This window comes from Mauremys reevesii, linkage group 1 (genome assembly GCF_016161935.1).
Source record: "Mauremys reevesii isolate NIE-2019 linkage group 1, ASM1616193v1, whole genome shotgun sequence".
Classification (NCBI taxonomy): Eukaryota; Metazoa; Chordata; order Testudines; family Geoemydidae; genus Mauremys; species Mauremys reevesii.
Window position 1 is genome coordinate 3,275,573 of NC_052623.1, and position 71,832 is coordinate 3,347,404.

The window sequence follows — 71,832 nt, forward strand, 5'->3', positions numbered from 1 at the left end:
GGAGATGTGGGCGTACCATGGATTTATATAAGGGCAATAATATATTCTCAGTCTTATTCTCTATCCCCTTTTTAATGATTCCTAACATCCTGTTTGCTTTTTTGACCGCCTCTGCACACTGCGTGGACATCTTCAGAGAACTATCCATGATAACGCCAAGATCTTTTTCCTGACTCGTTGTAGCTAAATTAGCCCCCATCATGTTGTATGTATAGTTGGGGTTATTTTTTCCAATGTGCATTACTTTACATTATAGTTGGGGTTATTTTTTCCAATGTGCATTACTTTGGATGGATTAGACACAATAAATCCTGTATCTTGGCAGGGGTTGGACTAGCTGATACTCGTGGCCCCTTCTAACCTTGTGGCTCTATGATTCCATGATATAAAATCCTAGTGTAGACCAGGTCTTCACGAAACACAAGTTATGGAGCTCAATACTGGAGTAACTGTGAGAAATGTAATGGCAGGCATTATACAGGAGGTCAGACTGTATGATCTAATGGTCCCTTCTGACCCTGAACATTATGAATCGATCGATAAAGGAAGTAGATCAGGCATTTATATTTACTCTAGCTCATAAAACATGAACAAGGAAACATTCAATTACATTGCAAATCTGAACATATAAAACTGATAAAAGAAAACTGTTTACATAATATATATTTGGCCTGTGGAACTCCTTAGCACAGCTTTTAGTGGAGCAAAGAGCTTAGCTGAAAGGGATTCACAAATGGATTGGCCTGTGTAAATGATGCCGGCGGCATTACAGTTAGTTAAGGCTATCTGACCATTTCAAGGAAAAGACATTAAAGATGTGTATGCATATGCAAAACATTATCTGTTTTTATTGAAATTTCCCATGCTTGTTGTCTGCATCCAGCAGAATTGCATTTTGAAAGTTTAAGTCATAATGATTCAGCCAGCTTCTCGAATGCAGTAGGAGAAATGATGTCTTGCCCACGCTGAAAAATTGTTATATTTATTCTAGTGAGGAGCCCTAGCAACTTTTGGCCCATGATACTGGAGCAAACTCACCCGCTGTGGAAAGGGCTCTGGGATGTTTAATGCCTTTGCAGAGTGGAAATGACTATAGACCTAGTCTCTGTCCCATCATGAGCACCTTGCACTGCACATGTCGAACAGAGAGAGATGGTACCTGTGATTTCTGAGATGGAAGCATCTTTGCTGGGAATCACCCTCCAGTGGCTGTTTCCTGCACCTTTCTCACCCCAGCATGTGCAGCAGCATCCAACGCCGAGAGCTGACAGGGGTGTGCGCCACTTATAATATAGCTCATTGCAACCCCAGAGGGGTTTGCTCAGCCTCTTGGGAAGAAGCGGCATCTGGATGCAAAGAGGCTGGAGACTAGAGACACTCTAGCCAATCACTCTGTCTCCATGTCCACGCTTCTGTGTTTGTTATCCAGCGTTAGCAGTAAATAATAATTAAGGGACCTTCCCAGAGGGATTTGAGACCCCTTGGGCTCTTCACTGAGTCAGAGAGGAATTACCTGTTCTCTGTAATTGTGTATATTTAAAAATTATAGTTGATTACTAAGAAAACTAGGGCTAATGCCTAGGTCTCATAGGGTCTGACACTGTGTAAATGCCCAGGATAGATAGGTAAATAGTAGACAGACAGAGCTGGAAAAAGATACCTGATGGGAGACATGAACACTTTCTGCTGGCACATGGGGCTGTGGCTAAGGGGTAAGAGATCAGTAATTCTCAACAGTAATTATCATCAGACAGCACAGAAACTTTAACTGAAGGATCTTCAAAACACCTAGCAAAGGAAAGTCACTATGAATACATCCATATCCCCATTATACCCATTGGTAAACTGAGGTGCAGGGAGACATGAGTTGGCCAAAGTCACAGAGAAAATAACAGACAGAACCCAGGAGTTCTGATTTCCCGGCTATAACAACGGTCGCTCCATCAGTAACTGTGTGCAATACAAACAGGAAATGGACTCACGATCTGGTAGGGCCTGTTCGCTGGCTGGGTGTGATGGACTTCTGCAGGGTGCACCCTGGAACTGGGTTTACCGCCAAGCCCTCTGGTTTTCCAGTCTGAGCCCCCACTGACACTGTGAGGCTGTGACAAGCTGCAATCCTCTCCAGGTCTTGCACTTATGCAGCTTTTGACAGACAGGGACACACCCAGCTGTACTTGTCCTAGTTGAACCTGGCTATCTACAATGTTGGCTAAAAAATAAATGTGCACCCAATCACATTTTTGCCTGTACAGTCTGTTTCTTGGCTTCTGTGTCTGGGCGTCATTTAGGGTTCCCAGGTACAGTTTTAAAGCAGAAAGTCGGAAATGGAACCTGGCAGTGTCCAGTTCTTGCAGGACAGGGGGAGGCATCGGGTCATTAACCCAAGCCAGCCCCTGGTCAGCCGGGGCCGGCTCCTTTTCAGGCGGCAGCAGCTCCCATCCCAGCCTGGGAGCAGCTGGGATGCCATTTAGGGGAGCTAGCCGGGGCTCTACCCCCCCACCTTCAATTTTCCTACCTGAAGTCTCCTCACAGCGCACGCCCCACCCCCAGAGGGGGCTCTTAGCTGCAACACGGCTTGAGTGTGGAACGTGATGGGTTCTGGGCTGCTCCCAGCTTCATCCTTTCAGGCAGGGAGTTTGTTTATAAACAGAGGAAGAGGGATTCAGATAAGAAAGCCTTGTCGTTAAATAAAATTAAGGATCATTAGATGATCCTGAAAGCATTGACAGGCACTTCCATGAAAAGATAGGAAACAAAGTGTACGAACAAAGGGTCAGTTTTCCACATGGAGAGAGGTAAAGAGCAGTGTCCCCCAGGAGTCAGTCCTTGGACCATTGGTGTTCACTACATAAGGAACATAAAGATACATGAACGGCCAGACTGGGTCAGACCAAACATCCATCCAGCCCAGTGTCCTGTCTTCTAACAGTGGCCAATGGCAGGTGCCCCAGAGGGAATGAACAGAACAGGGAATCATCAAGTGATCCATCTGCTGTCCCCCATTCCCGGCTTCTGGCAAACAGAGGTTAGGGACACCCTAATAGCCAGCAATGGACCTGTGAGCTATGAATTTATACAGTTATTTTTTTAACTCTCTGTCTTGGCCTTCACAACATCCTCTGGCCAAGAATTCCACAGGTTGACTGCATTGTGTGAAGAAATATTATCATTTGTTTGTTTAAACCTGTTGCCTATTAATTTCATTTGGTGATCCCTAGTTCTTCTGCTATGAAAAGTAGTAAATAACACTTCCTTACTAACCTTCTCCACACCAGTCATGATTTTATAGACCTCAATCATACCCCCCCTTAGTAGCCTCTTTTCCAAACTGAAAAGTTCCAGTCTTATTAATCTCTCCGTCTACAGCACCTGTTGCATGCCATAAGATTTTTTTCTTGATCTTTTCTGATCCTTTTCCAATTCCAATATATTTTTTTGAGATGGGGTGACCACGTCTGCACGCAGTATTCAAGATGTGGCTGTAACATGGATTTATAGAGGCAATAAGATATTTTCTGACTTATTATCTATTCCTTTCTTAATAATTCCCAATATTCTGTTAGCTTTTTTGAGTGTCGCTGCAGAATCAGTGGATGTTTTCAGAGAACTATCCACAATGACTCCAAGATCTCTTTCTTGAGTGGTAAGAGCTAATTTAGACCATATCCTTTTATATGTACAGTTGGGATTTGCCATTTTGTTGCCTAGTTGCCCAGTTTTGAAAGATCTTTTTGTAGCTCTTTGCAGTCTGCTTGGGACTTAACTATCTTGAGTAGTTTATTATCTGAAAATTTTGCCACCTCACTCTTTACACCTTTTTCCAGATCATTTATGAATATTGGGGGAGGTCTACGTTGGATATTAGGAAACTCTATTTCACTAGGAGGGTGGTGAAGCGCTGGAATGGGTTACCTAGAGAGGTGGTGGAATTTCCTTCCTTAGAGGTTTTTAAGGCTCAGCTTGACAAATCCCTGGCTGGGGTGATTTAGTTGGGATTGGTCATGCTTTGAGCAGGGGGTTGAATTAGATGATCTCTGCGGTCTCTTCCAACCCTGATATTCTGTGAATCTATGATTCTACGATGATGCTGTGTAGCAGCTTAGCTAAACAGCTTCTATGTGTAGTGATCAAAATTGTCATGTAGAGCATATGTTAGACTCAGCTTCAGTGTTCACATTCACCCAGATAAGGTGCCATGTATTTGTTTAAATAGCCAGTGTCATAACTATAAAGGGAAGGGAACAGCCCTCCTGTGTACAATCCTGTAAAATCCCTCCTGGCCAGAGACACCAAAATCCTTTTACCTGTAAAGGGTTAAGAAGCTCAGGTAGCCTGGCTGGCACCTGACCCAAAGGACCAATAAGGGGACAAGATACTTTCAAATCTTGGTGGGGAAAAGGCTTGTGTTTGTGCTCTTTGTTTTGGGGGTTGTTCACTCTTGGGACTAAGAGGGACCACCCATCAATCCATGCTCTCCAAATCTTTCTGCACCAGTCTCTCATATTTCAATCTTGTAAGTAACAGCCGGGAAAGGCGTGTTCGTTTTATCTTTATTTTCTCAACTTATAAGTGTTCCTTTCAGCTGAGAAGATTTTACCTCTGTTTGCTGTAACTGTGCACCTAAGGCTAGAGGGGGTTCCTCTGGGCTCTATGAATCTGATTACCCTGTAAAGTTATTTTCCATCCTGATTGTACAGAGATGATTTTTACCTTTCTTTCTTTCATTAAAAGCCTTCTTTTAAAAAACCTGGTTGATTTTTCCTTGTTTTAAGATCCAAGGGGGTTGGATTTCGACTCACCAGGAACTGGTGCGGGGTGCGGATAAAGGAGGGGGAATGGTTAACTTCTCCTTGTTTTAAGATCCAAGGCTTTGGACGGTATCACCGGGAACTTGGTGGAGAAATCTCTCAGGGCTACCCAGGGAAGGGTATAGTACTGGGGAGGCAGATATTCTGGGGGGGAGGGGGAAGTAGACAGAGTTTCCCAAATAACTCATAAATAATTTGGGTGGTGGCAGCAAAACCAGATCTAAGATGGAATTTAAGCTTAGAGGTTCTCATGCAGGTCTCCACATCTGTACCCTAGAGTTCCGAGTGGGGAAAGAACCTTGACAGCCAGATAATAGAAGTTGCACCATTTATCTCCTTCGCTGTGAGCTACCCAAACCTCCCTGACATCTGCCCAGCATCCCAACTTCTCAGCTAACACGGGGGCTTGTCCTATCACCTCACTTACGTGCTGTCCTCTCTTACCCTGCCCCCGAGGCCTGGCTCAAGGCAAAGGGCTCCCAGCCCAGCCCCATTGCAGGGCCCTGCCTGCTACAGGCCCCCTGCTGAGAGGAACAAAGGGGAGCTGAAAGCTAAGGAAACAAGCCACACAAGGGTCTCTGCCCTCAGGACTCTGTAGCTGAGCTTCAGAGCCCACAAGCTGTATGGTGCACAATCTCGCCCGCCTGCAACACAACCCTGCTACCAACCCTCAGCTGCTCTTATAGGGTTTCCTAACTTCCCTCTCCGCTCCTCATTGGTCTGTCAGCCCCAGCACTGTGTCCTCACTGTACTCACTACAGGCTCCTTGTCAGGCTGCAGCAGCTCCCGTCCCAGCCCCAGAGCAGAGGGATCCCAGCTGGGGGGCAGGGGCGGAGGGAGGTGGAGATAATCCAGAAAATGCCGGGGCGGGGGAGCTGAGGAGCAAGCAACAGGAGTGGCACTTTGGAGGAAGAGGCAGAAGTGAGGCAGGGCCTGGAGGAAGACGTGGATAAGGGAGTGGGGCCTTGTAGTTATAGGTGGGAGAGTGGGAGGGGCCTTGTGGAAAGGTGTGGGGCAGCGGGCAGAGGGCAAGGACTTGGAGAATAGGCGGGGCGGAGTGCAGGTTCTCATGTGTCCACTTACCCAAAATTAGAAAGGTAACAACACTGTGAGTTAAGGAGCTGTACCCAGACTGAGTCCTCGGTTTGTCATGCAGACGCAGCAGAGTAAGGCCAGGAAAGGATTTAATGTCCTTTTGACTGTGCAGTCAGTGTTTCAGGGGAGAGGGACCAGCACCATGTCACCAGTCAGCTCTGAATGGAAACTCAATCTCAGAGCCAGAGCACCAGGAGAAAATTTTAGGCCTCTTTATGAGTAAAGAGCCGGAGCAGCTTGTCCCACATCTGTTTGGTCCTTACCCCATAGATGATGGGGTTTAGCATGGGGGGAATAAAGAGGTACACGTTGGGAAAGAGAACTTGGAAATGCAGGGGCACATTCTGGGCAAATCTATACATGAGAGAGAAGATGAGACCTGGGATATAAAAGGCTAAAATGACAAAGAGATGGGAGCCGCAGGTCCCAAAAGCCTTGAACCGGGCATCGTTTGTGGGGAGGCTGAAGATGACCCTGAGGATCTGGACATAGGTCATGGAAATAAAAATTGCGTCCAGACCCAACACACAGAAAAGCACAAAAAGGCCATAGTAACTATTGACGCTGATGTCAGCGCAGGCCAACTTCACCACGGCCATATGCCCACAGTAAGACTGGGGGATGACGTTGGTTCTGCAATATGGCCACTGTCTCGTCAGCAAGGGAAAGGGTAGTATGACTATGCTGCCACGCAGCACAATGGCCAGGCCAATCTTGGCCACCACAGGATTTGTCAGGATTGTGGAATGTCTCAGGGGATGGCAGATGGCCACGTAGCGATCAAAACCCATGGCCACAAAGATGCCAGACTCTATCAATGAGACGCAATGAACGAAGTACATCTGGGTGAGGCAGGCACTGAAATCGATCTCCCTGGATTTGAACCAGAAAATGCTCAACATTTTGGGCAGGGTGGACATGCACAGGACCAGATCGCTGACGGACAGCATGCAGAGGAAATAGTACATGGGAACATGGAGGCTCTGCTCCGACTTCACAATGAACAGGATGGTGAAGTTTCCCAAGATTGCTATGACATACATGGTGCAGAAGGGGATGGAGATCTAGACATGGGCTGCCTCCAGGCCAGGAATGCCCTGCAGGATGAAGGCGGAGGGGTTGGTGAAGTCAGTTGTGTTGGGATCTGACATGGAGTAGGGGAGAAGGTGTCCAACTCTGAGGCAGACGGTGTCTCCTGCATGTACGGCATGTTCCACTGACTTTCTGTATGTCCCCAGGCTGATGGTCACAGTACAAATACCTGTATGGAAGCACAATGTTAATCTGAGACACTACATGCACTACTGGAGGCTGTTCTTATGGGTAAAGCAGATTGGTCACTCCTCACACACTGAAAAATGAAATTTTCATTTTTTAGATAAATGAATTATGATGACATGACCCTACTAATCAGAATTCCGTATTTTATAGTGTTCCCTTCCTCAATAATTCTTACACATTGTGGCATGGGAAACCTTAATAGACACCAGCAGGAAACATGATGGTGGATACTCTTTAACCATCATTGTTCCTTAGGCCTTCTCTACACGGCCAAGTTTCTTCATGAAAAAGCAACTGTAGGTGAAGAAACAGTGGCAGTGTACACACTGCAAATCCACTTTCTATGATGGAACTCCTCTGTTTCAGTGACATCATAAAACCACCCTGACAAGAGTTGTAAGGTTTATTACGCAAAATTTTTGTCACTGCTGTGCCAGTGTAGACACTTGCGCTTGATTTTATCAGTGTAATTGGCCTCCTGAAAGTGTCTCACAATGCCCATCCTGACCCCTGTTGTCAGCAGTTTCAACTCCTCTGCCCTGCACCGAGGTAAACACCCTCTGCCCATCCCCATTTAAAGGCCCGGGAATTTTGAAATTCCCCTTCCTCTTTGGTGTGGAGGCTTCACACTGCCTGTTCTCAGGTGACCATTGCGGCTCCACGAAGCAAATGCTCTCCTGCTTGGGCCACTGTGGAGCTGCCGGATCTGCTCAGTATTTGGGGAGAGGAGGCTGTGCGGTCCCAGTTGTGCTCCAGCTGTAGGAATGTCGATACCAATGGGCAGGTTTCATGCCGTGTGTAAGAAAAGAGCTGTGACTAGAACACACTGCAGTGCATGGGAAAGGTGAAGGAGATGAGTGCCACATACCAGGAATGCCGTGTACTAGAAGGCAATGGAGGCAAAAGATTACTCCAGTGCTGCTCCCCAGACCTGCCATTTTTATAAGGAATTGGACGCTATCCTCATCTGTGGCACCACCTCCATAGCCAGGAGCCCTGTGGATATTTTGGTGGCTCTCGGGACGATGGAAATTGGACTCAACCCACAGGAGAAAATCACTGATAAAGAGATGGAGTCATTAGAAGATGTGGAGCCCATGCTGGATTCGCCCAGTGCTTTGTCCTGTCAGGAGCTGTTCTCCACTCCAGAGGTGTGCAGCCAGTCTGGGCAGTCGCAATCAGGTGAGCCAGAAGCAGGAAAATAGACCCCTGAAGTATGGAGGTTCGTTGAGGGCAGAGAAATGTACAAGGCTGGCTGAGTTTCTGTGTGCTGGGCATTTCCCTGTACAGCTAGGCAGTGAGGGGGGCAGGCTGCCGATGCACACGGAGATTTAACAGGATTCCTCCAGGGACATTTCAAGTAACTTTCTGGCAGGTACTCAGCAATCCTGTGCTGAGGGTCCTTGGCAGAGCTGCTTTCTTCCTTCCAGCATTGAGTGACACTTTCCCACCCCATTCTGCAATTACTTGGGGAAGAATAGGTGAGAAGCATAGGGACCGGGCTGGAAGCTGCAAGCATGTACTAGATGAAACCTTGCTTCATTGCTTCCCCTCAGGAGAGAGATATCGGCCACAATGACCCCCTCCTGTGGGAATGGGTGGGAAACGTTATAGTGTTGTCCCATGATAAGTTCCTCGCGACCCCTCTCACATTGCTTTTTCCCACGCACAATGTTCCCCGGTGCTGGGTACACTCACCATCCTGGCAGTTTTTGCTGGTATGTGTGCTTATCAAGGGTCAGCCAGAAAATGATTGGTGTGTTACCAGGGGTGTATTTTAATGTTACATTTCAATGCTGTATGTGTAATTAACAATAATGCTTCTGTTTATTGTTCCTTATGGTTCACCAGATATGTCTTTGAAAGGAGGCACCCCCTCCACTCCAGCCGAGCATCTCAGCTGGATACGAAAGTGCCCAAGATGGGGCAAGGAAGATATGTTCTGGGAGGCGCAGCAGTACTCTGATATAGACAAGATGGAATACAGGCTGTGGAGGGAAAGCTACAAGAAGGAAAGAAAAGAAAATGAGGCATAAATGAGGGATGCAACAGAGAGGCTGATACAAGCTTTGGAGCAGCAAACCAACATGCTGCAGTCCCTTGTAACCCTCTACACTGAGAAGATGCATGTCTGCCTTCCCCTTCAGAACCTTCACAACTCTTCCCCATGCCCTCACCAAATTCCACCCGCACATTCATTTCTGATTTCTGGGACTTCAATCTTTCTCCTAAACTACACCCCCACAAACAGCTTTTCAAACGACAGCTGGGCTTATGCTTAACTCTAAAATTCATCCCTCCTCTTGTACCTCCCCCCGGCCAAGAATGTATGTGTGTCTGTGTGTGAGCTCATAGTGTTGTGGTTTTTTTTGGCTAAAGTAATAATCACTCCTTATTTGTTTCCATGGAAGTTATGACAGCATATGGCAGCAACAAACAAAGAAGCATTTTTATCATTTCCTTACACTGCATTCTCGGCCTGAACAATCAGAACTGGTTCCTACCCTCCGAAAACTGGGCTTCATTATGCATTACAATCCCAAGCTCAGCAACAAACATTATTGGTCTTCAACTTCAGTGTGTTGCCTTGAAACCTCCCTGATTCAAATTGCCCCCTGTTGTGCCCCTCTAATAGCCTTGGTATGTGGCTGCTCAAAATCAGCAGCCAAGCATTCTGCCTCAGCAGTCCACTCCTAAGCAATTTTTTCACCCTTTCCTTCGCAAATATTATGCAACATGCAATATGTGGCTATGACCATAGAATATTATCCTCATTGAGGTCTAACCTAGCATAAAGGCATCACCACCGTGCCTTTAATCTGCCAAAGGCACATTCCAGGATCATCCTGCACCTTCTCAGCCTATTGTTGAAATGCTCTTTAGTGCTATCCAGGTTTCCCATGTACGGCTTCATGAGCCAAGGCGTTAAAGGGTATGCCAGGTATCCCAGGATCACTATAGGCATGTCAACATCTGCTGAGGGGATTTTCTTGCCTGGAAAGAAAGTCCTCACTGGCAGCTTTTAGTAAAGCCCGGTATTCCTGAAGACTCGTGCGTCATGCACTTTTCTGGAGCACCCCACAGAGATGTCAATGAAGAGCTTTCAGTGATCTATGAGCACCTGCAACACCATGGAGAAGAACTCCTTGCAACTGATGCACTCCATCACAAGGTGCTCTGGTGCCAAATTTGGAACATGCATGCCATCTATCTGCCCTTCGCAGTTAAGGAAACCCATTTCTGCAAAGTCATCCACAATTTCATGCACGTTGCCAAGAGTCAGTCCTTCATAGCAGGATGTGATTAATTGCCCTGCACACCTGCCTTAACACAGCCCCAGTGACTGATTTCCTGCCTCCAAATTGATTTGCAACTGACCAGTAGTAGCCTGGTGTCACCAGCTTCCACTCTTGACCGCCAAGTGCTTCTCCATCAAGAGGGCAGCTCTCATTTGTGTGTCCTTGCACGACAGGGATGGGATGAGCTCAACACGCACTTCCAGAAAGATGGCTTTCCGCATCCTAAATTTCCGATGCCACTGCTCCTCATCCCAGACCTGCATAATGATGTGATCCCACCATTCCGTGCTGGTTCCCCAACCCCAAAAGCGATGTTCGAACCTGTTCAGCTCTTCCGTGAATGCCAAAAGTACTCTAATGCTGTTGCAATCCATGTCAGACAGCATGTCAGGCAATGGTGACTCCTATGGCCTTTGCAACTTCAAGATTGATTCCACTGCAATTCGTGATGTGCTACTAACAGCTAGCAAATCAGTGGGGAGCAGCATGGGATACATGCCTGCAAAGAGAGATGGCAAGTTGAGCAGAAAACAAGGGGTGTTAAAAATTTTGTGAACTGGAGATGGGAAAACATGGAATGCTGGAACATAAAGCAATGCATCATGGGTAATTGAGCTCAGTTCCATGATGTGTTGCAATCTGCTCTGTCTTCCCACATCACCTATCGGTACAAGGTGGCGAGGTGAACTATGGGATAGCTACCAACACTTCATTGCTCTCACTGTTGCTGCACCCATACCACAGTTATGAACTGACTAAAGAACCACACACCTCACTCGAAACTAGAAGTATGCAATCAGGCAGCAGCAAAGACACACACACACACGAAGGCAAATTATGAGAATATATGTTTGGTTGATCAAGGGAACCAAGCAGATGGAACAGACTTTGATTTCTCTGAGGCATTTGCTTCAGTAGGGGAAAATAGACAGATAAAATTATGAACACTATACAATATGAGTAGAGCACATATTAAATGCACAAAAATCTGGTTAACTCATAGATCTCAGAAAACATTTGATAATGTGCCATTGTCAGCAAATGGGCTGATTCTACTGGAGTTCTGCAGGGAGCAGCTCCAAACCCAATGGTAATTAATATTTTCATCAAGGATCTAGAAGCAAATTGAAAATCACTGCAGATAAAATTTGTGGACAATGCAATGATTGGCAGAGTGGTCAGAATGAGGAGGCCAGGGCAGGCACACCGATTGATCTGTAGACTTGGGTGAGCTGGCCCATGCAAACAAAACATTTAAATATAATCAAATGCAAAGTGATCCTCTCTGATCAGGGAATGCAGGCTCGACCCACGTATGATGGGGGAGGCAACCTAGTGACAGATGATGTGGAAAAAGCTGAGGTACTCAACACTTATTTTCTCTGTCTTAATAGACAAGGTCAACTCCCAGACTGCTGCACTGTGCAGCACAGTATGGGGAGGAGGTGAGCAGCCCTCAGTGGTGAAAGAACAGGTTAAAGACTATTGAAAAAAGCTGGACATGCACAAGTCCATGGGTTCAGCTCTAATGAATCTGAGCATGTTGAGTGAATTGGCTTATGTCATTGCAGAGCCATTGGCCATTATCTTTGAAAACTTGTGATGACTGGGGGAGGTCCCTGACAATTGGAAAAAAGGGCAAATATAGTGCCCATCTTTAAAAAAGGGGAAGAAGGAAAACCCAGGAAATTACAGACCAGTCAGCCTCACCCCAGCGCCTGGAAAAATCATAGGGCAGGTCCTCAAGGAAACACTTGGAGGAGAGGAAGGTGATCAGGAACAGTCAGCATGGATTCACCAAGGGCAAGTCATGCCTGACCCACCCAATTGTTTTCTACGATGACATAATTGACTTTGTGGTTATGGGGAAAGCAGTGGATGTGATAACTCGACTTTAGCAAAGCTTTTGATACTGTCTCCCACAGTATTATTGCCAGCAATTTAAAAAGTATGAATTGGATGAATGGACTATAAGGTAGAAAAAAGCTGGCTAGATTGTCGGGGTCAGTGGATAGTGATCAAAGGCTCAATGTCTAGTTGGCAGCTGTTGTCAAGCGGAGTGCCCCAGGGGTCGGTCATGGGGCCAATTTTCTTCAACATCTAAATTAATGATCTGGATGATGGGATTATTTGCGCCACAGCAAATTTGCAGATGACACTAAATTGGGGGGGAAGAGGTAGATATGCTGTAGGGTAAGGATAGAGTCCAGAGTGACCTAGACAAATTGGAGGATTGGGTCACAAGAAATCTGATGAGGTTCAACAACGACAAGTGCAGAGTCCTGCATTTAGCATAGAAGAATCCCTTACACCACTACAGTTTGAGGACCGACTGACTAAGCAGCAGTTCTGCAGAAAAGGACCTAGGGGTTACAGTGGATGAGAAGCTGGATATGAGTCAGCAGTGTGCCCTTGTTGCCAAGAAGACTAACAGCATATTGGACTGCATTAGTAGGAGCATTGCCAGCAGATGAAGGGATGTGATCGTTCCCCTATATTCGGCAGTGGTGAGACCTCATCTGGAGTACTTTGTCCAGTTTTGGTCCCCCCACTACAGAAGGGATGTGGCCAAATTGGAGAGAGTCCAGCCAAGGGCAATGAAAATTATCAGGAGGCTGAAGCACATGACTAATGAGGAGAGGCTGAGGGAACTGGGATTGTTTAGTCTGCAGAAGACAAGAGTGAGGGGGGATTTGATAGCTGCTTTCAACTACCTGAAAGGGGGTTCCAAGAGAATGAAGCTTGGCTGTTGCCAGTGGTGGCAGATGACAGAACAAGGAGAAATGGTCTCAAGGTACAGTGGGAAGGTCTAGGTTGGATATTAGGAAACACTATTTCACTAGGAGGGTGGTGAAGCACTGGAATGGGTTCCCTAGTGAGGTGGTAGAATCTCCTTCCTTAGAGGTTTTTAAGTCCCAGCTTGACAAATCCCTGGCTGGGATGATTTAACTAGGGTTGGTCCTGCTTTGAGTGGGGGGTTGGACTGGATGATCTCCTGAATTCTCTTCCAACCCTAATCTTCTATGAGTCGATGACTAGGGCACTGTATTATGGAACGCAGGGACCCTGTAATGGATTTATTGGTCACTGTGGAAAGAAATTTATCATGAGCTTCCAGTGCGATACTGTGGCCAAAAGAGCAAATGTGATACTTATATGCATAACCAGGAGAGTGTTGATTTGGAGCAGGGGAAGGAGTTTACCTCTACACATGGCACTTGTGAAACCAACCACGCCCAGTCTCAGGGTCTACATTTAAAAAGGATATTGGAAAATTGGAGAGGATGCAGAAAAGAGACACAAAAATGATTGGAGGCTGCAGAAGGTGAGAGAAACTGGAAAGGATCCAGAGGGGAGCAAAAAAGATGAGCCACAGGATGGAATGAAAAGCATAGAAGCAAAGGCTGAAGGAACTGGGTATGTTTAGTTTGGAAAATAGGGATTAAGCAGAGACATGAAAGCAATATTGAGATACTTGAAAGGTTACTATAAAAATGGAGGAAAGCTGTTATTTCTTGCCACAGAGCGCAGGCAGGCTGAGAAAAGTCCTTCACTGCAGGTTTTCTAAAGGAGGCTGGACAGGCATCTGTCTTGAACATAAGAACATAAGAACATAAGAAAGGCCATACTGGGTCAGACCAAAGGTCCGTCTAGCCCAGTGTCTGTCTACCGACAGTGGCCAATGCCAGGTGCCCCTCAGGGAGTAAACCTAACAGGCAATGATCAAGTGATCTCTCTCCTGCCATCCATCTCCATCCTATGACGAACAGAGGCTAGGGACACCATTCTTACCCATCCTGGCTAATAGCCATTTATGGACTTAGCCACCATGAATTTATCCAGTCCCCTTTTAAACATTGTTATAGTCCTAGCCTTCACAACCTACTCAGGTAAGGAGTTCCACAAGTTGACTGTGCGCTGCGTGAAGAAGAACTTCCTTTTATTTGGTTTAAACCTGCTGCCTATTAATTTCATTTGGTGACCCCTAGTTCTTGTATTATGGGAATAAGTAAATAACTTTTCCTTATCCACTTTCTCCACATCACTCATGATTTTATATACCTCTATCATGTCCCCCCTTAGTCTTCTCTTTTCCAAACTGAAGAGTCCTAGCCTCTTTAATCTTTCCTCATATGGGACCCTCTCTAAACCCCTAATCATTTTAGTTGCTCTTTTCTGAACCTTTTCTAGTGCTAGAATATCTTTTTTGAGGTGAGGAGACCACATCTGTACACAGTATTCGAGATGTGGGCGTACCATGGATTTATATAAGGGCAATAATATATTCTCAGTCTTATTCTCTATCCCCTTTTTAATGATTCCTAACATCCTGTTTGCTTTTTTGACCGCCTCTGCACACTGCGTGGACATCTTCAGAGAACTATCCATGATAACTCCAAGATCTTTTTCCTGACTCGTTGTAGCTAAATTAGCCCCCATCATGTTGTATGTATAGTTGGGGTTATTTTTTCCAATGTGCATTACTTTACATTATAGTTGGGGTTATTTTTTCCAATGTGCATTACTTTGGATGGTTTAGACACAATAAATCCTGTATCTTGGCAGGGGTTGGACTAGCTGATACTCGTGGCCCCTTCTAACCTTGTGGCTCTATGATCAACGCCCGAAATGCCTTCTGTGTTGTCGGTTGGAGCCAGGGAGTTTTTCGGTGGCAAGGACACGGTGATACCTTTGGCTTCCGACCTGGATAATGTTGCCCCTGTTATGGTTCCACTACTCTCCAATACGCCCGAGCCTGTGAAAACAGCTTTGCCGCATGCACCCCCTCCCAAGCCATGCCGTGTCCACGGGACCTGGGGGTGTCACGAATGCGGGGAAATAAAGGAGGCTCAGGTGAGACACGTGCCATCACAAGTCTATCCCAATTTGACTACGCCTATTCAGTTTACCCAGTTTAATGTCTTTTATAAGAAAATGGAGCGCCAGGGTCAACAGCTGCAGGCCATTTATAATAAGTTAAATCAAATGCAAGGTCTTCCAGCTGGATCATTGTGGAAAGAGGGGGAGCAGGCAGAGGCTCGTGAGGAGGTGCTCCGCTGGAAGCGAGCCCTGGACGGGAAAGTTTTGGAGTGCATGGCACAGGTAGAGGCTCGTGAACAGGCAGAGGCACGTGAGGAGGTGCTCCGCTGCAAGCGAGCCCTGGACGGGAAAACTTTGGAGTGCATGGCGCAGGCATAGGCTCGTACGGGGACAGTGCCGGGAAAACCGTTATGCTTCTCCGGTATGAGCAGCAACAGCTGGGTGTTCTGACACAGGATTTACAGATTAAAAGAAGCCAAGCAGGAAAGAAAAGGAACAGGATGATTTAATCGAAGAAAAGCTCATTCTTTTCTCGCCCCAGTCAAGGACACTAAGACTTGGCGAACAGCCCAGACTAAAGAGAGCTTGACTGGGCCCAAAAAAGCTAATGAGAGCTGCAAAATCCTGCCAGGCACTAACGGACTGTGTTAGCTGTCTCCTTTTACAGGTATGGAAGAGCTGCCCAAAGATCCTAGCAGCCCTGCCATTTTTGCAACCAGGAGACTGACTGCTGGGACCCATGATTTTATTGCAAAAGACCCCTTCACATCAGGAGAATTTTCCTACTGATGATTGGCCTAATTATTTTTTAGTTCCATCGTGCTTTTAAATAGCAGGAAAAAAGGACAAGGTAACGTGCTGGCTAATCTTTCCCTTGTCCGCTGCAGCCCCCACGTCCTGATTATTTCCCCCATAGAAGCTGAACCACGATGGTGGTGGAAAAGAAGAAAAAACACTCACGTTGTTGATATTGCCAAAGACCAGAAATTCCTGACTAAAAAGACATTGAGAACTGACCCTGGTGAAGAAATAAAGAATTGTACACTGGCAGGAAGAAATTTGGGACTCCTGCTGAGAAATGTGATGTTCATTGGATTTTGGGATTTATTCTACAGGCTGCGCCCTGTGTTTTGGATAAATTTTTTAGCATATATTGCCCTCCCTAATTGGATTGTAATGATATTACCCCCCCCCCCCATTACTAACCCCGTTTTTTTAGAGTTTCATTGTAATTTGTTTTTAAAGTTTGAGAAACCTCGGCCAAAAGGTCTGTTGAGTATTCTCAAAGGGGGGGGGGAGTTTATGGTGTTATTAGGCATAAATTTAGGTAATTTGGAAAAATGGCTTTGAATTTATGTGATCCAAAGTACCTTTATGTAAAGTGCTTTTGTTAGTTTTATTAGACCTTTTGTAAATTTTGTGTTATGTGCTGATTATTGGTAGCTGTAAGATTGCTTGATATTAGATGTAGCCTATATTATAATAGATAGGTTGAATGCAGATGTTGTAATTAAAGTTATGCATAAAAATGTAGCCCCCATGGTGGGAAAGTATAGATAATTGCTTGCAGTAGAGATTAGAAGGGTGGGGGCTAGTTAAGAAGTACACCCTCCTAGCTAAATTGATAGTGAAATAAGTTGGTGTTTATGTAAGGAACGGTTTAGCAAGAGGAAAAAAGGATCGGGCCCAAGCGGGCAGGCAACAGACAACAAGCTTGGAAAACTGGTTGATAACCTTGAGGGTGTAGTTGATAGAGAAGGTAACTAACTACAAGCAAGTAATGTTAGGCAGAGTAAAAGTTGACTTTGTGATTGCTAGAGGGAACAGCAGTTGAATTTTGTAAAGATGCTAAAGAGTACAGTTCTTGGTGTTTTTGAAATGTTTGTAAATAAATTTAGGCAAAGAAATTAGTTTGCAATTGTTTGGTTATAAACAATTTTGTTGTATTAGCTGAAGAATGTATATAGTGCTATGTAATTGAAATTGTATTAGGCTTTAGGGCATTGTAAGTGATGATGTTTTTTTTTTGTTTGTGTTTAAAAGTAGAAGTTAAAAGTAAAAAATGTTAAGCTGTTAATAGCTTTGAATTTAGAAGTAAGCTAGGATGCAATTGTATTACTGTAAATGATTTAATTGATGAAGTGATTTTCCTGTTTTGTATGCCCTTTGCAATGAAGTTTGAAGAGGTTTATTGGATGTTTTTCTTTTTTTTAAGAATAGAGGGGGAGATGTCGGGTTACATCATCCCTATGCTGCCTTGGTGGAAAGTTACAGCAGCAGGACAACAAGAATAGAGGAGTTAGATAAAGTTGTTATGAGAAAGTAGGGAACTGCCAGAGTGAGGCAAATGCCAGGTGGCCTAACTGGGATCAGATAAGTTGCATGGGAAATGGGAAACCAGTAAGCAAAGGGCCATGCATGTGAAAAGTGTGTGTATCAGACAAAGAACCAATCAGCAGCAATGTAATGTTGGTGTGTCTGACGTTTGCTAATATGGAGAAGCCTATATAATATGATGCATTGTAAATAATAAATGATTCAGCTTGCAATCATATTGGTTGTTGTGCTTTATCCGGCCCGCATGCAACGCAACAGTTGCATGCCATAAGATTTTTTCTTGATCTTTTCTGATCCTTTTCCAATTCCAATATATCTTTTTTTGAGATGGGGTGAACACATCAGGGCTGCCCAGAGGATTCCGGGGGCCCGGGGTCTTTGGTGGCAGGGGGCCCTTCCATTCCGGGACTCACAGCCGAAGTGCCCCGAATACCCACGGTGGGGGCCCCCCGCCGCCGAATTACCGCCGAAGCAGGACCCGCCGCCGAAGTGCGGCGGGGGCAGGGTCCCCACCGCGGGTCTTTGGGGCACTTCGGCGGCGGGTTCCGGAACGGAAGGGCCCCCCGCCGCCGAAGACCGGGCTGCGCTTCGGCAGCGGGTCCCGCTTCCCCACGGCCCCAGCCCCAGCCTCTTACCCCCGGCTCCCTTCTCGCCCGGAGTCTCAGCGCCTCGCCGGAACAGCGGCAGCGTGTGGCCGGCGGGGCCTGAGCTCCGTTCCGCTCAGAGCCGCGTGGTGAGGGGACGGGTCTGGGAGCTCCACGCCGAGCGGAGGGAGTGGAGCTCCCAGCCCCGCCCCCTCACCACGCGGCTCTGAGCAGGGCGGGGCTCAGGGGCTCCGCCGGAGACATCAAGCGCTGAGGCTCCAGGAGAGGGGCGGAGGCGGGAACCTCCGCTGTTCTCTTGGGGGCCCCTGCGGAGCCCAGGGCACGGGGCAAATTGCCCCCTTTGCCCCCCCCCTCTGGGAGGCCCTGGACCCCATCTGCACGCAGTATTCAAGATGTGGCTGTATCATGGATTTATAGAGGCAATAAGATATTTTCTGACTTATTATCTATTCCTTTCTTAATGATTCCCAATATTCTGTTAGCTTTTTTGAGTGTCGCTGCAGAATGAGTGGATGTTTTCAGAGAACTATCCACAATGACTCCAAGATCTCTTTCTTGAGTGGTAACAGCTAAATTAGACCATATCCTTTTATATGTATAGTTGGGATTTGCCATTTTGTTGCCTAGTCGCCCAGTTTTGAAAGATCTTTTTGTAGCTCTTTGCAGTCTGCTTGGGACTTAACTATCTTGAGTAGTTTATTATCTGAAAATTTTGCCACCTCACACTTTACACCTTTTTCCAGATCATTTAAGAATATTGGGGGAGGTTTACGTTGGATATTAGGAAACACTATTTCACTAGGAGGGTGGTGAAGAACTGGAATGGGTTCCCTAGGGAGGTGGTGGAATCTCCTTCCTTAGAGGTTTTTAAGGCTCAGCTTGACAAAGCCCTGGCTGGGATGATTTAGTTGGGGTTGGTCATGCTTTGAGCAGGGGGTTGAATTAGATGATCTCTGCGGTGTCTTCCAACCCTGATATTCTTTGAATCTACGATTCTACGATGATGCTGGGTAGCAGCTTAGCTAATCAGCTTCTATGTGTAGTGATCAAAATTGTCATGTAGAGCATATGTTAGACTCAGCTTCACTGTTCAGCTTCACCCAGATAAGGTGCCATGTACTTGTTTAAATAGCCAGTGTCATAACTATAAAGGGAAGGGAACAGCCCTCCTGTGTACAATCCTGTAAAATCCCTCCTGGCCAGAGACACCAAAATCCTTTTACCTGTAAAGGGTTAAGAAGCTCAGGTAGCCTGGCTGGCACCTGACCCAAAGGACCAATAAGGGGACAAGATACTTTCAAATCTTGGTGGGGAAAAGGCTTGTGTTTGTGCTCTTTGTTTTGGGGGTTGTTCACTCTTGGGACTAAGAGGGATCAGCCATCAATCCAGGCTCTCCAAATCTTTCTGCACCAGTCTCTCATATTTCAATCTTGTAAATAACAGCCGGGCAAGGCGTGTTCGTTTTATCTTTATTTTCTCAACTTATAAGTGTTCCTTTCAGCTGAGAAGATTTTACCTCTGTTTGCTGTAACTGTGCACCTAAGGCTAGAGGGGGTTCCTCTGGGCTCTATGAATCTGATTACCCTGTAAAGTTATTTTCCATCCTGATTGTACAGAGATGATTTTTACCTTTCTTTCTTTCATTAAAAGCCTTCTTTTAAAAAACCTGGTTGATTTTTCCTTGTTTTAAGATCCAAGGGGGTTGGATTTCGACTCACCAGGAACTGGTGTGGGGTGCGGATAAAGGAGGGGGAATGGTTAACTTCTCCTTGTTTTAAGATCCAAGGCTTTGGATCGGTATCACCGGGAACTTGGTGGAGAAATCTCTCAGGGCTACCCAGGGAAGGGTATAGTACTGGGGAGGCAGATATTCTGGGGGAGAGGGGGAGGTAGACAGAGTTTCCCAAATAACTCATAAATAATTTGGGTGGTGGCAGCAAAACCAGGTCTAAGGTGGAATTTAAGCTTAGAGGTTCTCATGCAGGTCTCCACATCTGTACCCTAGAGTTCCGAGTGGGGAAAGAACCTTGACAGCCAGATAATAGAAGTTGCACCAATTAACTCCTTTGCTGTGAGCAACCCAAACCTCCCTGACATCTGCCCAGCATCCCAACTTCTCAGGTAACACGGGGGCTTGTCCTATCACCTCACTTACCTGCTGTCCTCTCTTACCCTGCCCCCGAGGCCTGGCTCAAGGCAAAGGGCTCCCAGCCCAGCCCCATTGCAGGGCCCTGCCTGCTACAGGCCCCCTGCTGAGAGGAACAAAGGGGAGCTGAAAGCTAAGGAAACAAGCCACACAAGGGTCTCTGCTCTCAGGACTCTGTAGCTGAGCTTCAGAGCCCACAAGCTGTATGGTGCACAATCTCGCCCGCCTGCAACACAACCCTGCTACCAACCCTCAGCTGCTCTTATAGGGTTTCCTAACTTCCCTCTCCGCTCCTCATTGGTCTGTCAGCCCCAGCACTGTGTCCTCACTGTACTCACTACAGGCTCCTTGTCAGGCTGCAGCAGCTCCCGTCCCAGCCCCAGAGCAGAGGGATCCCAGCTGGGGGGCAGGGGCGGAGGGAGGTGGAGATAATCCAGTAAATGCCGGGGCGGGGGAGCTGAGGAGCAAGCAACAGGAGTGGCACTTTGGAGGAAGAGGCAGAAGTGAGGCAGGGCCTGGAGGAAGACGTGGATAAGGGAGTGGGGCCTTGTAGTTATAGGCGGGAGAGTGGGAGGGGCCTTGTGGAAAGGTGTGGGGCAGCTGGCAGGGGGCAAGGACTTGGAGAATAGGTGGGGCAGAGTGCAGGTTCTCAGGTGTCCACTTACCCAAAATTAGAAAGGTGGCAACCCTGGGAGTTAATGAGCTGTACCCAGACTGACTCCTCCGTTTGTCATGCAGATGCTGCAGAGTAAGGCCAGTAAACGATTTAATGTCCTTTTGACTGTGCAGTCAGTGTTTCAGGGGAGAGGGACCAGCACCATGTCACCAGCCAGCTCTGAACTGTAACTGAATCTCAGAGCCAGAGCACCAGGAGAAAACTTTAGGCCTCTTTATGAGTAAAGAGCCAGAGCAGCCTGTCCCGGATCTGTTTGGTCCTTACCCCATAGATGATGGGGTTTAGCATGGGGGGAATAAAGAGGTACACGTTGGGAAAGAGAACTTGGAAATGCAGGGGCACATTCTGGGCAAATCTATACATGAGAGAGAAGATGAGACCTGGGATATAAAAGGCTAAAATGACAAAGAGGTGGGAGCCGCAGGTCCCAAAAGCCTTGAACCGGGCATCGTTTGTGGGGAGGCTGAAGATGACCCTGAGGATCTGGACATAGGTCATGGAAATAAAAATTGCGTCCAGACCCAACACACAGAAAAGCACAAAAAGGCCATAGTAACTATTGACGCTGATGTCAGCGCAGGCCAACTTCACCACGGCCATATGCCCACAGTAAGACTGGGGGATGACGTTGGTTCTGCAATATGGCCACTGTCTCGTCAGCAAGGGAAAGGGTAGTATGACTATGCTGCCACGCAGCACAATGGCCAGGCCAATCTTGGCCACCACAGGATTTGTCAGGATGGTGGAATGTCTCAGGGGATGGCAGATGGCCACGTAGCGATCAAAACCCATGGCCACAAAGATGCCAGACTCTATCACTGAGACGCAATGAACGAAGTACATCTGGGTGAGGCAGGCACTGAAATCGATCTCCCTGGATTTGAACCAGAAAATGCTCAACATTTTGGGCAGGGTGGACATGCACAGGACCAGGTCGCTGACGGACAGCATGCAGAGGAAATAGTACATGGGAACATGGAGGCTCTGCTCCGACTTCACAATGAACAGGATGGTGAAGTTCCCCAAGATCGCTATGACGTACATGGTGCAGAAGGGGATGGAGATCCAGACATGGGCTGCCTCCAGGCCAGGAATGCCCTGCAGGATGAAGGCGGGGGGGTTGGTGAAGTCGGTTGTGTTGGAATCTGACATGGAGTAGGGGAGAAGGTGTCCAACTCTGAGGCAGACGGTGTCTCCTGCATGTACCGCATGTTCCACTGACTTCCTGTATGTCCCCAGGCTGATGGTCACAGTACAAATACCTGTATGGAAGCACAATGTTAATCTGAGACACTGCATGCACTACTGGAGGCTGTTCTTATGGGTAAAGCAGATTGGTCACTCCTCACACACTGAAAAATGAAATTTTCATTTTTTAGATAAATGAATTATGATGACATGAACCTACTAATCAGAATTCCGTATTTTATAGTGCTCCCTTCCTCAATAATTCTTACACATTGTGGCATGGGAAACCTTAATAGACACCAGCAGGAAACATGATGGTGGATACTGTTTAACCATCATTGTTCCTTAGGCCTTCTCTACACTGTCAAGTTTTTTCATGAAAAAGCAACTGTAGGTGAAGAAACAGTGGCAGTGTACACACTGCAAATCCACTTTCTATGATGGAACTCCTCTGTTTCAGTGACATCATAAAATCACCTTGACAAGAGTTGGAAGGTTTATTACGCAAAAGTTTTGTTGCTGCTGCGCCAGCGTAGACATTTGCGCTTGATTTTATCAGTGTAATTGGCCTCCTGAAAGTGTCTCACAATGCCCATCCTGACCCCTGTTTTCAGCAGCTTCAACTCCTCTGCCCTGCACCAAGGTAAACACCCTCTGCCCATCCCCATTTAAAGGCTTGGGAATTTTGAAATTCCCCTTCCTCTTTGGCATGGAGACTTCACACTGCCTGTTCTCAGGTGACCATTGCGGCTCCACGAAGCAAATGCTCTCCTGCTTGGGCCACTGTGGAGCTGCCGGATCTGCTCAGAATTTGGGGAGAGGAGGCTGTGTGGTCCCAGTTATGCTCCAGCTGTAGGAATATCGATACCAATGGGCATGTTTCATGCAGAGTGTAAGAAAAGAGCTGTGACCAGAACACGCTGCAGTGCACAGGAAAGGTGAAGGAGCTGAGTTCTATGTACCTTGAATGCCGTGTACCAGAGGGCAATGGAGGCAAAAGGTTACTCCAGTGCTGCTCCCCAGACCTGCCATTTTTATAAGGAATTGGACGCTATCCCCATCTGTGGCACCACCTCCATAGCCAGGAGCCCTGTAGATATTTTGGTGGGTCTCGAGACGATGGAAATTGGTCTCAACCCACAGGAGAAAGTCACTGATAAAGAGATGGAGTCATTAGAAGATGTGGAGCCCATGCTGGGTTCGCCCAGTGCTTTGTCCTGTCAGGAGCTGTTCTCCACTCCAGAGGTGTGCAGCCAGTCTGGGCAGTCGCAATCAGGTGAGCCAGAAGCAGGAAAATAGACCCCTGAAGTATGGAGGTTGGTTGAGGACAGAGAAATGTACAAGGCTGGCTGAGTTTCTCTGTGCTGGGCATTTCCCTGTGCAGCTAGGCAGTGTGGGGGGCAGGCTGCCGAAGCACACGGAGATTTCACAGGATTCCTCCAGGGAAATTTCTAGGAAACTTTCCTTCAGGTACTCAGCTATCCTGTGCTGAGGGTCCTTGGCAGAGCTGCTTTCTTCCTTCCAGCATTGAGTGACACTTTCCCACCCCATTCTGCAATTACTTGGGGAAGAATAGGTGAGAAGCATAGGGACTGGGCTGGAAACTGCAAGTATGTACTAGATGAAACCTTGCTTCTTTGCTTCCCCTCAGGAGAGAGATATCTGCCACAATGACCCGCTCCTGTGGGAATGGGTGGGAAACGTTATAGTGTTGTCCCATGATAAGTGCCTCGCGACCCCTCTCACATTGCTTTTTCCCATGCACAATGTTCCCCGGTGCTGGGTACACTCACCATCCTGGCAGTTTTTGCTGGTCTGTGTGCTTATCAAGGGTCAGCCAGAAAATGATTGGTGTGTTACCAGCGGAGTATTTTAATGTTACATTTCAATGCTGTATGTGTAATTAACAATAATGCTTCTGTTTATTGTTACTTGTGGTTCACCAGATATGTCTTTGAAAGGAGGCACGCCCTCCACTCCAGCCGAGCATCTCCGCTGGATAAGAAAGTGCCCAAGATGGGGCAAGGAAGATATGTTCTGGGAGGCGCAGCAGTACTCTGATATAGACAAGATGGAATACAGGCTGTGGAGGGAAAGCTACAAGAAGGAAAGAAAAGAAAATGAGGCATAAATGAGGGATGCAACAGAGAGGCTGATACAAGCTTTGGAGCAGCAAACCAACATGCTGCAGTCCCTTGTAACCCTCTACACTGAGAACATGCATGTCTGCCTTCCCCTTCAGAACATTCAGAACTCTTCCCCATGCCCTCACCAAATTCCACCCGCACATTCATTTCTGATTTCTGGGACTTCAAGCTTTCCCCTAAACTACACCCCCACAAACAGCTTTTCAAACGACAGCTGGGCTTATGCTTAATTCTAAAATTCATCCCTCCTCTGGTACCTCCACCCCGGCCAAGAATGTATGTGTGTCTGTTTGTGAGCTCATAGTGTTGTGGGTTTTTTTGGCTACAATAATAAGCGCTCTTTATTTGTTTCCATGGAAGTTATGACAGCATATGGCAGCAGCAAACAAAGAAGCATTTTTATCATTTCCTTACACTGCATTCATGGCCTGAACAATCAGAACTGGGTCCTACCCTATGAAAACTGGGCTTCATTATGCACTACAATCCCAAGCTCAGCAACAAACATTACTGGTCTTCATCTTCAGTGCGTTGCCTTGAAACCTCCCTGATTCAAATTGCCCCCTGTTGTGCCCCTCTAATAGCCTTGGTAGGTGGCTGCTCAAAATCAGCAGCCAAGCATTCTGCCTCAGCAGTCCACTCCTAAGCAATTTTTTCACCCTTTCCTTTGCAAATATTATGCAACATGCAATATGTGGCTATGACCATAGAATATTATCCTCATTGTGGTCTAACCTAGCATAAAGGCATCACAACCGTGCCTTTAATCTGCCAAATGCACATTCGATGATCATTCTGCACCTACTCAGCTTATTGTTGAAATGCCCCTTAGTACTATCCAGGTTTCCCATGTACGGCTTCATGAGCCATGGCATTAAGGGGTATGCCAGGTATCCCAGGATCACTATAGGCATGTCGACATCTGCTGAGGGGATTTCCTTGTCTGGAAAGAAAGTCCTCACTGGCAGCTTTCGGTAAAGCCCGGTATTCCTGAAGACTCGTGCGTCATGCACTTTTCTGGAGCACCCCACAGAGATGTCAATGAAGAGCTTTCGGTGATCTATGAGCACCTGCAACACAATGGAGAATAACCCTTTCCAACTGATGCACTCCATCACAAGGTGGTCTGGTGCCAAATTTGGAATATGCATGCCATCTATCTGCCCTTCGCAGTTAAGGAAACCCATTTCTGCAAAGTCATCCACAATTTCATGCACGTTGCCAAGAGTCAGTCCTTCATAGCAGGATGTGATAAATGGCCCTGCACACCTGCCTTAACACAGCCCCAGTGGCTGATTTCCCGACTCCAAATTGATTTGCAACTGACCAGTAGTAGCCTGGTGTCACCAGCTTCCACTCTTGACCGCCAAGTGCTTCTCCATCAAGAGGGCAGCTCTCATTTGTGTGTCCTTGCACGGCAGACATGGGATGAGCTCAACACACCCTTCCAGAAAGATGGCTTTCTGCAGCCTAAAGTTCCGAAACCACTGCTCCTCATCCCAGACCTGCATAATGATGTGATCCCACCATTCCGTGCTGGTTCCCCAACCCCAAAAGCAATGTTCCAACCTGTTCAGCTTTTCCGTGAATGCCAAAAGCACTCTAATGCTGTTGCTATCCATGTCAGACAGCATGTCAGGCAATGGTGACTCCTATTGCCTTTGCAACTTCAAGATTCATTCCACTGCAATTTGTGATGTGCTACTAACAGCTAGCAGATCAGTGGGGAGCAGCATGGGATACATGCCTGATAAGAGAGATGGCAAGTTGAGCAGAAAACAAGGGGTGTTAAAAATTTTGTGAACTGGAGATGGGAAAACATGGAATGCTGGGACATAAAGCAATGCATCATGGGTAATTGAGCTCAGTTCCATGATGTGTTGCAATCTGCTCTGTCTTCCCACAACACCTATCGGTACAAGGTGGTGAGGTGAACTATGGGATAGCTACCAACAGTTCATTGCTCTCACTGTTGCTGCACCCACACCACAGTTATGAACTGACTAAAGAACCACACACCTCACTCGAAACTAGAAGTATGCAATCAGGCAGCAGCAAAGACACACACACACACACACAAAGGCAAATTATGAAAATATATGTTTGGTTGATGAAGGGAATCAAGCAGATGGAACAGACTTTGATTTCTCTGAGGCATTTGCTTCAGTAGGGGAAAATAGACAGATAAAATTATGAACACTATACAATATCAGTAGAGCACATATTAAATGCACAAAAATCTGGTTAACTCATAGATCTCAGAAAACATTTGACAATGTGCCATTGTCAGCAAATGGGCTGATTCTACTGGGGTTCTGCAGGGAGCAGCTCCAAACCCAATGGTATTTAATATTTTCATCAAGGATCTAGAAGCAAATTGAAAATCACTGCAGATAAAATTTGTGGACAATGCAATGATTGGCAGAGTGGTCAGAATGAGGAGGCCAGGGCAGGCACACCGATTGATCTGGAGACTTGGGTGAGCTGGCCCATGCAAACAAAACATTTAAATATAATCAAATGCAAAGTGATCCTCTCAGATCAGGGAATGCAGGCCCGACCCACGTATGATGGGGGAGGCAACCTAGTGACAGATGATGTGGAAATAGCTGAGGTACTCAACGCTTTTTTTCTCTGTCTTCATAGACAAGGTCAACTCCCAGACTGCTGCACTGTGCAGCACAGTATGGGGAGGAGGTGAGCAGCCCTCAGTGGTGAAAGAACAGGTTAAAGACTTGAAAAAAGCTGGACATGCACAAGTCCATGGGTTCAGCTCTACTGAATCTGAGCATGTTGAGTGAATTGGCTTATGTGATTGCAGAGCCATTGGCCATTATCTTTGAAAACTTGTGATGACCGGGGGAGGTCCCTGACAATTGGAAAAAAAAGGCAAATATAGAAGAAGGAAAACCCAGGAAACTACCAGACGGGTCAACCTCACCCCAGTGCCTGGAAAAATCATAGGGCAGGTCCTCAAGGAAACACTTGGAGGAGAGGAAGGTGATCAGGAACAGTCAGCATGGATTCACCAAGGGCAAGTCATGCCTGACCCACCCAATTGTCTTCTATGATGACATAATTGACTTTGTGGTTATGGGGAAAGCAGTGGATGTGATAACTCGACTTTAGCAAAGATTTTGATACTGTCTCCCACAGTATTATTGCCAGCAATTTAAAAAGTATGAATTGGATGAATGGACTATAAGGTAGAAAAAAGCTGGCTAGATTGTTGGGGTCAGTGGGTAGTGATCAATGGCTCAATGTCTAGTTGGCAGCTGGTGTCAAGCGGAGTGCCCCAGGGGTCGGTCGTGGGGCCAATTTTCTTCAACATCTAAATTAATGATCTGGATGATGGGATTATTTGTGCCCACAGCAAATTTGCAGATGACACTAAATTGGGGGGAAGAGGTCAATATGCTGTAGGGTAGGGATAGAGTCCAGAGTGACCTAGACAAATTGGAGGATTGGGTCACAAGAAATCTGATGAGGTTCAACAAGGACAAGTGCAGAATCCTGCACTTAGGACAGAAGAATCCCTTACAGTTTGAGGACCGACTGACTAAGCAGCAGTTCTCCAGAAAAGGACCTATGGGTTACAGTGGATGAGAAGCTGTATATGAGTCAGCAGTGTGCCCTTGTTGCCAAGAAGACTAACAGCATATTGGGCTGCATTAGTAGGAGCATTGCCAGCAGATGAAGGGACGTGATCGTTCCCCTATATTCGGCAGTGGTGAGACCTCATCTGGAGTACTGTGTCCAGTTTTGGTCCCCCCACTACAGAAGGGATGTGGCCAAATTGGAGAGAGTCCAGCGAAGGGCAATGAAAATTATCAGGAGGCTGAAGCACATGACTTATGAGGAAAGGCTGAGGGAACTGGGATTGCTTAGTCTGCAGAAGAGAAGAGTGAGGGGGGATTTGATAGCTGCTTTCAACTACCTGAAAGGGGGTTCTAAAGAGGATGAAGCTTGGCTGTTCTCCGTGGTGGCAGATTACAGAACAAGGAGCAATGGTCTCAAGGCACAGTGGGAAGGTCTAGGTTGGATATTAGGAAACACTATTTCACTATTTCCAACCCTAATCTTCTGTGAGTCTATGACTACAGCACTGTATTATGGAACGCAGGGACCCTGTAATGGATTTATTGGTCACTGTGGAAACAAATTCATCATGAGCTTCCAGTGCGATACTGTGGCCAAAAGAGCAAATGTAATACTTATATGCATAACCGGGAGAGTGTTGAGTTGGAGCAGGGGAAGGAGTTTACCTCTACACATGGCACTGGTGAAACCAACCACGCCCAGTCTCGGGGTCTACATTTAAAAAGGATATTGGAAAATTGGAGAGGATGCAGAAAAGAGACACAAAAGTGATCGGAGGCTGCAGAAGGTGAGAGAAACTGGAAAGGATCCAGAGGGGAGCAAAAAAGATGAGCCACAGGATGGAAAGAAAATCATAGAAGCAAAGGCTGAAGGAACTGGGTATGTTTAGTTTGGAAAAGAGGGATTAAGCGGGGACATGACAGTGGTATTGGGATACTTGAAAGGTTGCTATAAAAATGGAGGAAAGCTGTTATTTCTTGCCGCAGAGCGCAGGCAGGTTGAGAAAAGTCTTTCACTGCAGGTTTTCCAAAGGAGGCTGGACAGGCATCTGTCTTGGATGGTTTAGACACAATAAATCCTGTATCTTGGTAGGGGTTGGACTAGCTGATACTCGTGGCCCCTTCTAACCTTGTGGCTCTATGATTCCATGATATAAAATCCTAGTGTAGACCAGGTCTTCACGAAACACAAGTTATGGAGCTCAATACTGGAGTAACTGTGAGAAATGTAATGGCAGGCATTATACAGGAGGTCAGACTGAATGATCTAATGGTCCCTTCTGACACTGAATATTATGAATCGATCGATAAAGGAAGTAGATCAGGCATTTATATTTACGCTAGCTCATAAAACATGAACAAGGAAACATTCAATTACATTGCAAATCTGAACATATAAAACTGATAAAAGAAAACTGTTTACATAAAATATATTTGGCCTGTGGAACTCCTTAGCACAGCTTTTAGTGGAGCAAAGAGCTTAGCTGAAAGGGATTCACAAATGGATTGGCCTGTGTAAATGATGCTGGCGGCATTCCAGTTAAGTAAGGCTATCTGACGATTTCAAGGAAAAGACCCCATTTAAAGATGCGTATGCATTTGCCGAACATTAACTGTTTTTATTGAAATTTCCCATGCTGGTTGTCTGCATCCAGCAGAATTGCATTTTGAAAGTTTAAGTCATAATGATTCAGCCAACTTCTGGACTGCAGTAGGAGAAATAATGTCTTGCCCACGCTGAAAAATTGTTATATTTATTCTAGTGAGGAGCCCTAGCAACATTTTGGCCCATGATACTGGAGCAAACTCACCCGCTGTGGAAAGGGCTCTGGGATGTTTAATGCCTGTGCAGAGTGGAAATGACTATAGACCTAGTCTCTGTCCCATCATGAGCACCTTGCACTGCACATGTCGAACAGAGAGAGATGGTACCTGTGATTTCTGAGATGGAAGCATCTTTGCTGGGAATCACCCTCCAGTGGCTGTGTCCTGCACCTTTCTCACCCCAGCATGTGCAGCAGCATCCAACGCCGAGAGCTGACAGGGGTGTGCACCACTTATAATATAGCTCATTGCAACCCCAGAGGGGTTTGCTCAGCCTCTCGGGGAGAAGTGGCATCTGGATGCAAAGAGGCTGGAGACTAGAGACACTCTACCGAAACAATCTGTCTCCATGTCCGCGCTTTTGTGTTTTTTATCCAGCGTTAGCAGTAAATAATAATTAAGGGACCTTCCCAGAGGGATTTGAGACCCCTTGGGCTCTTCACCGAGTCAGAGAGGAATTACCTGTTCTCGGTAATTGTGTATATTTAAAAATTATAGTTGATTACTAAGAAAACTAGGGCTAATGCCTAGGTCTCATAGGGTCTAACACTGTGTAAATGCCCAGGATAGATAGGTAAATAGGAGACAGACAGAGCTGGAAAAAGATACCTGATGGGAGACATGAACACTTTCTGCTGGCACATGGGGCTGTGGCTAAGGGGTAAGAGATCAGTAATTCTCAACAGTAATTATCATCAGACAGCGCAGAAACTTTAACTGAAGGATCTTCAAAACACCTAGCAAAGGAAAGTCACTATGAATACATCCATATCCCCATTATACCCATTGGTAAACTGAGGTGCAGGGAGACATGAGTTGGCCAAAGTCACAGAGAAAATAACAGACAGAACCCAGGAGTTCTGATTTCCCGGCTCTAACAACGGTCGCTCCATCAGTAACAGTGTGCAATACAAACAGGAAATGGACTCACGATCTGGTAGGGCCTGTTCGCTGGCTGGGTGTGATGGACTTCTGCAGGGTGCACCCTGGAACTGGGTTTACCGCCAAGCCCTCTGGTTTACCAGTCTGAGCCCCCACTGACACTGTGAGGCTGTGACAAGCTGCAATCCTCTCCAGGTCTTGCACTTATGCAGCTTTTGACAGACAGGGACACACCCAGCTGTACTTGTCCTAGTTGAACCTGGCTATCTACAATGTTGGCTAAGAAATAAATGTGCACCCAATCACATTTTTGCCTGTACAGTCTGTTTTTTGGCTTCTGTGTCTGGGTGTCATTTAGGGTTCCCAGGTACAGTTTTAAACCAGAAAGTCGGAAATGGAACCTGGCAGTGTCCAGTTCTTGCAGGACAGGGGGAGGCATCGGGTCATTAACCCAAGCCAGCCCCTGGTCTTCCGGGGCAGGCTCCTTTTCAGGTGGCAGCAGCTCCCATCCCAGCCTGGGAGCAGCAAGAGCCAAGCTGGGCAGAGGTGCCATTTAGGGGAGCTAGCCGGGGCACTACCCCCCCACCTCTAATTTTCCTACCTGAAGTCTCCTCACAGCGCACGCCCCACCCCCAGAGGGGGCTCTTAGCTGCAACACGGGTTGAGTGTGGAACGTGATGGGTTCTGGGCTGCTCCCAGCTTCATCCTTTCAGGCAGGGAGTTTGTTTATAAACAGAGGAAGAGGGATTCAGATAAGAAAGCCTTGTCGTTAAATAAAATTAAGGATCATTAGATGATCCTGAAAGCATTGACAGGCACTTCCATGAAAAGATAGGAAACAAAGTGTACGAACAAAGGGTCAGTTTTCCACATGGAGATAGGTAAAGAGCAGTGTCCCCCAGGAGTCAGTCCTTGGACCATTGGTGTTCACTACATAAAGAACATAAAGATACATAAACGGCCAGATTGGGTCAGACCAAACATCCATCCAGCCCAGTGTCCTGTCTTCTAACAGTGGCCAATGGCAGGTGCCCCAGAGGGAATGAACAGAACAGGGAATCATCAAGTGATCCATCTGCTGTCGCCCATTCCCAGCTTCTGGCAAACAGAGGTTAGGGACACCCTAATAGCCAGCAGTGGACCTGTGAGCTATGAATTTATACAGTTATTTTTTGAACTCTCTGTCTTGGCCTTCACAACATCCTCTGGCCAAGAATTCCACAGGTTGACTGCATTGTGTGAAGAAATATTTTCATTTGTTTGTTTAAACCTGTTGCCTATTAATTTCATTTGGTGATCCCTAGTTCTTCTGGTATGAAAAGTAGTAAATAACACTTCCTTACTAACCTATTCCACACCAGTCATGATTTTATAGACCTCAATCATACCCCCGCTTAGTAGCCTCTTTTCCAAGCTGAAAAGTTCCAGTCTTATTAATCTCTACGTCTACAGCATCTGTTGCATGCTCTAAGATTTTTTCTTGATCTTTTCTGATCCTTTTCCAATTCCAATATATCTTTTTTTGAGATGGGGTGAACACATCAGGGCTGCCCAGAGGATTCCGGGGGCCCGGGGTCTTTGGCGGCGGGGGGCCCTTCCGTTCCGGGACTCGCCGCCGAAGTGCCCCGAAGACCCACGGCGGGGGCCCCCCGCCGCCGAATTACCGCCGAAGCGGAACCCGAAGCCGGCGCGGCGGGGCGGGTCCCCACCGCAGGTCTTCGGGGCACTTCGGCGGCGGGTTCCGGAACGGAAGGGCCCCCCACCATCGAAGACCGGGCTGCGCTTCGGCGGCGGGTCCCACTTCCCCCCGGCCCCAGCCCCAGCCTCTTACCCCCAGCTCCCTTCTCGCCCGGAGTCTCAGCGCCTCGCCGGAACAGCGGCAGCGTGTGGCCGGCGGGGCCTGAGCTCCGTTCTGCTCAGAGCCGCGTGGTGAGGGGACGGGTCTGGGAGCTCCACGCCGAGCGGAGGGAGTGGAGCTCCCAGCCCCGCCCCCTCACCACGCGGCTCTGAGCAGGGCGGGGCTCAGGGGCTCCGCCGGAGACATCAAGCGCTGAGGCTCCAGGAGAGGGGCGGAGGCGGGAGCCTCCGCTATTCTCTTGGGAGCCCCTGCGGAGCCCGGGGCCCGGGGCAAATTGCCCCCTTTGCCCCCCCCCTGGGAGGCCCTGGACCACATCTGCACGCAGTATTCAAGATGTGGCTGTATCATGGATTTATAGAGGCAATAAGATATTTTCTGACTTATTATCTATTCCTTTCTTAATGATTCCCAATATTCTGTTAGCTTTTTTGAGTGTCGCTGCAGAATGAGTGGATGTTTTCAGAGAACTATCCACAATGACTCCAAGATCTCTTTCTAGAGTGGTAAGAGCTAATTTAGACCATATCCTTTTATATGTACAGTTGGGATTTGCCATTTTGTTGCCCAGTTGCCCAGTTTTGAAAGATCTTTTTGTAGCTCTTTGCAGTCTGCTTGGGACTTAACTATCTTGAGTAGTTTATTATCTGAAAATTTTGCCACCTCACTCTTTACACCTTTCTCCAGATCATTTATGAATATTGGGGGAGGTCTACGTTGGATATTGGGAAACACTATTTCACTAGGAGGGTGGTGAAGCGCTGGAATGGGTTACCTAGGGAGGTGGTGGAATTTCCTTCTTTAGAGGTTTGTAAGGCTCACCTTGACAAAGCCCTGGCTGGGATGATTTAGTTGGGGTTGGTCCTGCTTTGAGCAGGGGGTTGAATTAGATGATCTCTGCGGTCTCTTCCAACCCTGATATTCTGTGAATCTACGATTCTACGATGATGCTGGGTAGCAGCTTAGCTAAACAGCTTCTATGTGTAGTGATCAAAATTGTCATGTAGAGCATATGTTAGACTCAGCTTCACTGTTCAGCTTCACCCAGATAAGGTGCCATGTACTTGTTTAAATAGCCAGTGTCATAACTATAAAGGGAAGGGAACAGCCCTCCTGTGTACAATCCTGTAAAATCCCTCCTGGCCAGAGACACCAAAATCCTTTTACCTGTAAAGGGTTAAGAAGCTCAGGTAGCCTGGCTGGCACCTGACCCAAAGAACCAATAAGGGGACAAGATACTTTCAAATCTTGGTGGGGAAAAGGCTTGTGTTTGTGCTCTTTGTTTTGGGGGTTGTTCACTCTTGGGACGAAGAGGGACCAGCCATCAATCCAGGCTCTCCAAATCTTTCTGCACCAGTTCTCATATTTCAATCTTGTAAATAACAGCCGGGCAAGGCGTGTTCGTTTTATCTTTGTTTTCTCAACTTATAAGTGTTCCTTTCAGCTGAGAAGATTTTACCTCTGTTTGCTGTAACTGTGCACCTAAGGCTAGAGGAGGTTCCTCTCGGCTCTATGAATCTGATTACCCTGTAAAGTAATTTTCCATCCTGATTGTACAGAGATGATTTTTACCTTTCTTTCTTTCATTAAAAGCCTTCTTTTAAAAAACCTGGTTGATTTTTCCTTGTTTTAAGATCCAAGGGGGTTGGATTTCGACTCACCAGGAACTGGTGCGGGGTGCGGATAAAGGAGGGGGAATGGTTAACTTCTCCTTGTTTTAAGATCCAAGGCTTTGGATCGGTATCACCGGGAACTTGGTGGAGAAATCTCTCAGGGCTACCCAGGGAAGGGTATAGTACTGGGGAGGCAGATATTCTGGGGGGGAGGGGGAGGTAGACAGAGTTTCCCAAATAACTCATAAATAATTTGGGTGGTGGCAGCAAAACCAGATCTAAGGTGGAATTTAAGCTTAGAGGTTCTCATGCAGGTCTCCACATCTGTACCCTAGAGTTCCAAGTGGGGAAAGAACCTTGACAGCCAGATAATAGAAGTTGCACCATTTATCTCCTTCACTGTGAGCTACCCAAACCTCCCTGACATCTGCCCAGCATCCCAACTTCTCAGGTAACACGGGGGCTTGTCCTATCACCTCACTTACCTGCTGTCCTCTCTTACCCTGCCCCCGAGGCCTGGCTCAGGGCAAAGGGCTCCCAGCCCAGCCCCATTGCAGGGCCCTGCCTGCTACAGGCCCCCTGCTGAGAGGAACAAAGGGGAGCTGAAAGCTAAGGAAACAAGCCACACAAGGGTCTCTGCCCTCAGGACTCTGTAGCTGAGCTTCAGAGCCCACAAGCTGTATGGTGCACAATCTCGCCCGCCTGCAACACAACCCTGCTACCAACCCTCAGCTGCTCTTATAGGGTTTCCTAACTTCCCTCTCCGCTCCTCATTGGTCTGTCAGCCCCAGCACTGTGTCCTCACTGTACTCACTACAGGCTCCTTGTCAGGCTGCAGCAGCTCCCGTCCCAGCCCCAGAGCAGAGGGATCCCAGCTGGGGGGCAGGGGCGGAGGGAGGTGGAGATAATCCAGAAAATGCCGGGGCGGGGGAGCTGAGGAGCAAGCAACAGGAGTGGCACTTTGGAGGAAGAGGCAGAAGTGAGGCAGGGCCTGGAGGAAGACGTGGATAAGGGAGTGGGGCCTTGTAGTTATAGGTGGGAGAGTGGGAGGGGCCTTGTGGAAAGGTGTGGGGCAGCTGGCAGGGGGCAAGGACTTGGAGAATAGGTGGGGCAGAGTGCAGGTTCTCAGGTGTCCACTTACCCAAAATTAGAAAGGTGGCAACCCTGGGAGTTAATGAGCTGTACCCAGACTGACTCCTCCGTTTGTCATGCAGACGCAGCAGAGTAAGGCCAGTAAACAATTTAATGTCCTTTTGACTGTGCAGTCAGTGTTTCAGGGGAGAGGGACCAGCACCATGTCACCAGCCAGCTCTGAACGGAAACTGAATCTCAGAGCCAGAGCACCAGGAGAAAACTTTAGGCCTCTTTATGAGTAAAGAGCCGGAGCAGCCTGTCCCGGATCTGTTTGGTCCTTACCCCATAGATGATGGGGTTTAGCATGGGGGGAATAAAGAGGTACACGTTGGGAAAGAGAACTTGGAAATGCAGGGGCACATTCTGGGCAAATCTATACATGAGAGAGAAGATGAGACCTGGGATATAAAAGGCTAAAATGACAAAGAGGTGGGAGCCGCAGGTCCCAAAAGCCTTGAACCGGGCATCGTTTGTGGGGAGGCTGAAGATGACCCTGAGGATCTGGACATAGGTCATGGCAATAAAAATTGCGTCCAGACCCAACACACAGAAAAGCACAAAGAGGCCATAGTAACTATTGATACGGGTGTCAGCGCAGGCCAACTTCACCACGGCCATGTGTCCGCAGTACGACTGGGGGATGACGTTGGTTCTGCAATATGGCCACTGCCTGGCCAGCAAGGGACAGGGCAGTGAGAGTATGCTGCCACGCACCACCATGGCCAGGCTAATCTTGGTCACCACAGAATTTGTCAGGATAATGGAATGCCTCAGGGGATCACAGATGGCCACGTAGCGATCAAAACCCATGGCCACAAAGATGCCAGACTCTATCACTGAGACGCAATGAACGAAGTACATCTGGGTGAGGCAGGCACTGAAATCGATCTCCCTGGATTTGAACCAGAAAATGCTCAGCATTTTGGGCAGGGTGGACATGCACAGGACCAGGTCGGTGACAGCCAGCATGCAGAGGAAATAGTACATGGGAACATGGAGGCTCTGCTCAGACTTCACAATAAACAGGATGGTGAAGTTCCCCAAGATGGCTATGGCGTACATGGTGCAGAAGGGGATGGAGATCCAGATGTGGGCCGCTTCCAGGCCAGGAATGCCCAGTAGGATGAAGGTGGAGGGGTTGGTGAAGTCGGTTGTGTTGGAATCTGACATGGTGTAGGGGAGAAGGTGTCCAATTCTGAGGCAGACGGTGTCTCCTGCATGTACCGTATGTTCCTCTGACTTCCTGTATGTCCCCAGGCTGATGGTCACAGTACAAACACCTGTATGGAAAAACAATGTTAATCTGAGACACTACATGCACTACTGGAGGCTGTTCTTATGGGTGAAGCAGATTGGTCACTCCTCACACACTGAAAAATGAAATTTTCATTTTTTAGATAAATGAATTATGATGACATGACCCTACTAATCAGAATTCCGTATTTTATAGTGCTCTCTTCCTCAATAATTCTTACACATTGTGGCATGGGAAACCTTAATAGACACCAGCAGGAAACATGATAGTGGATACAGTTTAACCATCATTGTTCCTTAGGCCTTCTCTACACTGCCAAGTTTTTTCATGAAAAAGCAACTTTTGGTGAAGAAACAGTGGCAGTGTACACACTGCAAATCCACTTTCTATGATGGAACTCCTCTGTTTCAGTGACATCATAAAACCACCTTGACAAGAGTTGTAAGGTTTATTACGCAAAAGTTTTGTTGCCGCTGTGCCAGTGTAGACACTTGCGCTTGATTTTATCACTGTAATTGGCTTCCTGAAAGTGTCTCACAATGCCCATCCTGACCCCTGTTGTCAGCAGTTTCAACTCCTCTGCCCTGCACCGAGGTAAACACCCTCTGCCCCTCCCCATTTAAAGGCCCTGGAATTTTGAAATTCCCCTTCCTCTTTGGCGTGGACACTTCACACTGCCTGTTCTCAGGTGACCATTGCGGCTCCACGTAGCTAATGCTCTCCCGCTTGGGCCACTGTGGATCTGCCGGATCTGCTCAGAATTTGGGGAGAGGAGGCTGTGCGGTCCCAGTTGTGCTCCAGCTGTAGGAATGTCGATACCAATGGGCATGTTTCATGCAGAGTGTAAGAAAAGAGCTGTGACCAGAACACGCTGCAGTGCACAGGAAAGGTGAAGGAGCTGAGTTCTATGTACCAGGAATGCCGTGTACCAGAAGGCAATGGAGGCAAAAGGTTACTCCAGTGCTGCTCCCCAGACCTGCCATTTTTATAAGGAATTGGACGCTATCCTCATCTGTGGCACCACCTCCATAGCCAGGAGCCCTGTAGATATTTTGGTGGGTCTCGAGACGATGGAAATTGGACTCAACCCACAGGAGAAAGTCACTGATAAAGAGATGGAGTCATTAGAATATGTGGAGCCCCTGCTGGGTTCGCCCAGTGCTTTGTCCTGTCAGGAGCTGTTCTCCACTCCAGAGGTGTGCAGCCAGTCTGGGCAGACGCAATCAGGTGAGCCAGAAGCAGGAAAATAGACCCCTGAAGTATGGAGGTTGGTTGAGGACAGAGAAATGTACAAGGCTGGCTGAGTTTCTGTGTGCTGGGCATTTCCCTGTGCAGCTAGTCAGTGTGGGGCCAGGCTGCCGATGCACACGGAGATTTCACAGGATTCCTCCATGGAAATTTCTAGGAAACTTTCCGGCAGGTACTCACCTATCCTGTGCTGAGGGTCCTTGGCAGAGCTGCTTTCTTCCTTCCAGCATTGAGTGACACTTTCCCACCCCATTCTGCAATTACTTGGGGAAGAATAGGTGAGAAGCATAGGGACCGGGCTGGAAGTTGCAAGCATGTACTAGATGAAACCTTGTTTCTTTGCTTCCCCTCAGGAGAGAGATATCTGCCACAATGACCCCCTCCTGTGGGAATGGGTGGGAAACGTTATAGTGTTGTCCCATGATAAGTGCCTCGCGACCCCTCTCACATTGCTCTTTCCCATGCACAATGTTCCCCGGTGCTGGGTACACTCACCATCCTGGCAGTTTTTGCTGGTATGTGTGCTTATCAAGGGTCAGCCAGAAAATGATTGGTGTGTTACCAGCGGTGTATTTTAATGTTACATTTCAATGCTGTATGTGTAATTAACAATAATGCTTCTGTTTATTGTTACTTGTGGTTCACCAGATATGTCTTTGAAAGGAGGCACGCCCTCCACTCCAGCCGAGCATCTCAGCTGGATAAGAAAGTGCCCAAGATGGGGCACGGAAGATATGTTCTGGGAGGCGCAGCAGTACTCTGATATAGACAAGATGGAATACAGGCTGTGGAGGGAAAGCTACAAGAAGGAAAGAAAAGAAAATGAGGCATAAATGAGGATGCAACAGAGAGGCTGATACACGCTTTGGAGCAGCAAACCAACATGCTGCAGTCCCTTGTAACCCTCTACACTGAGAAGATGCATGTCTGCCTTCCCCTTCAGAACATTCAGAACTCTTCCCCATGCCCTCACCAAATTCCACCCGCACATTCATTTCTAATTTCTGGGACTTCAAGCTTTCCCCTAAACTACACCCCCACAAACAGCTTTTCAAATGACAGCTGGGCTTGCGCTTAACTCTAAAATTCATCCCTCCTCTGGTACCTCCCCCACGGCCAAGAATGTATGTTTGTCTGTGTGTGAGCTCATAGTGTTGTGGGTTTATTGGGCTACAATAATAAGCGCTCTTTATTTGTTTCCATGGAAGTTATGACAGCATATGGCAGCAGCAAACAAAGAAGCATTTTTATCATTTCCTTACACTGCATCATCGGCCTGAACAATCAGAACTTGTTCCTACCCTACGAAAACTGGGCTTCATTATGCATTACAATCCCAAGCTCAGCAACAAACATTATTGGTCTTCATCTTCAGTGTGTTGCCTTGAAACCTCCCTGATTCAAATTGCCCCCTGTTGTGCCGCTCTAATAGCCTTGGTAGGTGGCTGCTCAAAATCAGCAGCCAAGCATTCTGCCTCAGCAGTCCACTCCTAAGCAATTTTTTCACCCTTTCCTTTGTAAATATTATGCAACATGCAATATGTGGCTATGACCATAGAATATTATCCTCATTGTGATCTAACCTAGCATAAAGTCATCACCACCGTGCCTTTAATCTGCCAAATGCACATCAATGATCATCCTGCACCTACTCAGCCTATTGTTGAAATGCTCCTTAGTGCTATCCAGGTTTCCCATGTACGGCTTCATGAGCCATCGCATTAAGGGGTATGCAAGGTATCCCAGGATCACTATAGGCATGTCGACATCTGCTGAGGGGATTTTCTTGTCTGGAAAGAAAGTCCTCACTGGCAGCTTTCAGTAAAGCCCGGTATTCCTGAAGACTCGTGCGTCATGCACTTTTCTGGAGCACCCCACAGAGATGTCAATGAAGAGCTTTCGGTCATCTATGAGCACCTGCAACACCATGGAGAAGAACTCCTTGCAACTGATGCACTCCATCACAAGGTGGTCTGGTGCCAAAATTGGAATATGCATGCCATCTATCTGCCCTTCGCAGTTAAGGAAACCCATTTCTGCAAAGTCATCCACAATTTCATGGATGTTGCCTAGAGTCAGTCCTTCATAGCAGGATGTGATTAATGGCCCTGCACACCTGCCTTAACACAGCCCCAGTGGCTGATTTCCCGACTCCAAATTGATTTGCAACTGACCAGTAGTAGCCTGGTGTCATCAGCTTCCACTCTTGACTGCCAAGTGCTTCTCCATCAAGAGGGCAGCTCTCATTTGTGTGTCCTTGCACGGCAGGGATGGGATGAGCTCAACACACACTTCCAGAAAGATGGCTTTCTGCAGCCTAAAGTTCTGATGCCACTGCTCCTCATCCCAGACCTGCATAATCATGTGATCCCACCATTCCGTGCTACTTTCCCAACCCCAAAAGCGATATTCCAACCTGTTCAGCTCTTCCGTGAATGCCAGAAGCACTTTAATGCTGATGCTATCCATGTCAGACAGCATGTCAGGTAATGGTGACTCCTATTGCCTTTGCAACTTCAAGATTGATTCCACTGCAATTTGTGATGTGCTACTAACAGCTAGCAAATCAGTGGGGAGCAGCATGGGATACATGCCTGCAAAGAGAGATGGCAAGTTGAGCAGAAAACAAGGGGTGTTAAAAATTTTGTGAACTGGAGATGGGAAAACATGGAATGCTGGGACATAAAGCAATGCATCCTGGGTAATTGAGCTCAGTTCCATGATGTGTTGCAATCTGCTCTGTCTTCCCACAACACCTATCGGTACAAGGTGGCGAGGTGAACTATGGGATAGCTACCAACAGTTCATTGCTCTCACTGTTGCTGCACCCATACCACAGTTATGAACTGACTAAAGAACCACACACCTCACTCGAAACTAGAAGTATGCAATCAGGCAGCAGCAAAGACACACACACACACACAAAGGCAAATTATGAGAATATATGTTTGGTTGATCAAGGGAACCAAGCAGATGGAACAGACTTTGATTTCTATGAGGCATTTGCTTCAGTAGGGGAAAATAGACAGATAAAATTATGAACAACCCAGTGCCTGGAAAAATCATAGGGCAGGTCCTCAAGGAAACACTTGGAGGAGAGGAAGGTGATCAGGAACAGTCAGCATGGATTCACCAAGGGCAAGTCATGCCTGACCCACCCAATTGTCTTCTACGATGACATAATTGAGTTTGTGGTTATGGGGAAAGCAGTGGATGTGATAACTCGACTTTAGCAAAGCTTTTGATACTGTCTCCCACAGTATTATTGCCAGCAGTTTAAAAAGTATGAATTGTATGAATGGACTGTAAGGTAGAAAAAAGCTGGCTAGATTGTCGGGGTCAGTGGGTAGTGATCAATGGCTCAATGTCTAGTTGGCAGCTGTTGTCAAGCGGAGTGCCCCAGGGGTTGGTTGTGGCGCCAATTTTCTTCAACATCTAAATTAATGATCTGGATGATGGGATTATTTGCGCCCACAGCAAATTTGCAGATGACACTAAATTGGGGAGAAGAGGTAGATATGCTGTAGGGTAGGGATAGAGTCCAGAGTGACCTAGACAAATTGGAGGATTGGGTCACAAGAAATCTGATGAGGTTCAACAAGGACAAGTGCAGAGTCCTGCATTTAGCACAGAAGAATCCCGTACACCGCTACAGTTTGAGGACCGACTGACTAAGCAGCAGTTCTGCAGAAAAGGACCTAGGGGTTACAGTGGATAAGAAGCTGGATATGAGTCAGCAGTGTGCCCTTGTTTCCAAGAAGACTAACAGTATATTGGGCTGCATTAGTAGGAGCATTGCCAGCAGATGAAGGGATGTGATCGTTCCCCTATATTCGGCAGTGGTGAGACCTCATCTGGAGTACTTTGTCCAGTTTTGGTCCCCCCACTACAGAAGGGATGTGGCCAAATTGGAGAGAGTCCAGCCAAGGGCAATGAAAATTATCAGGAGGATGAAGCACATGACTAATGAGGAGAGGCTGAGGGAACTGGGATTGTTTAGTCTGCAGAACAGAAGAATGAGGGGGGATTTGATAGCTGCTTTCAACTACCTGAAAGGGGGTTCCAAAGAGGATGAAGCTTGGCTTTTGCCAGTGGTGGCAGACGATAGAACAAGGAGCAATGGTCTCAAGGTACAGTGGGAAGTTCTAGGTTGAATATTAGGAAACACTATTTCACTAGGAGGGTGGTGAAGCACTGGAATGGGTTCCCTAGTGAGGTGGTAGAATCTCCTTCCTTAGAGGTTTTTAAGTCCCAGCTTGACAAATCCCTGGCTGGGATGATTTAGCTAGGGTTGGACCTGCTTTGAGTGGGGGGTTGGACAGGATGATCTCCTGAATTCTCTTCCAACCCTAATCTTCTATGAGTCTATGACTAGGGCATTGTATTATGGAATGCAGGGACCCTGTAATGGATTTATTGGTCACTGTGGAAACAAATTTATCATGAGTTCCCAGTGCGATACTGTGGCCAAAAGAGCAAATGTGATACTTATATGCATAAGCAGGAGAGTGTTGAGTTGGAGCAGGGGAAGGAGTTTACCTCTACACATGGCACTGGTGAAACCAACCACGCCGAGTCTCGGGGTCTACATTTAAAAAGGATATTGGAAAATTGTAGAGGGTGCAGAAAAGAGACACAAAAATGATCGGGACATGACAGCAGTATTGAGATACTTGAAAGGTTGCTATAAAAATGGAGGAAAGCTGTTATTTCTTGCCACAGAGCGCAGGCAGGCTGAGAAAAGTCCTTCACTGCAGGTTTTCCAAAGGAGGCTGGACAGGCATCTGTCTTGAACATAGGAACATAAGAAAGGCCGTACCCGGTCAGACCAAAGGTCCATCTAGCCCAGTATCTGTCTACCGACAGTGGCCAATGCCAGGTGCCCCTGAGGGAGTAAACCTAACAGGCAATGATCAAGTGATCTCTCTCCTGCCATCTATCTCCATCCTCTGACGATCAGAGGCTAGGGACACCATTCTTACCCATCCTTGCTAATAGCCATTTATGGACTTAGCCACCATGAATTTATCTAGTCCCCTTTTAAACATTGTTATAGTCCTAGCCTTCACAACCTCCTCAGGTAAGGAGTTCCACAAGTTGACTGTGCGCTGCATGAAGAAGAACTTCCTGTTATTTGTTTTAAACCTGCTGCCTATTAATTTCATTTGGTGACCCCTAGTTCTTGTATTATGTGAATAAGTAAATAACTTTTCCTTATCCACTTTCTCAACATCACTCATGATTTTATATACCTCTATCATGTCCCCCCTTAGTCTTCTCTTTTCCAAACTGAAGAGTCCTAGCCTCTTTAATCTTTCTTCATATGGTACCCACTCTAAACCCCTAATCATTTTAGTTGCTCTTTTCTGAACCTTTTCTAGTGCTAGAATATCTTTTTTGAGGTGAGGAGACCACATCTGTACACAGTATTCGAGATGTGGGCGTACCATGGATTTATATAAGGGCAATAATATATTCTCAGTCTTATTCTCTATCCCCTTTTTAATGATTCCTAACATCCTGTTTGCTTTTTTGACCGCCTCTACACACTGCGTGGACATCTTCAGAGAACTATCCATAATAAATCCAAGATCTTTTTCCTGACTCGTTGTAGCTAAATTAGCCCCCATCATGTTGTCTGTATAGTTGGGGTTATTTTTTCCAATGTGCATTACTTTGGATGGTTTAGACACAATAAATCCTGTATCTTGGCAGGGGTTGGACTAGCTGATACTCGTGGCCCCTTCTAACCTTGTGGCTCTATGATTCCATGATATAAAATCCTAGTGTAGACCAAGTCTTCACGAAACACAAGTTATGGAGCTCAATACTGGAGTAACTGTGAGAAATGTAATGGCAGGCATTATACAGGAGGTCAGACTGTATGATCTAATGGTCCCTTCTGACCCTGAACATTATGAATCGATCGATAAAGGAAGTAGATCAGGCATTTATATTTACTCTAGCTCATAAAACATGAACAAGGAAACATTCAATTACATTGCAAATCTGAACATATAAAACTGATAAAAGAAAACTGTTTACATAATATATATTTGGCCTGTGGAACTCCTTAGCACAGCTTTTAGTGGAGCAAAGAGCTTAGCTGAAAGGGATTCACAAATGGATTGGCCTGTGTAAATGATGCCGGCGGCATTCCAGTTAGTTAAGGCTATCTGACGATTTCAAGGAAAAGACCCCATTTAAAGATGCTTATGCATTTGCCAAACATTAATTGTTTTTATTGAAATTTCCCATGCTTGTTGTCTGCATCCAGCAGAATTGCATTTTGAAAGTTTAAGTCATAATGATTCAGCCAACTTCTCGAATGCAGTAGGAGAAATGATGTCTTGCCCACGCTGAAAAATTGTTATATTTATTCTAGTGAGGAGCCCTAGCAACATTTTGGCCCATGATACTGGAGCAAACTCACCCGCTGTGGAAAGGGCTCTGGGATGTTTAATGCCTGTGCAGAGTGGAAATGACTATAGACCTAGTCTCTGTCCCATCATGAGCACCTTGCACTGCACATGTCGAACAGAGAGAGATGGTACCTGTGATTTCTGAGATGGAAGCATCTTTGCTGGGAATCACCCTCCAGTGGCTGTGTCCTGCACCTTTCTCACCCCAGCATGTGCAGCAGCATCCAACGCTGAGAGCTGACAGAGGTGTGCGCCACTTATAATATAGCTCTGTGCAATCCCAGAGGGGTTTGCTCAGCCTCTCGGGGAGAAGTGGCATCTGGATGCAAAGAGGCTGGAGACTAGAGACACTCTAGCCAATGACTCTGTCTCCATGTCCGCGCTTCTGTGTTTGTTATCCAGCGTTAGCAGTAAATAATAATTAAGGGACCTTCCCATAGGGATTTGAGACCCCTTGGGCTCTTCACCGAGTCAGAGAGGAATTACCTGTTCTCTGTAATTGTGTATATTTAAAAATTATAGTTGATTACTAAGAAAACTAGGGCTAATGCCTAGGTCTCATAGGGTCTGACACTGTGTAAATGCCCAGGATAGATAGGTAAATAGGAGACAGACAGAGCTGGAAAAAGATACCTGATGGGAGACATGAACACTTTCTGCTGGCACATGGGGCTGTGGCTAAGGGGTAAGAGATCAGTAATTCTCAACAGTAATTATCATCAGACAGCGCAGAAACTTTAACTGAAGGAACTTCAAAACACCTAGCAAAGGAAAGTCACTATGAATACATCCATATCCCCATTATACCCATTGGTAAACTGAGGTGCAGGGAGACATGAGTTGGCCAAAGTCACAGAGAAAATAACAGACAGAACCCCGGAGTTCGGATTTCCCGGCTATAACAACGGTCGCTCCATCAGTAACTGTGTGCAATACAAACAGGAAATGGACTCACGATCTGGTAGGGCCTGTTCGCTGGCTGGGTGTGACGGACTTCTGCAGGGTGCACCCTGGAACTGGGTTTACCGCCAAGCCCTCTGGTTTTCCAGTCTGAGCCCCCACTGACACTGTGAGGCTGTGACAAGCTGCAATCCTCTCCAGGTCTTGCACTTATGCAGCTTTTGACAGACAGGGACACACCCAGCTGTACTTGTCCTAGTTGAACCTGGCTATCTACAATGTTGACTAAGGGTATGTCTACACTACAAGAGTAGTTCGATTTAACTTAGGTCGAATTTGTGGATTCGACCTTATGAAGTCGAATTTGTGTATCCACACTAAGGACACTAATTCGACTTTGTGAGTCCACACTAATGGGGCAAGCGTCGACATTGGAAGTGGTGCATTCTGGGCAGCTATCCCACAGTTCCCGCAGTCCCCGCTTCCCATTGGAATGCTGGGTAGAGCCCCCAATGCCTGCTGGGGGAAAAATGTATCGAGGGTGGTTTTGGGTAACTGTCGTCATTCAACCGTCACTCCCGCCCTCCCTCCCTGAAAGCGCCGGCGGGAAATCTGTTCACTCACTTTTCTGGTCAGTGACAGCGAGGACACCACAGCACTGCGAGCATGGAGCCCGCTGCGATCATCGCTGCACTTATGGCCGTTGTCAACTCCTCGCACCTTATCGTCCACCTCTTCCACAGTCAGCTGCTGAGAAATCGGGCGAGGAGGCTCCGGCAGCACGGTGAGGACATGAAGTGTGAGAGTGGCACAGACCTCTCACAAAGCATGGGATCCCGCGCCGCGGAGATCATGGTGGCAATGGGTCATGTTCATGCTATGGGACGGCGATTCTGGGCCCGGGAAACAAGCACGGACTGGTGGGACTGCATAGTGCTGCAGGTCTGGGATGAATCACAGTGGCTGTGAAACTTCAGGATGCGTAAGGGCACTTTCCTTGAACTCTGTGACTTGCTGTCCCCTGCCCTGAAGCGCCAGGACACCCGGATGCGAGCAGCCCTGACTGTGCAGAAGTGAGTGGCCATAGCCCTCTGGAAACTTGCAACGCCAGACAGCTACCGGTCAGTAGCAAACCACTTTGGCGTGGGCAAATCTACCGTGGGGGTTGCTGTGATGCAAGTAGTTAACACAATTGTTGACCTACTGCTCTCAAAGGTAGTGACCCTGGGAAACGTCCAGGTCGTCATAGATGGCTTCGCCACGATGGGATTCCCAAACTGCGGTGGGGCTATAGATGGGAATCACATCCCTATCCTGGGACCGGCCCACCAGGCCAGCCAGTATATTAACAGAAAGGGCTACTTTTCAATGCTGCTGCAAGCACTTGTGGACCATAGGGTACGTTTTACCAACATCTATGTCGGGTGGCCGGGCAAGGTTCATGACGCGCGTGTTTTCAGGAACTCTTGTCTGTTTAGACGCCTGCAGGAAGGTAGTTTCTTCCTGGACCACAAAATAACTGTTGGGGATGTGGAGATGCCTACAGTGATCCTCGGGGACCCAGCCTACCCGCTAATGCCCTGGCTCTTGAAGACCTATACAGGCGCCTTGGACAGTGACAAGGAGCTCTTCAACTACCGGCTGAGCAAGTGCAGAATGGTGGTGGAGTGTGCTTTCGAACGTCTCAAGGGGAGATGGAGGAGCTTACTGACTCGCTCGGATCTTAGCGAAACCAATATCCCCATTGTTATTGCAGCTTGCTGTGTGCTCTAAAATCTCTGTGAGAGCAAGGGGGAGACCTTTATGGCAGGATGGGAGGTTGAGTTAAATCGCCTGGCTGCTGATTACGCTCAGCCAGACACCCGTGCGATTAGAAGAGCCCAGCGGGAAGCGCTGTGCATCCGGGAGGCTTTGAAAGCTAGGTTCCTCAGAGAGCAGGGTAACCTATGACTGTCCAGTTTCTTTACAGAGAAGCTGAACCTGCCCCTGTTTCAGTTACTGTTGACTTTTTTCTGCAGTTACATACCCCGTTCACCCCCTTCCAACAGACGTTTAAAAATAAAGTTAATGGAACATTGTTAATAAACAAAGTTTTCTTTACTAATGAATTCACGTTAAAGGGTTCAAACAGGGACGCAGACTGTGGTGGGTATGGTGTGCAGTGATGTACAGACCGCTTCTACACTCGAGGAATGACAGGCTTTGCAGGAAGGGGTGAGGGGTGTGTGGGAAGGGTGAGTAGGTGTAGGGGGATGAGGGCTCTGGCTGGGGCTCAGGGCATCGGAAAGGCTCATGGCTAGGGTGGAAGGGCATGATAAGGGCAGCCTGCCTTGCCATTTGTGGATGCCAGGCGCTAGGACCCTGGGGCAGCATACACCTCCCAGACTGACCTGGGGCAGCAGACACCTCCCACAGTGACCCGGGTGCCTAGTGACTGCACTCTGTGTGTGACCTGCTGTGGATCCTGCCCCCATGTCTGTAGCCTGGAAATGGTGGCTGTCCTATGCAATTAACAAACTCCTCCCCCCCCCTTCACACAAAGTCTTCTGCAAAGAAACATGACGGAAAAAGTACTTAACAGCAAACTATTTTTAATACTCAACTACACAGTTGGGGGATGAAACTGGGATTTGGGATTGGGTGAGCCAGGAAGGGAAGCACTTCTCAAAATTTAGGGAATGAGAGCTGTTTGGTACATGAGCACTCTGCTGGGGTGGAGTGACAGTTTTCATGGCCCCTAGCGCCCCTCCTTCTTATTTTGGGTGAGGGGGGGACAGGACTTTGTGACGGGGGAGGGCGGTTGCAGATACAGGGCAGGGGGGCTCTCTCCTCCTGCCTGCGGTCCTGCAGAACATCCACAAGGCGCCGGAGCGTGTCTGTTTGCTCCCTCATTAGGCCAAACAGTGTTTGAGTCGCCTGCTGGTCTTCCTGCCGACACCTCTCCTCCCGTTCGCTGTGTGAGCGCTGGTACTGGGAGAGGGTCTCCCTCCACTGGCTCTGCTGGGCCGCCTCGGCTCTGGAGCAGGCCATCAGTTCAGCGAACATCTTGTCCCGAGGCTTTTTCTTTCGCCGCCTAATCTGCGCCAGCCTCTGTGAGGGGGATGCCGGGGCAGGTCGGGAAACAGCCGCAGCTGTGTGATGGGAAAAAGGACGTGATTTCCTTGCAAAGATACATGTTTGCGAACACTGAACACAGTCTAGTCTGTCTCTGTGAACAAGACCATACACGGCACCTATCTCATGCGCTCTCAGGACAAGTTCGAATTTTCAGCCTTCGCTTTCATTGCCTGGGGTCTTGCACTGGAGATCAGACAAGCGGGGCAGGACAGCAGAATCCGTGTAGCAGCCAGGCATGGTAAGCCGTAAACTTTAGGCTGCTTAAAAGTTAATGTATAGCAGTGCCCTCCTGCTGCAGGCAATCCGGAAAGCATAAACTCTGACCCTGTTCCACCCCCTCGCAGCTGTCCCCGGGAAAGATCCCTGTATGCTTCCCCTCTGCAGCCTCCACCACGTGGCTGTTAAACTACGCTTATTGTTATGCAAAGGAAAAGTGAAGCATTCCCAATAGTAACATTACACTAATTCCCCTAATTAGATGCAGCAGTCACCGAGCGAGATCACCCTGAGGTGGGTCACTAAGACAGACAGAGAGCGCATGCTGCGTGAAACCCTGCACAAACCAGGGCCCTATGCTGCCATGCTCGTGGAGGCAATGCTCCCACAGTACCTGAGGATAGCCTGGCGCAGAAGAGTGTGCTTCCACGGAGCACCCAATAAGGCACCTCTCCCCAGGAACCTCCTGCGGAGGCTTTTCGAGTACCTCTATGAGAGCTTCGTGGAACTCTCCCAAGAGAATTTCTGTTCTATCCCCATATGCATTGACCTTCTTTTCATATAGTTTTTATTCCTGTTTTTTAAAAAATAAATGTTTACATGTTTATAGCACTTACTGACTGATCCTTCCCCTGATTCAGAGTCCGGGTTAACGGCTGGGGAGGGTTGGTAGGGGATCTCTGTGAGGGTGATGAAGAGATCCTGGATGTCGGGGAAATCAGTATCGTAAGCACTGTCGCCTGCCTCGTCCTCCACAAACCCTTCCTCATCTTCCCCATCTGCAAACATCGCCGAGAAACTGCCCGTCGACACTATCCCATCCTCAGAGTCCACGGTCACTGGTGGGGCAGTGGTGGCAGACCCACCGAGAATGGCATGCAGTGCCTCGTAGAAGCGGCATGTCTGGGGCTGGGCTCCGGAGCGTCCGTTTGCCGCTTTGATTTTTTGGTAGCCTTGTCTCAGGTCCTTGATTTTCACGCGGCACTGCGTTGCATTCCGGCTGTATCCTCTGAGTGCCATGGCTTTAGAGACCTTCTCGTAGGTCTTTGCATTCCGTTTTTTGGAGCGCAGCTCCGAAAGCACAGACTGATCGCCCCACACAGCGATCAGATCCAAGACTTCCCGGTCAGTCCATGCTGGGGCCCTCTTTCTACTCTGAGATTGCATGGACCCCTCTGCTGGAGAGCTCTGCATCGTTGCCGGTGCTGCTGAGCTTGCCCCGATGTCCAACCAGGAATTGAGATTCAAACTGGCCAGACAGGAAAAGGAGTTCAAATTTTCCCGGGGCTTTTCCTGTATGGCTGGTCAGAACATCTGAGCTCGGACTGCTGTCCAGAGCGTCAACAGAGTGGTGCACTGTGGGATAGCTCCCGGAGCTACTAAGGTCGATTTCCATCCACACATAGGCTAACTCGACATAGCCATGTCGAATTTAGCGCTACTCCCCTCGTCGGGGTGGAGTACCGAATTCGAAATAAAGAGCCCTCTAGGTCGAACTAATTAGCTTCCTGGTGTGGACGGTTGCACGGTTAAATCGAATTAACGCTGCTAAATTCGACATAAACTCCTAGTGTAGACCAGGCCTAAGAAATAAATGTGCACCCAATCACGATTTTGCCTGTACAGTCTGTTTTTTGGCTTCTGTGTCTGGGTGCCATTTAGGGTTCCCAGGTATGGTTTTAAAGCAGAAAGTCGGAAATGGAACCTGGCAGTGTCCAGAAATTGCAGGACAGGGGGAGGCATCGGGTCATTAACCCAAGCCAGCCCCTGGTCAGCTGGGGCAGGCTCCTTTTCAGGCGGCAGCAGCTCCCATCCCAGCCTGGGAGCAGCAAGAGCAAAGCTGGGCAGAGGTGCCATTTAGGGGAGCTAGCCGGGGCTCTACCCCCCCACCTCCAATTTTCCTACCTGAAGTCTCCTCACAGCGCACACCCCACCCCCAGAGGGGGCTCTTAGCTGCAACACGGCTTGAGTGTGGAACGTGATGGGTTCTGGGCTGCTCCCAGCTTCATCCTTTCAGGCAGGGAGTTTGTTTATAAACAGAAGAAGAAGGATTCAGATAAGAAAGCCTTGTCGTTAAATAAAATTAAGGATCATTAGATGATCATTAGAAGCATTGGCAGGCACTTCCATGAAAAGAGAGGAAACAAAGTCCCAAGCAGACTGCAAAGAGCTACAAAAAGATCTTTCAAAACTGGGCGACTGGGCAACAAAATGGCTTGGGACTTAACTATCTTGAGTAGTTTATTATCTGAAAATTTTGCCACCTCACTCTTTACACCTTTTTCCATATCATTTATGAATATTGGGGGAGGTCTACGTTGGATATTAGGAAACACTATTTCACTAGGAGGGTGGTGAAGCACTGGAATGTGTTCCCTAGGCTGCTAGGGAAGAGACTGAAATCCATGACCTCTATGGTGGCATTCTCAGAAATGTTCCCAGTTCCACGCGCAGGGCCAGGTAGGCAGGCAGAGCTTCAGAGTCTCAATGTGTGGATGAGACGATGGTGTAGAGAGGAGGGGTTCACATTCATTAGGAACTGGGGAAACTTCTGAGATGGGATGGGAGGAGCCTATACAGGAGAGATAGGCTCCACCTAAACCAAAGTGGAACCAGACTGCTGGCACTAAACATTAAAAAGGTTGTAGAGCAGTTTTTAAATTAGGAGATGGGGGAAAGCTGACTGCTGCAGAGGAGCGTGTAGAGCGGACTCAGACTTTCCTTAGGGGAGAGTCTGACAGAGAATCTCCAGGTTATAGTCAGGAGCAGGGAAAGGAAGAGGATAATGTAAGGGCCAGATCAGATGATAAACAGTCACATAAAAAAGAATCTGGCACATCAGAAAAAGGCAGGCTAATAAACAGGGACAAGTTTTTAAAGTGCTTGTACACTAATGCCAGTAGTCTGAATAATAAGATGGGTGAACTAGAGGGCCTTGTGATAAAGGAGGATATAGATATAATAGGCATCACAGAAACCTGGTGGACTGAGAGCAACCAATGGGACACAATCATTCCGGGGTACAAAATACATCGGAAGGACAGAACAGGCCGTGCAGGGGGAGGAGTGGCACTATATGTGAAAGAAAGTGTAGACTGAAATGAAGTAAAAATCTTAAGCGAATCCACATGTTCCATAGAATCTCTATGGATAAAAATTTCATGCTCTAGTAAAAATATAACATTAGGGATCTATTATCGACCACCTGACCAGGACAGTAATAGCGATGATGAAATGCTAAGGGAAATTACAGAGGCTATCAAAATTAAGAACCCAATAATAGTGGGGGATTTCAATTATCCCCATATTGACTGGGAACATTTCACTTCTGGACAAAATGCAGAGATAAAATTTCTCGATACTTTAAATGACTGCTTCATGGAGCAGCTGGTACGGGAACCTACAAGGGGAGAGGCAACTCTAGATTTAATCCTGAGTGGAGCGCAGGAGCTGGTCCAAGATATAATTATAGCAGGACCACTTGGAAATAGTGACCAAAAGTTAAAAGGTAAAGTGACTAAAGTGAAATCCCTGCAAGTGGCGTGGGCCCTTTTTAAAGACACCATAATAGAGGCCCAACTTCAATGTATACCCCAAATTCAGAAACACAGTAAAAGAACTAAAAAAGAGCCACCGTGGATAACAACCATGTAAAAGAAGCAGTGAGAGATAAAAAGACTTCCTTTAAAAGGTGGAAGTCAAACCCTAGTGAGGCAAATAGAAAGGAGCACAAACACTGCCAACTTAAGTGCAAGAGTGTAATAAGAAAAGCCAAAGAGGAGTTTGAAGAACGGCTAGCCAAAAACTCCAAACGTAATAACAAAATTTTTTTGAAGTACATCAGAAGCAGGAAGCCTGCTAAACAACCAGTGGGGCCACTTGACGATCAAAATACAAAAGGAGCGCTTAAAGACGATAAAGTCATTGCAGAGAAACTAAATGGATTCTTTGCTTCAGACTTCACGGCTGAGGATGTTAGGGAGATTCCCAAACCTGAGCTGGCTTTTGTAGGTGACAGATCTGAGGAACTGTCACAGATTGAAGTGTCACTAGAGGAGGTTTTGGAATTAATTGATAAAATCAACATTAACAAGTCACCGGGACCAGATGGCATTCACCCAAGAGTTCTGAAAGAACTCTAATGTGAAGTTGCGGAACTATTAACTAAGGTTTGTAAACTGTCCTTTAAATCGGCTTCGGTACCCAATGACTGGAAGTTAGCTAATGTAACGCCAATATTTAAAAAGGGCTCTAGAGGGGATCCCGGCAATTACAGACCGGTAAGTCTAACGTCGGTACCGTGCAAATTAGTTGAAACAATAGTAAAGAATAAAATTGTCAGACACATAGAAAAACATAAACTCTTGAGCAATAGTCAACATGGTTTCTGTAAGGGGAAATCGTGTCTTACTAATCTATTAGAGTTCTTTGAAGGGGTCAACAAACATGTGGACAAGGGGGATCCGGTGGACATAGCGTACTTAGATTTCCAGAAAGTCTTTGACAAGGTCCCACACCAAAGGCTCTAACGTAAATTAAGCTGTCATGGGATAAAAGGGAAGGGCCTTTCATGGACTGAGAACTATTTAAAAGACAGGGAACAAATGGTAGGAATTAATGGTAAATTCTCAGAATGGAGAGGGGTAACTAGTGGTGTTCCCCAAGGGTCAGTCCTAGGACAAATCCTATTTAATTTATTCATAAATGATCTGGAGAAAGGGGTAAACAGTGAGGTGGCAAAGTTTGCAGATGATACTAAACTGCTCAAGATAGTTAAGAACAAAGCAGATTGTGAAGAAATTCAAAAAAATCTCACAAAACTAAGTGATTGGGCAACAAAATGGCAAATTAAATTTAATGTGGATAAATGTAAAGTAATGCACATTGGTAAAAATAACCCCAACTATACATACATGATGGGGGCTAATTTAGCTACAACAAGTCAGGAAAAAGAACTTGGAGTTATCGTGGATAGTTCTCTGAAGATGTCCACGCAGTGTGCAGAGGTGGTCAAAAAAGCAAACAGGATGTTAGGAATCATTAAAAAGGGGATAGAGAATAAGACTGAGAATATATTATTGCCCTTATATAAATCCATAGTACTCCCACATCTTGAATACTGTATACAGATGTGGTCTCCTCACCTCAAAAAAGATATTCTAGCACTAGAAAAGGTTCAGAAGAGGGCAACTAAAATGATTAGGGGTTTAGAGAGGGTCCCATATGAGGAAAGATTAAAGAGGCTAGGACTCTTCAGTTTGGAAAAGAGGAAACTAAGGGGGGACATGATAGAGGTATATAAAATCATGAGTGATGTTGAGAAAGTGGATAAGGAAAAGTTATTTACTTATTACCATAAAACAAGAACTAGGGGTCACCAAATGAAATTAATAGGCAGCAGGTTTAAACCAAATAAAAGGAAGTTCTTCTTCACGCAGCGCACAGTCAACTTGTGGAACACCTTACCTGAGGAGGTTGTGAAGGCTAGGACTATAACGATGTTTAAAAGGGGACTGGATAAATTCATGGTGGCTAAGTCCATAAATGGCTATTAGCCAGGATGGATAAGGAATGGTGTCCCTAGCCTCTGTTCGTCAGAGGATGGAGATGGATGGCAGGAGAGAGATCACTTGATCATTGCCTGTTAGGTTCACTCCCTCAGGGGCACCTGGCATTGGCCACTGTCAGTAGACAGATACTGGGCTAGATGGACCTTTGGTCTGACCCGGTACGGCCATTCTTTTGTTCTTATGTGGAGAAATTTCCTTCCTTAGAGGTTTTTAAGGCCCGGCTTGACAAATCCCTGGCTGGGGTGATTTAGTTGGGGTTGGTCCTGCTTTGAGCAGGGGGTTGAATTAGATAATCTCTGCGGTCTCTTCCAACCCTGATATTCTGTGAATCTACGATTCTACGATGATGCTGGGTAGCAGCTTAGCTAAACAGCTTCTATGTGTAGTGATCAAAATTGTCATGTAGAGCATATGTTAGACTCCGCTTCAGTGTTCAGCTTCACCCAGATAAGGTGCCATGTATTTGTTTAAATAGCCAGTGTCATAACTATAAAGGGAAGGGAACAGCCCTCCTGTGTACAGTCCTATAAAACCCCTCCTGGCCAGAGACACCAAAATCCTTTTACCTGTAAAGGGTGAAGAAGCTCAGGTAGCCTGGCTGGCATCTGACCGAAAGGACCAATAAGGGGACAAGATACTTTCAAATCTTGGTGGGGAAAAGGCTTGAGTTTGTGCTCTTTGTTTTGGGGGTTGTTCACTCTTGGGACTAAGAGGGACCAGCCATCAATCCAGGCTCTCCAAATCTTTCTGCACCAGTCTCTCATATTTCAATCTTGTAAGTAACAGCCGGGCAAGGCATGTTCGTTTTATCTTTGTTTTCTCAACTTATAAGTGTTCCTTTCAGCTGAGAAGATTTTACCTCTGTTTGCTGTAACTGTGCACCTAAGGCTAGAGGGGTTTCCTCTTGGCTCTATGAATCTGATTACCCTGTAAAGTTATTTTCCATCCTGATTGTACAGAGATGATTTTTACCTTTCTTTCTTTAATTAAAAGCCTTCTTTTAAAAAACCTGGTTGATTTTTCCTTGTTTTAAGATCCAAGGGGGTTGGATTTCGACTCACCAGGAACTGGTGCGGGGTGCGGATAAAGGAGGGGGAATGGTTAACTTCTCCTTGTTTTAAGATCCAAGGCTTTGGATCGGTATCACGGGGAACTTGGTGGAGAAATCTCTCAGGGCTACCCAGGGAAGGGTATAGTACTGGGGAGGCAGATATTCTGGGGGGGAGGGGGAGGTAGACAGAGTTTCCCAAATAACTCATAAATAATTTGGGTGGTGGCAGCAAAACCAGATCTAAGGTGGAATTTAAGCTTAGAGGTTCTCATGCAGGTCTCCACATCTGTACCCTAGAGTTCCGAGTGGGGAAAGAACCTTGACAGCCAGATAATAGAAGTTGCACCAATTATCTCCTTCGCTGTGAGCTTCCCAAACCTCCCTGACATCTGCCCAGCATCCCAACTTCTCAGCTAACACGGGGGCTTGTCCTATCACCTCACTTACCTGCTGTCCTCTCTTACCCTGCCCCCGAGGCCTGGCTCAGGGCAAAAGGCTCCCAGCCCAGCCCCATTACAGGGCCCTGCCTGCTACAGGCCCCCTGCTGAGAGGAACAAAGGGGAGCTGAAAGCTAAGGAAACAAGCCACACAAGGGTCTCTGCCCTCAGGACTCTGTAGCTGAGCTTCAGAGCCCACAAGCTGTATGGTGCACAATCCCGCCCGCCTGCAACACAACCCTGCTACCAACCCTCAGCTGCTCTTATAGGGTTTCCTAACTTCCCTCTCCGCTCCTCATTGGTCTGTCAGCCCCAGCACTGTGTCCTCACTGTACTCACTACAGGCTCCTTGTCAGGCTGCAGCAGCTCCCGTCCCAGCCCCAGAGCAGAGGGATCCCAGCTGGGGGGCAGGGGCGGAGGGAGGTGGAGATAATCCAGAAAATGCCGGGGCGGGGTGAGCTGAGGAGCAAGCAACAGGAGTGGCACTTTGGAGGAAGAGGCAGAAGTGAGGCAGGGCCTGGAGGAAGACGTGGATAAGGGAGTGGGGCCTTGTAGTTATAGGCGGGAGAGTGGGAGGGGCCTTATGGAAAGGTGTGGGGCAGCTGGCAGGGGGCAAGGACTTGGAGAATAGGTGGGGCAGAGTGCAGGTTCTCAGGTGTCCACTTACCCAAAATTAGAAAGGTGGCAACTCTGTGAGTTAATGAGCTGTACCCAGACTGACTCCTCCGTTTGTCATGCAGACGCAGCAGTGTAAGGCCAGTAAACGATTTAATGTCCTTTTGACTGTGCAGTCAGTGTTTCAGGGGAGAGGGACCAGCACCATGTCACCAGCCAGCTCTGAACGGTAACTGAATCTCAGAGCCAGAGCACCAGGAGAAAACTTTAGGCCTCTTTATGAGTAAAGAGCCGGAGCAGCCTGTCCCGGATCTGTTTGGTCCTCACCCCGTAGATGATGGGGTTTAGCATGGGGGGAATAAAGAGGTACACGTTGGTAAAGAGAACTTGGAAATGCAGGGGCACATTCTGGGCAAATCTATACATGAGAGAGAAGATGAGACCTGGGATATAAAAGGCTAAAATGACAAAGAGGTGGGAGCCGCAGGTCCCAAAAGCCTTGAACCGGGCATCGTTTGTGGGGAGGCTGAAGATGACCCTGAGGATCTGGACATAGGTCATGGAAATAAAAATTGCGTCCAGACCCAACACACAGAAAAGCACAAAAAGGCCATAGTAACTATTGACGCTGATGTCAGCGCAGGCCAACTTCACCACGGCCATATGCCCACAGTAAGACTGGGGGATGACGTTGGTTCTGCAATATGGCCACTGTCTCGTCAGCAAGGGAAAGGGTAGTATGACTATGCTGCCACGCAGCACAATGGCCAGGCCAATCTTGGCCACCACAGGATTTGTCAGGATGGTGGAATGTCTCAGGGGATGGCAGATGGCCACGTAGCGATCAAAACCCATGGCCACAAAGATGCCAGACTCTATCACTGAGACGCAATGAACGAAGTACATCTGGGTGAGGCAGGCACTGAAATCGATCTCCCTGGATTTGAACCAGAAAATGCTCAACATTTTGGGCAGGGTGGACATGCACAGGACCAGGTCGCTGACGGACAGCATGCAGAGGAAATAGTACATGGGAACATGGAGGCTCTGCTCCGACTTCACAATGAACAGGATGGTGAAGTTCCCCAAGATCGCTATGACGTACATGGTGCAGAAGGGGATGGAGATCCAGACATGGGCTGCCTCCAGGCCAGGAATGCCCTGCAGGATGAAGGCGGAGGGGTTGGTGAAGTCGGTTGTGTTGGAATCTGACATGACGTAGGGGAGAAGGTGTCCAACTCTGAGGCAGACGGTGTCTCCTGCATGTACTGCATGTTCCACTGACTTCCTGTATGTCCCCAGGCTGATGGTCACAGTACAAATACCTGTATGGAAGCACAATGTTAATCTGAGACACTGCATGCACTACTGGAGGCTGTTCTTATGGGTAAAGCAGATTGGTCACTCCTCACACACTGAAAAATGAAATTTTCATTTTTTATATAAATGAATTATGATGACATGACCCTACTAATCAGAATTCCGTATTTTATAGTGCTCCCTTCCTCAATAATTGTTACACATTGTGGCATGGGAAACCTTAATAGACACCAGCAGGAAACATGATGGTGGATACTGTTTAACCATCATTGTTTCTAAGGCCTTCTCTACACTGCCAAGTTTTTTCATGAAAAAGCAACTTTTGGTGAAGAAACAGTGGCAGTGTACACATTGCAAATCCACTTTCTATGATGGAACTCCTCTGTTTCAGTGACATCATAAAATCACCTTGACAAGAGTTGTAAGGATTTTTAGACAAAAAGTTTTGTCGCTGCTGTGCCAGTGTAGACACTTGCGCTTGATTTTATCAGTGTAATTGGCCTCCTGAAAGTGTCTCACAATGCCCATCCTGACACCTGTTGTCAGCAGTTTCAACTCCTCTGCCCTGCTCCGAGGTAAACACCCTCTGCCCATCCCCATTTAAAGGCTCGGGAATTTTGAAATTCCCCTTCCTCTTTGGCATGGAGACTTCACACTGCCTGTTCTCAGGTGACCATTGCGGCTCCACGAAGCAACTGCTTGGGCCACTGTGGAGCTGCCGGATCTACTCAGAATTTGGGGAGAGGAGGCTGTGTGGTCCCAGTTATGCTCCAGCTGTAGGAATGTCGATACCAATGGGCATGTTTCATGCAGAGTGTAAGAAAAGAGCTGTGACCAGAACACACCGCAGTGCACAGGAAAGGTGAAGGAGCTGAGTTCTATGTACCAGGAATGCCGTGTACCAGAAGGCAATGGAGGCAAAAGGTTACTCCAGTGCTGCTCCCCAGACCTGCCATTTTTATAAGGAATTGGACGCTATCCTCATCTGTGGCACCACCTCCATAGCCAGGAGCCCTGTAGATATTATGGTGGGTCTCGAGACGATGGAAATTGGTCTCAACCCACAGGAGAAAGTCACTGATAAAGAGATGGAGTCATTAGAAGATGTGGAGCCCATGCTGGGTTCGCCCAGTGCTTTGTCCTGTCAGGAGCTGTTCTCCACTCCATAGGTGTGCAGCCAGTCTGGGCAGTCGCAATCAGCTGAGCCAGAAGCAGGAAAATAGACCCCTGAAGTATGGAGGTTGGTTGAGGACAGAGAAATGTACAAGGCTGGCTGAGTTTCTGTGTGCTGGGCATTTCCCTGTGCAGCTAGGCAGTGTGGGGGGCAGGCTGCCGAAGCACACGGAGATTTCACAGGATTCCTCCATGGAAATTTCTAGGAAACTTTCCGGCAGGTACTCAGCTATCCTGTGCTGAGGGTCCTTGGCAGAGCTGCTTTCTTCCTTCCAGCATTGAGTGACACTTTCCCACCCCATTCTGCAATTACTTGGGCAAGAATAGGTGAGAAGCATAGGGACTGGGCTGGAAGCTGCAAGCATGTACTAGATGAAACCTTGCTTCTTTGCTTCCCCTCAGGAGAGAGATATCTGCCACAATGACCCCCTCCTGTGGGAATGGGTGCGAAACGTTATAGTGTTGTCCCATGATAAGTGCCTCGCGACCCCTCTCACATTGCTTTTTCCCATGCACAATGTTCCCCGGTGCTGGGTACACTCACCATCCTGGCAGTTTTTGCTGGTATGTGTGATTATCAAGGGTCAGCCAGAAAATGATTGGTGTGTTACCAGCGGAGTATTTTAATGTTACATTTCAATGCTGTATGTGTAATTAACAATAATGCTTCTGTTTATTGTTCCTTGTGGTTCACCAGATATGTCTTTGAAAGGAGGCACCCCCTCCTCTCCAGCCGAGCATCTCAGCTGGATAAGAAAGTGCCCAAGATGGGGCAGGAAGATATGTTCTGGGAGGCGCAGCAGTACTCTGATATAGACAAGAGGGAATACAGGCTGTGGAGGGAAAGCTACAAGAAGGAAAGAAAAGAAAATGAGACATAATTGAGGGATGCAACAGAGAGGCTGATACACGCTTTGGAGCAGCAAACCAACATGCTGCAGTCCCTTGTAACTCTCTACACTGAGAAGATGCATGTCTGCCTTCCCCTTCAGAACCTTCAGAACTCTTCCCCATGCCCTCACCAAATTCCACCCGCACATTCATTTCTGATTACTGGGACTTCAAGCTTTCCCCTAAACTACCCCCACAAACAGCTTTTCAAATGACAGCTGGGCTTACGCTTAACTGTAAAATTCATCCCTCCTCTCATACCTCTTCCCCCGGCCAAGAATGTATGTTTGTCTGTGTGTGAGCTCATAGTGTTGTGGGTTTTTTGGCTACAATAATAAGCGCTCTTTATTTGTTTCCATGGAAGTTATGACAGCATATGGCAGCAGCAAACAAAGAAGCATTTTTATCATTTCCTTACACTGCATTCATGGCCTGAACAATCAGAACTGGGTCCTACCCTACGAAAACTGGGCTTCATTATGCATTACAATCCCAAGCTCAGCAACAAACAGTATTGGTCTTCATCTTCAGTGTGTTGCCTTGAAACCTCCCTGATTCAAATTGCCCCCTGTTGTGCCCCTCTAATTGCCTTGGTAGGTGGCTGCTCAAAATCAGCAGCCAAGCATTCTGCCTCAGCAGTCCACTCCTAAGCAATTTTTTCACCCTTTCCTTCGCAAATATTATGCAACATGCAATATGTGGCTATGACCATAGAATATTATCCTCATTGAGGTCTAACCTAGCATAAAGGCATCACCACCGTGCCTTTAATCTGCCAAAGGCACATTCCAGGATCATCCTGCACCTTCTCAGCCTATTGTTGAAATGCTCCTTAGTGTTATCCAGGTTTCCCAGGTACGGCTTCATGAGCCTTGGCGTTAAGGGCTATGCCAGGTATCCCAGGATCACTATAGGCATGTCAACATTTGCTGAGGAGATTTTCATGTCTGGAAAGAAAGTCCTCACTGGCAGCTTTTGGTAAAGTCCGGTATTCCTGAAGACTCGTGTGTCATGCACTTTTCTGGAGCACCCCACAGAGATGTCAATGAAGAGCTTTCGGTGATCTATGAGCACCTGCAACACCATGGAGAAGAACTCCTTGCAACTGCTGCACTCCATCACAAGGTGCTCTGGTGCCAAATTTGGAACATGCATGCCATCTCTCTGCCCTTCGCAGTTAAGGAAACCCATTTCTGCAAAGTCATCCACAATTTCATGCACGTTGCCAAGAGTCAGTCCTTCATAGCAGGATGTGATTAATGGCCCTGCACACCTGCCTTAACACAGCCCCAGTGACTGATTTCCTGCCTCCAAATTGATTTGCAACTGACCAGTAGAAGCCTGGTGTCATCAGCTTCCACTCTTGACCGCCAAGTGCTTCTCCGTCAAGAGGGCAGCTCTCATTTGTGTGTCCTTGCACGACAGGGATGGGATGAGCTCAACACGCACTTCCAGAAAGATGGCTTTCCGCATCCTAAATTTCCGAAGCCACTGCTCCTCATCCCAGACCTGCATAATGATGTGATCCCACCATTCCGTGCTGGTTCCCCAACCCCAAAAGCGATGTTCGAACCTGTTCAGCTCTTCCGTGAATGCCAAAAGTACTCTAATGCTGTTGCAATCCATGTCAGACAGCATGTCAGGCAATGGTGACTCCTATGGCCTTTGCAACTTCAAGATTGATTCCACTGCAATTCGTGATGTGCTACTAACAGCTAGCAAATCAGTGGGGAGCAGCATGGGATACATGCCTGCAAAGAGAGATGGCAAGTTGAGCACAAAACAAGGGGTGTTAAAAATTTTGTGAACTGGAGATGGGAAAACATGGAATGCTGGGACATAAAGCAATGCATCATGGGTAATTGAGCTCAGTTCCATGATGTGTTGCAATCTGCTCTGTCTTCCCACAACACCTATCGGTACAAGGTGGCGAGGTGAACTATGGGATAGCTACCAACAGTTCATTGCTCTCACTGTTGCTGCACCCATACCACAGTTATGAACTGACTAAAGAACCACACACCTCACTCAAAACTAGAAGTATGCAATCAGGCAGCAGCAAAGACACACACACACACACACAAAAAGGCAAATTATGAGAATATATGTTTGGTTGATCAAGGGAACCAAGCAGATGGAACAGACTTTGATTTCTCTGAGGCATTTGCTTCAGTAGGGGAAAATAGACAGATAAAATTATGAACACTATACAGTATGAGTAGAGCACATATTAAATGCACAAAAATCTGGTTAACTCATAGATCTCAGAAAACATTTTATAATGTGCCATTGTCAGCAAATGAGCTGATTCTACTGGAGTTCTGCAGGGAGCAGCTCCAAACCCAATGGTAATTAATATTTTCATCAAGGATATAGAAGCAAATTGAAAATCACTGCAGATAAAATTAGTGGACAATGCAATGATTGGCAGAGTGGTCAGAATGAGGAGGCCAGGGCAGGCACACCGATTGATCTGTAGACTTGGGTGAGCTGGCCCATGCAAACAAAATCTTTAAATATAATCAAATGCAAAGTGATCCTCTCTGATCAGGGAATGCAGGCCCGACCCACGTATGATGGGGGAGGCAACCTAGTGACAGATGATGTGGAAAAAGCTGAGGTACTCAACACTTTTTTTCTCTGTCTTAATAGACAAGGTCAACTCCCAGACTGCTGCACTGTGCAGCACAGTATGGGGAGGAGGTGAGCAGCCCTCAGTGGTGAAAGAACAGGTTAAAGACTATTGAAAAAAGCTGGACATGCACAAGTCCATGGGTTCAGCTCTAATGAATCTGAGCATGTTGAGTGAATTGGCTTATGTGATTGCAGAGCCATTGGCCATTATCTTTGAAAACTTGTGATGACTGGGGGAGGTCCCTGACAATTGGAAAAAAAGGCAAATATAGTGCCCATCTTTAAAAAAGGGGAAGAAGGAAAACCCAGGAAATTACAGACCAGTCAGCCTCACCCCAGCGCCTGGAAAAATCATAGGGCAGGTCCTCAAGGAAACACTTGGAGGAGAGGAAGTTGATCAGGAACAGTCAGCATGGATTCACCAAGGGCAAGTCATGCCTGACCCACCCAATTGTCTTCTACGATGACATAATTGACTTTGTGGTTATGGGGAAAGCAGTGGATGTGATAACTCGACTTTAGCAAAGCTTTTGATACTGTCTCCCACAGTATTATTGCCAGCAATTTAAAAAGTATGAATTGGAAGAATGGACTATAAGGTAGAAAAAAGCTGGCTAGATTGTCAGGGTCAGTGGGTAGTGATCAATGGATCAATGTCTAGTTGGCAGCTGGTGTCAAGCGGAGTGCCCCAGGGGTCGGTCATGGGGCCAATTTTCTTCAACATCTAAATTAATGATCTGGATGATGGGATTATTTGCGCCCACAGCAAATTTGCAGATGACACTAAATTCGGGGGAAGAGGTAGATATGCTGTAGGGTAGGGTTAGAGTCCAGAGTGACCTAGACAAATTGGAGGATTGGGTCACAAGAAATCTGATGAGGTTGAACAAGGACAAGTGCAGAGTCCTGCACTTAGGATGGAAGAATCCCTTACAGTTTGAGGTCCGACTGACTAAGCAGCAGTTCTGCAGAAAAGGACCTAGGGGTTACAGTGGATGAGAAGCTGGATATGAGTCAGCAGTGTGCCCTTGTTGCCAAGAAGACTAACAGCATATTGGGCTGCATTAGTAGGAGCATTGCCAGCAGATGAAGGGATGTGATCGTTCCCCTATATTCGGCAGTGGTGAGACCTCATCTGGAGTACTTTGTCCAGTTTTGGTCCCCCCACTACAGAAGGGATGTGGCCAAATTGGAGAGAGTCCAGCCAAGGGCAATGAAAATTATCAGGAGTCTGAAGCACATGACTAATGAGGAGAGGCTGAGGGAACTGGGATTGTTTAGTCTGCAGAAGACAAGAGTGAGGGGGGATTTGATAGCTGCTTTCAACTACCTGAAAGGGGGTTCCAAGAGAATGAAGCTTGGCTGTTGCCAGTGGTGGCAGATGACAGAACAAGGAGAAATGGTCTCAAGGTACAGTGGGAAGGTCTAGGTTGAATATTAGGAAACACTATTTCACTAGGAGGGTGGTGAAGCACTGGAATGGGTTCCCTAGTGAGGTGGTAGAATCTCCTTCCTTAGAGGTTTTTAAGACCCAGCTTGACAAATCCCTGGCTGGGATGATTTAGCTAGGGTTGGTCCTGCTTTGAGTGGGGGGTTGGACTGGATGATCTCCTGAATTCTCTTCCAACCCTAATCTTCTATGAGTCGATGACTAGGGCACTGTATTATGGAACGCAGGGACACTGTAATGGATTTATTGGTCACTGTGGAAACAAATTTATCATGAGCTTCCAGTGCAATACTGTGGCCAAAAGAGCAAATGTGATACTTATATGCATAACCGGGAGAGTGTTGATTTGGAGCAGGGGAAGGAGTTTACCTCTACACATGGCACTTGTGAAACCAACCACGCCCAGTCTCAGGGTCTACATTTAAAAAGGATATTGGAAAATTGGAGAGGATGCAGAAAAGAGACACAAAAATGATCGGAGGCTGCAGAAGGTGAGAGAAACTGGAAAGGATCCAGAGGGGAGCAAAAAAGATGAGCCACAGGATGGAATGAAAACCATTGAAGCAAAGGCTGAAGGAACTGGGTATGTTTAGTTTGGAAAAGAGGGATTAAGCAGGGACATGACAGCAGTATTGAGATACTTGAAAGGTTACTATAAAAATGGAGGAAAGCTGTTATTTCTTGCCACAGAGCGCAGGCAGGCTGAGAAAAGTCCTTCACTGCAGGTTTTCTAAAGGAGGCTGGACAGGCATCTGTCTTGAACATAAGAACATAAGAACCTAAGAAAGGCCGTACCGGGTCAGACCAAAGGTCCATCTAGCCCAGTGTCTGTCTACCGACAGTGGCCAATGCCAGGTGCCCCTGAGGGAGTAAACCTAACAGGCAATGATCAAGTGATCTCTCTCCTGCCATCCATCTCCATCCTATGACGAACAGAGGCTAGGGACACCATTCTTACCCATCCTGGCTAATAGCCATTTATGGACTTAGCCACCATGAATTTATCCAGTCCCCTTTTAAACATTGTTATAGTCCTAGCCTTCACAACCTCCTCAGGTAAGGAGTTCCACAAGTTGACTGTGCGCTGCGTGAAGAAGAACTTCCTTTTATTTGTTTTAAACCTGCTGCCTATTAATTTCATTTGGTGACCCCTAGTTCTTGTATTATGGGAATAAGTAAATAACTTTTCCTTATCCACTTTCTCCACATCACTCATGATTTTATATACCTCTATCATGTCCCCCCTTAGTCTTCTCTTTTCCAAACTGAAGAGTCCTAGCCTCTTTAATCTTTCCTCATATGGGACCCTCTCTAAACCCCTAATCATTTTAGTTGCTCTTTTCTGAACCTTTTCTAGTGCTAGAATATCTTTTTTGAGGTGAGGAGACCACATCTGTACACAGTATTCGAGATGTGGGCGTACCATGGATTTATATAACGGCAATAATATATTCTCAGTCTTATTCTCTATCCCCTTTTTAATGATTCCTAACATCCTGTTTGCTTTTTTGACCGCCTCTGCACACTGCGTGGACATCTTCAGAGAACTATCCATGATAACTCCAAGATCTTTTTCCTGACTCGTTGTAGCTAAATTAGCCCCCATCATGTTGTATGTATAGTTGGGGTTATTTTTTCCAATGTGCATTACTTTACATTATAGTTGGGGTTATTTTTTCCAATGTGCATTACTTTGGATGGTTTAGACACAATAAATCCTGTATCTTGGCAGGGGTTGGACTAGCTGATACTCGTGGCCCCTTCTAACCCGTGGCTCTATGATTCCATGATATAAAATCCTAGTGTAGACCAGGTCTTCACGAAACACAAGTTATGGAGCTCAATACTGGAGTAACTGTGAGAAATGTAATGGCAGGCATTATACAGGAGGTCAGACTGTATGATCTAATGGTCCCTTCTGACCCTGAATATTATGAATCGATCAATAAAGGAAGTAGATCAGGCATTTATATTTACTCTAGCTCATAAAACATGAACAAGGAAACATTCAATTACATTGCAAATCTGAACATATAAACCTGTTAAAGAAAACTGTTTACATAATATATATTTGGCCTGTGGAACTCCTTAGCACAGCTTTTAGTGGAGCAAAGAGCTTAGCTGAAAGGGATTCACAAATGGATTGGCCTGTGTAAATGATGCCGGCGGCATTCCAGTTAGTTAAGGCTATCTGACGATTTCAAGGAAAAGACCTTAAAGATGCGTATGCATATGCAAAACATTATCTGTTTTTATTGAAATTTCCCATGCTTGTTGTCTGCATCCAGCAGAATTGCATTTTGAAAGTTTAAGTCATAATGATTCAGCCAGCTTCTCGAATGCAGTAGGAGAAATGATGTCTTGCCCACGCTGAAAAATAGTTATATTTATTCTAGTGAGGCGCCCTAGCAACTTTTGGCCCATGATACTGGAGCAAACTCACCCGCTGTGGAAAGGGGTCTGGGATGTTTAATGCCTGTGCAGAGTGGAAATGACTATAGACCTAGTCTCTGTCCCATCATGAGCACCTTGCACTGCACATGTCGAACAGAGAGAGATGGTACCTGTGATTTCTGAGATGGAAGCATCTTTGCTGGGAATCACCCTCCAGTGGCTGTGTCCTGCACCTTTCTCACCCCAGCATGTGCAGCAGCATCCAACGCCGAGAGCTGACAGGGGTGTGCGCCACTTATAATATAGCTCACTGCAACCCCAGAGGGGTTTGCTCAGCCTCTCGGGAAGAAGCAGCATCTGGATGCAAAGAGGCTGGAGACTAGAGACACTCTAGCCAATGACTCTGTCTCCATGTCCGCGCTTCTGTGTTTGTTATCCAGCGTTAGCAGTAAATAATAATTAAGGGACCTTCCCAGAGGGATTTGAGACCCCTTGGGCTCTTCACTGAGTCAGAGAGGAATTACCTGTTCTCGGTAATTGTGTATATTTAAAAATTATAGTTGATTACTAAGAAAACTAGGGCTAATGCCTAGGTATCATAGGGTCTGACACTGTGTAGATGCCCAGGATAGATAGGTAAATAGTAGACAGACAGAGCTGGAAAAAGATACCTGATGGGAGACATGAACACTTTCTGCTGGCACATGGGGCTGTGGCTAAGGGGTAAGAGAACAGTAATTCTCAACAGTAATTATCATCATACAGCGCAGAAACTTTAACTGAAGGATCTTCAAAACACCTAGCAAAGGAAAGTCACTATGAATACATCCATATCCCCATTATACCCATTGGTAAACTGAGGTGCAGGGAGACATGAGTTGGCCAAAGTCACAGAGAAAATAACAGACAGAACCCAGGAGTTCTGATTTCCCGGCTCTAACAACGGTCGCTCCATCAGTAACTGTGTGCAATACAAACAGGAAATGGACTCACGATCTGGTAGGGCCTGTTCGCTGGCTGGGTGTGATGGACTTCTGCAGGGTGCACCCTGGAACTGGGTTACCGCCAAGCCCTCTGGTTTACCAGTCTGAGCCCCCACTGACACTGTGAGGCTGTGACAAGCTGCAATCCTCTCCAGGTCTTGCACTTATGCAGCTTTTGACAGACAGGGACACACCCAGCTGTACTTGTCCTAGTTGAACCTGGCTATCTACAATGTTGACTAAGGGTATGTCTACACTACAAGAGTAGTTCGATTTAACTTAGGTCGAATTTGTGGATTCGACCTTATGAAGTCGAATTTGTGTATCCACACTAAGGACACTAATTCGACTTTGTGAGTCCACACTAACGGGGCAAGCGTCGACATTGGAAGCGGTGCATTCTGGGCAGCTATCCCACAGTTCCCGCAGTCCCCGCTTCCCATTGGAATGCTGGGTAGAGCCCCCAATGCCTGCTGGGGGAAAAATGTGTCGAGGGTGGTTTTGGGTAACTGTCGTCATTCAACCGTCACTCCCGCCCTCCCTCCCTGAAAGCGCCGGCGGGAAATCTGTTCACGCACTTTTCTGGTCAGTGACAGCGCGGACGCCACAGCACTGCGAGCATGGAGCCCGCTGCGATCATCGCTGCACTTATGGCCGTTGTCAACTCCTCGCACCTTATTGTCCACCTCTTCCACAGTCAGCTGCTGAGAAATCGGGCGAGGAGGCTCCGGCAGCACGGTGAGGACATGAAGTGTGAGAGTGGCACAGACCTCTCACAAAGCATGGGATCCCGCGCCGCGGAGATCATGGTGGCAATGGGTCACGTTCATGCTATGGGACGGCGATTCTGGGCCCGGGAAACAAGCACGGACTGGTGGGACCGCATAGTGCTGCAGGTCTGGGATGAATCACAGTGGCTGCGAAACTTCAGGATGCGTAAGGGCACTTTCCTTGAACTCTGTGACTTGCTGTCCCCTGCCCTGAAGCGCCAGGACATCCGGATGCGAGCAGCCCTGACTGTGCAGAAGCGAGTGGCCATAGCCCTCTGGAAACTTGCAACGCCAGACAGCTACCGGTCAGTAGCAAACCACTTTGGCGTGGGCAAATCTACCGTGGGGATTGCTGTGATGCAAGTAGCTAACACAATTGTTGACCTACTGCTCTCAAAGGTAGCGACCCTGGGAAACGTCCAGGTCGTCATAGATGGCTTCGCCGCGATGGGATTCCCAAACTGCGGTGGGGCTATAGATGGGACTCACATCCCTATCCTGGGACCGGCCCACCAGGCCAGCCAGTATATTAACAGAAAGGGCTACTTTTCAATGGTGCTGCAAGCACTTGTGGACCATAGGGTACGTTTTACCAACATCTACGTCGGGTGACCGGGCAAGGTTCATGACGCGCGTGTTTTCAGGAACTCTTGTCTGTTTAGACGCCTGCAGGAAGGTAGTTTCTTCCTGGACCACAAAATTACTGTTGGGGATGTGGAGATGCCTACAGTGATCCTCGGGGACCCAGCCTACCCGCTAATGCCCTGGCTCATGAAGCCCTATACAGGCGCCCTGGACAGTGACAAAGAACTCTTCACCTACCGGCTGAGCAAGTGCAGAATGGTGGTGGAGTGTGCTTTCGGACATATCAAGGGGAGATGGAGGAGCTTACTGACTCGCTCAGATCTCAGCGAAACCAATATCCCCATTGTTATTGCAGCTTGCTGTGTGCTCCACAATCTCTGCTAGAGCAAGGGGGAGACCTTTATGGCAGGATGGGAGGTTGAGGCAAATCGCCTGGCTGCTGATTACCCTCAGCGAGACACCCGTGCGATTAGAAGAGCCCAGCGGGAAGCGCTGTGCATCCGGGAGGCTTTGAAAGCTAGGTTCCTCAGAGAGCAGGGTAACCTATGACTGTCCAGTTTCTTTACAGAGAAGCTGAACCTGCCCCTGTTTCAGTTACTGTTGACTTTTTTCTGCAGTTACATACCCTGTTCACCAGGTTTCCCCCCTTCCAACAGACGTTTAAAAATAAAGTTAATGGAACATTGTTAATTAACAAAGTTTTCTTTACTAATGAATTCGCGTTAAAGTGTTCAAACAGGGACACAGACTGTGGTGGGTATGGTGTGCAGTGATGTACAGACCGCTTCTACACTCGAGGAATGACAGGCTTTGCAGGAAGGGTGAGTAGGTGTAGGGGGATGAGGGCTCTGGCTGGGGCTCAGGGCATCGGAGAGGCTCATGGCTAGGGTGGAAGGGCATGGTAAGGGCAGCCTGCCTTGCTATTTGTGGATGCCAGGCGCTAGGACCCTGGGGCAGCATACACCTCCCAGACTGACCTGGGGCAGCAGACACCTCCCAGAGTGACCCGGGTGCCTAGTGACTGCACTCTGTGTGTGTCCTGCTGTTGATCCTGCCCCCATGTCTGTACCCTGGTAATGGTGGCTGTCCTATGCAATTAACAAACTCCTCCCCCCCCCTTCACACAAAGTCTTCTGCAAAGAAACATGACGGAAACAGTACTTAACAGCAAACTATTTTTAATACTCAACTACACAGTTGGGGGATGAAACTGGGATTTGGGATTGGGTGAGCCAGGAAAGGAAGCACTTCTCAAAATTTAGGGAATGAGAGCTGTTTGGTACATGAGCGCTCTGCTGGGGTGGAGTGGCAGTTTTCACGGCCCCTAGCGCCCCTCCTTCTTATTTTGGGTGAGGGGGGGACAGGACTTTGTGGCGGGGGAGGGCGGTTGCAGATACAGTGCAGGGGGGCTCTCTCCTCCTGCCTGCGGTCCTGCAGAACATGCACAAGGCGCCGGAGCGTGTCTGTTTGCTCCCTCATTAGTCCAAGCAGCGTTTGAGTCGCCTGCTGGTCTTCCTGCCGACACCTCTCCTCCCGTTCGCTGTGTGAGCGCTGGTACTGGGAGAGGGTCTCCCTCCACTGGCTCTGCTGGGCTGCCTCGGCTCTGGAGCAGGCCATCAGTTCAGCAAACATCTCGTCCCGAGGCTTTTTCTTTCACCGCCTAATCTGCGCCAGCCTCTGTGAGGGGGATGCCGGGGCAGGTCGGGAAACAGCCGCAGCTGTGTGATGGGAAAAAGGACGTGATTTCCTTGCAAAGATACATATTTGCGAACACTGAACACAGTCTAGTCTGTCTCTGTGAACAAGACCATACACGGCACATATCTCATGCGCTCTCAGGACAAGTTCGAATTTTCGGCCTTCGCTTTCATTGCCTGGGGTCTTGCACTGGAGATCAGACAAGCGGGGCAGGACAGCAGCATCCGTGTAGCAGCCAGGCATGGTAAGCCGTAAACTTTAGGCTTCTTAAAAGTTAATGTATAGCAGTGCCCTCCTGCTGCAGGCAAGCCACAAAGTATAAACTCTGACCCTGTTCCACCCCCTCGCGGCTGTCCCCGGGAAAGATCCCTGTATGCTTCCCCTCTGCAGCCTCCACCACCTGGCTGTTAAACTACGCTTATTGTTATGCAAAGGAAAAGTGAAGCATTCCCAATAGTAACATTACACTAATTCCCGTAATTAGATGCAGCAGTCACCGAGCGAGATCACCCTGAGGTGGGTCACTAAGACAGAGAGAGAGCGCATGCTGCGTGAAACCCTGCACAAACCAGGGCCCTATGCTGCCATGCTGGTCGAGGCAATGCTCCCACAGTACCTGAGGATAGCCTGGCGCGGAAGAGTGTGCTTCCACAGAGCACCCAATAAGGCACCTCTCCCCAGGAACCTCCTGTGGAGGCTTTTCGAGTACCTCTATGAGAGCTTCGTGGAACTCTCCCAAGAGAATTTCTGTTCTATCCCCATATGCATTGACCTTCTTTTCATATAGTTTTTATTCCTGTTTTTTAAATAATAAATGTTTACATGTTTATAGCACTTACTGACTGATCCGTCCCCTGATACAGTGTCCGGGTTAACGGCTGGGGAGGGTTGGTAGGGGATCTCTGTGAGGGTGATGAAGAGATCCTGGATGTCGGGGAAATCAGTATTGTAAGCGCTGTCGCCTGCCTCGTCCTCCACAAACCCTTCCTCATCTTCCCCATCTGCGAACATCGCCGAGAAACTGCCCGTCGACACTATCCCATCCTCAGAGTCCACGGTCACTGGTGGGGCAGTGGTGGCAGACCCACCGAGAATGGCATGCAGTGCCTCGTAGAAGCGGCATGTCTGGGGCTGGGCTCCGGAGCGTCCGTTTGCCGCTTTGATTTTTTGGTAGCCTTGTCTCAGGTCCTTGATTTTCACGCGGCACTGCGTTGCATCCCGGCTGTATCCTCTGAGTGCCATGGCTTTGGAGACCTTCTCGTAGGTCTTTGCATTCCATTTTTTGTAGCGCAGCTCCGAAAGCACAGACTGATCGCCCCACACAGCGATCAGATCCAAGACTTCCCGGTCAGTCCATGCTGGGGCCCTCTTTCTACTCTGAGATTGCATGGACCCCTCTGCTGGAGAGCTCTGCATCGTTGCCGGTGCTGCTGAGCTCGCCCCGATGTCCAACCAGGAAATGAGATTCAAACTGGCCAGACAGGAAAAGGAGTTCAAATTTTCCCGGGGCTTTTCCTGTATGGCTGCTCAGAACATCTGAGCTCGGACTGCTGTCCAGAGCGTCAACAGAGTGGTGCACTGTGGGATAGCTCCCGGAGCTACTAAGGTCGATTTCCATCCACACATAGGCTAACTCGACATAGCCATGTCGAATTTAGCACTACTCCCCTCGTCGGGGTGGAGTACCGAATTCGAACTAAAGAGCCCTCTAGGTCGAACTAATTAGCTTCCTGGTGTGGACGGTTGCACGGTTAAATCGAATTAACGCTGCTAAATTCAACACAAACTCC

General features: G+C 47.4%; 4 protein-coding genes across 4 annotated transcripts; all 4 read right to left on the reverse strand.

Moving 5' to 3' along the window:
- Window positions 1-6,109: 6,109 nt before the first annotated feature.
- LOC120379908 (olfactory receptor 52R1-like) lies at window positions 6,110-6,949 on the reverse strand. The gene has a single exon (XM_039497428.1). It carries the CDS (start codon window positions 6,947-6,949, stop codon window positions 6,110-6,112), a length of 840 nt encoding a protein of 279 aa, XP_039353362.1.
- A 14,338-nt stretch (window positions 6,950-21,287) lies between these two features.
- LOC120401054 (olfactory receptor 52R1-like) lies at window positions 21,288-22,223 on the reverse strand (the record flags this gene model as incomplete). Its single annotated transcript, XM_039530604.1, has 1 exon — window positions 21,288-22,223. A coding segment is annotated over exon 1 (936 nt), but the record flags the coding sequence as incomplete, so codon positions are not given.
- A 13,312-nt stretch (window positions 22,224-35,535) lies between these two features.
- On the reverse strand, window positions 35,536-36,483 carry LOC120400294 (olfactory receptor 52K2-like). The gene has a single exon (XM_039528748.1). It carries the CDS (start codon window positions 36,481-36,483, stop codon window positions 35,536-35,538), a length of 948 nt encoding a protein of 315 aa, XP_039384682.1.
- A 19,940-nt stretch (window positions 36,484-56,423) lies between these two features.
- Window positions 56,424-57,359, reverse strand: LOC120401452 (olfactory receptor 52R1-like; the record flags this gene model as incomplete). Its single annotated transcript, XM_039531476.1, has 1 exon — window positions 56,424-57,359. A coding segment is annotated over exon 1 (936 nt), but the record flags the coding sequence as incomplete, so codon positions are not given.
- Between the last annotated feature and the right edge of the window lie 14,473 nt (window positions 57,360-71,832).

What these genes read in the sequence shown, in the direction of transcription:
- LOC120379908 (XM_039497428.1), bottom strand. Translation starts at nt 6,949, where the DNA reads ATGTATGTCATAGCAATCTTGGGAAACTTCACCATCCTGTTCATTGTG.
- LOC120400294 (XM_039528748.1), bottom strand. Translation starts at nt 36,483, where the DNA reads ATGTCAGATTCCAACACAACCGACTTCACCAACCCCTCCACCTTCATC.